Below are 57,135 nucleotides of genomic sequence, written 5' to 3'. Positions count from 1 at the left end.
TGCTGGAGTGGTGAAATCCTGCAGCTGGTACGGGGTGTTCCAGGTTGTCACAGCTGCCCGTCATCTGTTTCACGCCAGCCCGATCCTTTTTCTTCGTCGCGACATCACTTGACGACGGCGTCCACTAGCATCAGACCAAACCACAACCACAACCACACCCAACCCTTGGCGGTTGAGCCGCTTAAGAGGACGGGACGGAACTTGGACGTGATCCGCCAAGTGTTTTTACAGCTTTACTTTGTTTTCTGCCCCGTTTCTGCTCTTTCTCTTGTACATGACGGACGGTTGAGATGCCCATTGAAACAAACCACCAACGGCAGACCTGGCTGACCATATGGAAGCTACTATGTGGATGTTCATAGTTCTGTCCTCGACGGAGCTCGAATCTCGGTAACCCCCCCTCCCCAATCTTCGCGATCAACGGAGAGAAACTTTGAGATCGTTCAGTGCTTGCTTGTGAATACAAAGCCCACGGAACACACGTTCTTCACTGACAACAGCTACATACACTACTTTACAGAATGGAACCTACTAGCACCTGATGCGGCCAGGGCACCCATCCCAACCCCTCCTTCCCACTCGCTTGGCAGGCCCTTGTCCTGTCCCTGCACCCCGCGGTGTCGTTCGTTGATATCAGTGGTCGATGTCGTTGTCCAGCTGTTCCAGGCTGAACCAGGTTGCCAACCTCTCGTCCCCCCCAAAGAACAAGTAAAAAAAAAACCCATCTTGACCCGACGGCCATCTGCATTCTTTCGTCATATCTTCCCTTCTCGGATCATGAGCAGTCAACGTCAAGTGTCCATGTACGCTTGAGTCAACATTCAGGTCTCATCTGGGTCGGTCTAGATTTCATTCGGCTGGCAAACTTCCTCTCCATCCAATCAATTGAACCATCAAATTCACTTCGTCTTGTTCGTTCTGCCAACGTCCTCGTATTTTCCTCGATGCATATTGGGATACTTTGAAGTCGCCAGCCGGTATGGGTGCTCTTCGGTTCCCATTTGCGTGCTCGGCAGGTCTTGAAATGACCTTGCCGTAGGCTATGCAAATTGGGCGAGTTGCTTCGAGACTGGCCCAACACATACACGTTGGAACTTCGAGAGCTGCATCAACAAAAAACCTGGGCCCTTCCCATGGGGTTTCAGGTATGTGCGTTGTGCATCTGCGGTGAGGCTCCGATATCAAGGTTTTTCTTTGTTTCTTTCTTTTTTTCTTTTTTTTTCCTTTTTTTTTTGTTGTTCCCCTAGACTTCGTCTCCCGGACGAATCCTATAAGACGTCCGGCTAATATACAAGGCATGGCTACCAAGTGTTTCTGCCCACCGCGGACTTCCTCGAGTCTACCTCCATATCATTTGGAAGAGCTCAGGTGGGTTTGAGTGTCCTTCGAGTTGCTGGAGCGTTGTCAAGAAACGGTACAAATTCGACTCTCTGTCGAGGGTCTCCGGGTACTGGTACCGTATCCGTACAGCATCATCACAAAGCCTGCAAACGCAGGGCCGCCTCTTCAGACACACCACCGTGTGAAGCATATTGCTGAAGCTATGTCTCCCTCTGCATCAGAGGCCATCTTCGAAGCACCTAATCACCGATCTCGGGAGTGATGACTGTCGACATTCATGCCCCTGAAGGATGGTGATAAGAAGTTGTAGTGCGTCTCGTCCAACAGGATGGGACTGTTTTCGTAGTAGGGGCTGCTCGCGCCGTCTTCTCACCCTCTACTGAGATGATGCTATCGTCGAATTGATGACCCGTACATCCTTTCGAGGGAATACTGATATCTTCCGTATTGGATATCGACCTCTCTCATTATGTTGTTCCTCTTCTTTCCGTATTATGTCGCATACCTTCAACTCTTTGCTGACTTCCAGTCTTTCATTTCAAACTGGTTGTTTAGCGGTCTTGACAGATCTCGTTCGATATCTGTTTCGACCGACCTGTCCATAGTGCTGCTGCTTGTCGGCGGTATCGCCAGGATGCTCTGGTCGCTTCTGTTCCTGTACTTTCTTTCGTCCCAGTCGGATCGGGCTCGACGTGCTGATGCCCCCGCGGATCTATCACTTTCGACGACTACATCGATGCTCGGCTGCGATGGAGGGTCAAAGGTGTGAAGGAACAGAGCCCTCAGGGTGGGTATTGAGGCAGCCATCATGGCGCAAGCCCCCTCGACAAGGGCACAAACAACCAGAAGGAATCCCTCGTCTATTTCAAGGGTTAGCAGGATTTTACACCAGAAAATCGGAGGCTTTTGTGTGTGGGAATAAGGAGAACTTACAGCTGAAGTCATTACTCACTATGCGGCCGATTGTCGACACCTTGATAGCACCCGCGATTCCGGCACTGTGAGGTTCGTCATCCGGTTAGCAAAGCTCCTGTAGGATTCTTCTAGTCCTGAAGGTTGAGGCCCTTTCACATACAAGACCCCCATGCTCATGGCTATAGCCACGCCAACCTTTTCGCCTCGGTACATATGGAATCGCATAAGGATTCGCCACGGTAGAAGCGCAAGCACGAAGTCACACACGGCTGAATAAACTAGAGAGGAGTAATTAGTAAAAATTTTGGGGTGGATTAGCGTGTTTGGGTCAGATGATACTCACTTCCAAGAGCAATCGAGTAGGCGAGGAGGCCGTCGGGTGACCAGCACTTTTTATGTACAATACTAGAGTTCCATGTCGCCTCCGGGGGTTCGCACAGAAGCCAAAACATAAGGGCGGTGCTGACTTGGCATAACGTCAAAGTGACGATGATGAACCAGACGAGTCGCTTCAGCCAGCCATCTGTGATTCGAAGAAGCGTCACGGCAAAGGATACTTTGCTGAGCAGTACGTGGATAACCGATGTGGTGCCATTGATGCCGCCGATAATAGACAGGTACTTCTCGTTTTCCACGGGTACAGCATCAGTGTGTAGCCCGTATCCCATCAAGACGGAGGAAGTGGTGAAAACGGTGTTTATGAAGAGTAGGGCCTTTGTGTAATGAAACTGTGTTAGCTGTATTCATGTGGGGAAACGTCTTTCCAAAATACCAAGAATGGCCGGTTGGATAATCATTACCAAGGGGGGGGGGGGGGGGGGGGGAAACCAAGGCAAAGAGTATGAAGTTGTTGAAAAAGATGTGGATGAGTGGCATACCCAGGCTAGTATTAACAAGTGATCATCCCACCAAAGGCGGCGGCCACGAATGACCTTGCAGTACAAGCGAAGGCCCACGAAGATGGTGCAGGCGGCGTGAATACTCCAAAATATAGCCAGCAACGCCGCTCCCTGAGGGTTGGAAGACGGAGGAACGTAAACTGACATCGCTCAGCGGCTTTGAGGGGAGCCGCTGAAGCACATGAAGGTACAAACGGTGCCGATGGGGACCAGCTGCTGGCGGGAGGGCCGAGGATGGCCCAACACACGGGGTTTTTGCTGTCGACAAGAACGAGAAGATCCGTTGAAGCTTCTATTATCAGAATCGAGGCAGTGGATCCACCATGATAGACATCTCTGAGATGTATAAAAGTCGCCGGTTGAAAGCCACAAAGAAAGATATGTCCGCTCTTGTCGATATATGTATCTCTTTCCTAGTCGTTGGACTGTCGCCAAGCTGAGAATCGAAATTAAAGTGTTCGACAATGGCTGTTGCTCAAGAACCTCGAAGTTCGCAGTGTTTTTGGTTGGGTTGGGTTACTTGTCCGGAGTTTGTGGAAATGGAATGGGTGGTGGTCGTCAAGGGTATTAGGCTCGATGGTCGTGGTTGAGTGAGAAATGTTGCGCCCAAGAGTGGAGAGATCTAAAATGAGACAAAGTCGGAAGAAGAGCGTTATCCCCGTTTGTCCTGAATTGGATGTCTACCAGCCAACTCGAACTGGAAGGGGTAAGACAGGACGTAGAACACGACCAAAACAAGAGGCTAGGGGTGACGAGTGTGTAAGCGTTAACCCGGTGATTTGACCGATCATCAACTGCTGGGTTAAGCCAGGGGCATGGTGTTGTTTTTATCTTGTCCCACAACGGCTTCTCCTGACCTGTCGAGGCCCAGAACTCCAGCCCGCACCTGTCTGGCCCCTGACCTTGCTTAGTTCGACCGAGATCTCCTCAAGGCCAGGTCAGTTTGGGGTTGGGGGTTTGCTTCCGCCCATCAAAGCCCACAGGGCACCATCATGAATTTGCCTGGGTGATTCCGCAGTCTCGCAAGTGTATCTCGATGCGAGGATGTTGCGGAGCGGAGCGGGGTGGGTGCAACAGTCTGAACTAAACGTAAAAAGAAGGTAAGAAGAAAGAGAGATGTCCGCTGAAGGAGGCCCCTGGTGTCCCTGGTGTCCCACTCCCTCGGGGCTGGAGATACGATACACTTCTGCACGGGTAGTAAATGTTAGCTCCGGTTTTTGCGAGTGGCGAATAACCTTGATTTTTGCACAGGAAATGTCTATTTGGTCGTCTCTTTGCTCCCTGTTTCTTGTGAGGCGGCTGTATCCAGCTAACGTTTGATATCCATGCAGAGGTGTACAAGCGATGCTCTGTAATCCATGCCACCGCGGGCATCTCTTACTCGTCTTGTCGTCATTCCTAGCGCTCGCGCTCGTTGCTTGCGTGCAGTTCGCCAAGGACGAAACGCCAGCTTTTTTTTTTGTTCGAGCCATGTTGGTGGTTCCCAAGCTCTGGCAGCCAATGGGATCTTTCCGCACTCCTGACCGGGAATAACCACTTGAGATTTGGGGGACGGGGACGGTGAAGCCACGGTGAAGTGCTAGGAGCTTCCTTGCGCGTTACAGCGGACCCTCTGTGAATATCGGGGAGTGCATATCCCGAATATCTCGCCGTGCCTCATCAGGTGGTGGTGTAGTGTAAAAACTAGTCTCGGACACGTTCACACCAAACACATCCAATGTCCGGACTAGGTATATTCACACCACCTGCTAGTGTCTGTTGGAGACGATCGATCTCGTGTAACATATGCTGCCACCTGTTGTTCTTTGGTACTCATCCCATCCACCACTTGGTCCTAGTGCAGTGGGATCGGGGCGAGACGAGACATGGACGGCAAAACTACCATGATCTCGAATTGAATCTACTTGCCTAAGTCCGCCCTCGCCGTACATGCCCAAGAAAAGTGTCTGGCGTACTAGGCGGAGATCAGGAGGTTAGCTAGTAATAGGACAGCATGAAATAGCATCGATCGTGGGCGATGACAAACGCATCTACCGGTGAGCGACCTTTGTGAAATGAAAGATGGAGTCGCTGAATAGCGGGATGCAAGTTGTCGGGGATTATCGAATATCTGCCGTTCAGGCGCGCAACAATTCACTTGACATTGGATGTTGTTCCATGCCTGCAACGTTGGGATCCACATCTCCAGATCACGTGAAGACTAGCACTTCCCCAGTTTTCAGCAAGGATCTTCCTTCGGGGTTTCCCTCTTCGTTTCTTCTTTCCTTCTCTTAACTACTTGGGGGTTAGCGGTGGAGTCTTTTGCCAACCCCCTCTTATAAAAGAGGGGGAAAATTTTCTGTGGGACAACCGTTTAATATAGGACAAGCGCCGATCTATACTATACAGAATCGGCTATTAACGCCGCGCAAAACCACTTTTTGACATTGTACACATCGGCAACACAACCACATACCAACTCGCTATTTCCGACCTTCCACCCCGTAAAGCTATAAAAGTAAATAATCTATATATATTTATAGATTAATAGAGGTTAACGTATAGTAGTAAATTTTAATAAATATTTTAATAAAGTAGGGGAGGCGCCCGCTAGCTACTGCGGCGCGCGTATGTATTTAACTGCCCGCTAATATATCGAGCGCTTTAGAATATCGCGTAAGCCGCCGATTATTAGAGAGATTACTATTATTACTAGCGAGTCGTATACCTTAATATTTCGCTATATTAAATTGCTAATAGAGTATAGTAAACCAACTATATTATTGCACTCAAAAGGTCGCCCCCGTATATTAATAGCTGCCGAAAAGGATACTATTGTATTGTATATAATATTCTGTTTTTAGGGATGGTTTCCTGCGTTGTATTAAATAGTAATTGGTATGGTAAATTGGTTACGGTTATTGTAGGGTACGCTAGAGAATTGTAATGCGATATAATTAACGAATTTCCTTAAAGATTATTTAGAGTTAAAGATTATAATTTATTGTGCTATTGATATTAAGAGGAGGTTCTAGGAATTGAATAAGGAGTTTGTTAATAAGTGGTTTGATGATTACGAAGTTGTACTTAAGAAGTATAATATTGTTGGTAGCGATATTTGGAACTATAATAAAATAGGAGTAAAATTCGGTTACGTAGCGGGCGGGCGCGTAAGGGTAATTGTATTTAGGGATTTAGTGAGGTAGAAAGTAAATTAGTATATTACTTTACTAATAAATTTGTATAGGGGTAAATATTTATTATTTTTTTATATCCTAATTAAAAATTAATAATATTATTAATTAAGAGTCGGCTACCCTTATAGTTAATATAAGTACAATTAATAAGACTATCCCTATTTATATAATATTTAAAATTAATCTAACCGAGGATTTTATTATTAATAACTTTAATAATGCTGTCTATTTTGCCAAATTACTAATTGGCTTTTCGAATACTAACTTTATATTCGACTAGTTAAAATATTTTAATTAGTACTCCTTCTATTCGTTTCCGACGTTTACGAAGTTGAGGGAGGAGGACGGCTATAAGTTAGGAAATAAGGGGTTCTCTTTTTAAAACTAGTTTAGGTATAATTAGTATAGAGTTAACTATATTAGTAAGAAATTCAATGATTTAAATAACGGAGTGGGGTTAAGAAGGTTGTACCGACTAATCTACCGTCTATTAATTATTAACGGATTTAGTAATTACTATAGTATAGAAGTTAAAGAGTATATTAATACCTTCGATATTATATTAATAGTATTACCTCCTTACTCAACCTATATAATACAATTGCTTAATATTAGGGTATTTTCGTCCCTTAAAGCTTATTATTAAAAGGTATTGCGGTAGTTCGTTTAACGTGGAGAGTTCAATTTTATTTGCACTATATTTATTAGAGAGTTCGAAGTTCGCTTCCCCCCCTATATTATCGTCCTATATCCCTATTAATTATAGTATCCCTAATACTTTAGTATATCCTTAATAGTAGTATAACCGGGTATAATATCCTTAACGGGTTCTCTAATACTAGTATATAGCTAATTAATTGTATGAGAGTCCTAATGTAAATCCGAGTGAAGTAACTTAAGAAAGCCAACCCCGCTTTACCCTTATTACTCCCTAAGGAGGACTGCTTTTAAGAAGCTACTAAAGTTATTACTTATATTAAAGATAAATACTATTATATATTTAGTTCGCTAATACGTATTTGTTATTACGCCGTTGAGGTTGTAATTTATAAAGCGCTATTGACGTACGATATTGTATAAGAGTATAACTATTAAAATTAGGAGAAGGTAATTAACTTCGATTGTAAAATAAAGAGACGGGTATATAAAGTGCCCTATGAGGGTGAGGTGTTGAGTCTTTTAAAGGGGGATTTTAATTAATGTACTATCGAGAGGTAATAGTGAGAGTAGTTAGTTAAGGAGAAGAGGTAGCTAATGGCCGTTAGATTATATAATAAGAAGATTTAAAAGTAGGTTTACGATAATTGGATTAAAGACCCGGTTAATGGTAAGGGGAAGGTTATATAGCGAGTCTATTTTAATAATTAGAGGAAGGAATAATTAAAGGATAGGTATATACCGGTTTATAAGGAGGATATATTTAACGAGAAGGATAAGGAGGAGGGGGATAGGTTATTTATTCGTAATATAGTTAGTATACTAGTACTAGTAGTCTTTAAGAAAATATAGAGTAACCCTTTTTATTTCTTCTTTAATAATTCGGTTAATATTAATTTAAGTAATAATCCCTCTACTATATAATTTACTTCTACTATTCAATTAACCAACCCCCTATCCTCCCCCCCTCGCCTACCTTAATAGCCTATTATTACTATCGAAATTATTACTAATGTCGTTAGTTATTTTAATATATAGATAATTAATACCCTCTTTAAAGACGAGAGTACTTTAATTAATAATAATAAGGAGGAAGTTAATTATAAAGAGTTTTACGAGGGAGAGGATAATAGGGATAAGGAGGAGGAGGAGGAAGTTAAATTACTACTACTCTAATTAATTAACCGCCGTCTCTTTAACCCGCCCGCCACCCTTAGACCTTATATTACACAAGTTGGACTATTAATACCAGCTATCGATCCCTCTATTCTATTACAGTTACAGTCTTTTAAATTAATACTATACTATAGGGTTATGAAGTACGTTGAGAGTATTGTAAGACTTCAAATGTAAGTAAGAAAGTAAGCGGCACGTATAAAGAGTATATTAGTAAGGAGGAAGGTAGTAGTAGAGGAGGTAGTACTAGTACTAGTAGTAGAGGAGGTACTAGTACTAGTACTAGTACTACTAATAGAGGGGGCGCTAATACTAGAAAATAATGAATAATAATTACAATTTACTCTTTTATTTACTTACTACCTAATTAAGTAATATACTAGATTTCTGACGGCTTCTAACAACGTTGTTGTAGTGTATAATGTGGTGGTTTAGTATGGGGATGGGTCACATTACTAGTAGTTTACTATATGGCTTGTCCCATATTAAACGGTTGTCCCACCGAAAATTTTCCCCCTCTTTTATGAGAGGGGGTTGGCAAAAGACTCCACCGCTAACCCCCAAGTAGGCCAAATCAACAACAAATCCAATTCATCCATCCGCCTTTCAAGCCTCGATGCAATGAAGCGCAAGGGCATTGTTTGACCGTGAAGGAGAAGGTAAAAGCCAAGCGAGGTTCAAGGAGGTCCCGTTTGTGTGTTCCGCTGCCGGTCCAAACCGAGCTTTACCAGTTTGACAGTCACTACCAAAAGCAAAGAGAGCGAACCAGGAGGCCTGAAACGAAGGATCAACTGATTAAGAGCAATAAACATTATGGAAGGCGGCGTCCTGCCGCGCGGCACATTCGGATTTGCAGAAAGTGAAACTAATGGATAGATGTGCCAACTCTGTCACGTGGATTACCTACCTCTACCTCTACCTCTACCTCTAGAGATAGCTGTGGCCGGCGGTGATTTCCATGGTTGTCGCTGCCACATTGAGACATATTTCAATAGATGAGGTCGGACTCGTTAATGGTCGGCGGGAAGAGGTAAGTGGGTTAGCACAAGCTATATATGTACATAGATGCTGAAGTTCCACTTCACCGAGGTCCTCCGGCCGGCGACCAGTGCGTCCGTTGCCGTTACCTAATGTTTACGCTTCAATCCTATTGACATCAAGAGGTTCAAGTGCCATACACCTATACCTTGATCACCTCCAATTGTTCAACTACCTCTACCGTCCCACACAAGTACTATCTGAACGAATACGACAAAGAGCCTTAGCTCGGGGCCAGCTGAATGAAAGTTCAATTAGACTCCAATCACACTACCAAACTACATTGGAGCACAGTGATTGAAACTACGCTATGAGTATGGAGCTTGAGCCCTGATCGCTTCCACCTCCGCCGGTATTTACACGCAAAAGGTTAGCGCGATGAATTGCCAAGTGGCGATAACTGTAATCTCCGTACAATAGATGGCGGCATTGCTCGGCTCCAATCTCCCTAAATGATGTAGTACAGTACCGCGCTAACAATGGAATCATATGCCGGCCGAGATGTACTGCGACATGCGTAGGGCTGACGTTAAGGTACTCCCACAAACTGTCGTCTTGGCCCCTGATGAACTGGAACCCGCCCCGATGACACCTTCTCCAGCGGGAGCCAGGGCCCATGGGGAAGTAGAAAGTCCTACAACCTCAACACCTCGACGGGAGCCTGGCGCTCTGGCGAAAGCAAAAAAAGTACGACAAGAATAACAACAGCACTCAAACAAGGGGATGAGGCTATCGTGTCTGATCTCAAAATTGATGAACATCGGGTGGTAGGATCCGCCGTTCTATTCCGCTTGGGGATCAACACACGATCACAAACAACGATTCTGGAGGTCGGACGCTCAACAAAATCGCGTGAGTACAGATACCTGCCCACGCTGATCTCTTGACCGCGATAACAAAAGACGGAACAGTTGTCTCTGTCGGGTCTTCCCGTCCTCTTGGGCGATGCTCATCAAGGTGGGTAATCAGCTTGCACCCGAAGCCCCAAGCCATGTCTTGACTTTGGCAAGATAACCACCTCCAACGCCATCCACAGCACCAAGGTCTGTAGCATGAGCGATATTTGTGTGTATGCCATCGGCATCGCAACCTTCAGTGTTTTCGCGCGTACTCGGATTGACGGCAGGGACGTCGATAGCTGACTGGATCAACGCCTTTCCGGCGCCCGGTCTCTCTTCTCTTGGTGCCTCTGTCGATCCACCTTTGTTATCATTGATGATGGGTGAGTTGTTCACCTTTTGGAAGACAGGGGGGGTGGATGGTAGAGTCAGGGTATCGGATCTCTAGTCCGATGCATCGTCGGCTCCGTCCTCTTCCTCATCTTCCTCATCCTCCTCCTCCTCCTCCTCCTCCTCCTCCTCCTCTTCATCATCATTACTGTCGCCATGACCCCCGCTGCCTCCAGCACTTTCACTTGCCGATTCTAGCTGCTGGTTGTCATTGTCAATCGGCACATATAACAAAGATGAGCCGTGCGTCGGCGCCACCATGAAGCTGCTGTGGGTGTGATTTGTGGGACCTGGCTGGGGCTGTTGAGACGCATATTGTTGAAGAAATGCCGGATGTATTGGTGCTGATGTCGACATAGCCCGGGAACTGGCAAGGTTGGAGCCCGTTTGATGATCTTCCCGATACGGAAGCGATGTTGAGTCTCCTGATCTTGATTCCGGTGCAGATCTATAGGTTGAGAGCTTTCTGACCTTGCCGGCTCCCGAGGGTTCTGTCTGAGCTGTCGGTTCGCTCTCTTCGTTTATTTCCGCGTCATCTACCTCAAAAGGCCGTTTTTTATGCTCAACATGGGGCTGAGGATCGAGTTCCTGGCCCATGGTCTGTTCCTGTTGCTGCTGCCATGCCACAAAGGCAGGATGAATAAGAGGTGCGGGACTTGATTTGAGGTCCTCTACCACCGCTGAGGATATTTTGACGGCTTCCGATGCACGCGTCAAAGCATTCGATGCAAAATTCATCAACTCATTCAGCTGTACGATTGAAGGCGAGCGGCCGCCACTCTGTGCATCCTCCACCCAGCCGCGGATGTAACCAAAGGACCGTTCCGCGGCCTTGAGCTCGGCGGCGAAATACGCTTGCTGGGACCACTGCTCCAGCTCTGGACACCTTGCCACTACACTTGCCGGGAAAGGTGTGGCCTGGCTGGTGTTGCTGGTCGGAGGTTGTGACTGTGTCGGACAGGTTAGTTCCTCGCTGCTATGCCCGGATACAAAATCAGTCAAAATGGTTTAGCACTTACCGGCTGCTCTTTCTTTGCCTTTGGAGGCCTCGGTTTCCTTTCCTTAGCAACAAGGGCGGGCTTACTGTTCCCCGAATCCTCAATCCCGGCCATTTGCTTCGCTTCAGGCGGTACTCCCGGCTCCCTGACGACGATATGGTCATGAGCATCGTCCTCGGCCGCGTTCCAAAAGCCATCCAAGGGCCAAGAATCCGCCAGCTTGCGGTTGGCCAGGTACCATCTTCTTATCCGCTCCTGCATGGTTTTCGGGACCTGGTAAAGGCGAGGGTAGACTGAAACGAAGCCAGCCATCTCTCGCTGGGTTAGATCCACATCCTCTGGGTCGATCCTCTTACTGAACTTTCTCGTGACGGTAAGCGCAGGATACTGCTCTGAAGGCGGCATGAATGGGAAATAAACAAATCCTTGGTGATGGATTCTATCCGCCTCTGCACGACTCTGGCGTGTCATGGTGAATGACTGTTGATGCTCGTGGTAGTGAAGGTACTCTTGCTGAGGGGTCGCGGATTGTTAGATGATGTTGAGGAATGAGGAGGCAACGACTAATCACCGTAAGTACGCGATTTGCTCTCAGCCAGTCACGTCCAATTTGGTTTGGTGAACTTGAAAGCAGTCGAGGCGCGCTGGAGGTGGTTGGTTGACGCGCCGAAAGAAGGACGCGATCCTTGGGTTGTTTTAGTTTTTTTTTTTTTTTTTCTGGTAAGGAAAAAAGTTAAACCGCGACCGAGGCACAAGAGATGTCTGGCAGCGATTTCCAAGTTTGCCTCTCTTGCTGATGGGAGGAGCAAGATGTTGTCTCTCCTAGACTTTGTCGCCTCTGTCAACCTCAATCGGTCGTGTCACGGGCGCCTGTTTGGATGGCCGAGCCTTGGTGCACCACGGTCCAGGTCTGATGGCCAATTCGATTGGGACGAAACAAACCCCAAAGTGAAGACTCTTTTGCCGGCGTAGTCTGTGGGCAGAAAGAATACGAACAGTCTAGAGATGATATTCCTCTTGTTTAATAACGAGCCGGACCGAAGTCGAGACTGCCGGCGGGAAGAGTTGCATGGCGGTCTGGAAGACTTGACGTACTGGGTGGTGAACCGACGATAACTATGGGCAGGCAAGGTGTGACGCCCTAAGTCAATCCATCCTCACTTCGGCTTAAGTAGATCGTGAATGATTGCTAACATGGTACAAGTCGGTTGACATTGGTGTGCGAGAGTCCTTGGATCGTCGACGGTTAAGTGCACTCGGTCATCGCCCTGTTTATTCGTTAACGCGGTGAGCCCTGCTGACTGGGATGAAAGGGGCCCTACCCTTCGTATGCGCACCATTTAGCGAGGTATCAATTCCAAAGCCCGGAAGATATCAACAGGCAAGACGAGCTCTTTGCATGTCGCTGTTTTCACGATGCTGGTTTGAGCGAGTTCGACGCATGTGATGTCGGGGGAAAAACTTCAGGTGGCCCGTGGGCACGGCATCCATACCTCATCAGCCCCGGAGGCTAGAATTCCCGATCCTGAACGCCAATTAGCAGGTATCTCAACCTCAACCATCTGCTTTTCATTCGCAAAAGTCTGTTCTGTACAAGATGATATCACGTATTCCTGGATCTCACATCTTGGCCTTGGTGTGATGTTTTCATTCTGTTTACATCGAGTGTCTACACAGACCACCAGCCTGCAGCACTTTAACCACCGTTACCTGTTCCATGATTGGCCAACTGCCCTCTGAAAAGGTACACTGCACTGGAACCTCATAATTCATCGTCATTCGTCACCCTTTCCCTTGGGCCAGAAGAGTATCTCTGTCCGGACCCCCTCTCACATCCGAGGTCATGGTTACACAACCTCTGGGGTTGCATTGGCTGCCGCCAGGACTTCATCTACGTTGAGCGGCGTGGCTCACACTTCTTCTGGCATGCCTTTCCTAGGTATTAATGTGACCATCGTTTTGGGACGAAAGATCGGCAGAGTTCTATAGATGGGAATTTGTTCACCTCCTCGTTGTCGGCAGCCCAAGTGGCCATCCCCAGCCGTCGCACCGGCGCTCATCAGGGCTCCAAGAACAGGAGGATGGTATCAACACTGTGACTTTCTCTCCAGTATCTCGGGCATCATCAACCTTCACCAGCGCATATCGCAGCCCCGAGATCTGTCCCTATGCGTAACTTTACGCTCGCCAACGCACGGAAATTCAGACACGTGGTGACTTGTCTTGGTACGTTGTATTTGACAAGTCTCGAAACATAAGTGGACACGATTCTCTTCCTGCAGGTCCTTTGCAATTCCCAGTCGATTCTGCAAGCCAAATGCTGACGGAGCCCCGTCCTAGCTCACTTGAACCGTTCAACGAATGGGAGATTACCTGCTGTAACTCCATTACAAGTGCGAAGTTTTCGGCAAATCGGATCCAAAGCGCTGAACGGAGGCCAGAGCGTGGACTGGGAGAGTTGTGAGAATTTGCGTTGACTTGGGCCTATATAACCCTTTCGTCCTCCCCGGGCTCTTGGACTGCGAAGTCCCACACCAACTGGCTTTATTGTCTTCAACAAAACCCTTCATGCCGTCGATGGCTCGATCACTTCTGTTTTTGGTGCTTGCTGCATCATCACTCGTTGGTGCGACTGAAAAAGATGCTGTCCACAAGCTGCAGCAGACAGGTAAAGCTAACCTCGAGCTACGGCTTGCCAAGTCCTCAACATGCACCAAAGAGAACCTTCAGATTCGACGTGAATGGTAAGAGCAGCCTTGAAGGCAGAAAAAAATAATGAAAATGAAGCTGACCCTTGTCACACAAAATAGGGGCGACATCTCAAAGGCCGAGCGTAGAGAGTACATCGCTGCTATGCTGTGCTTGATGTCTAAACCTTCTCAACTGGACCAGACGGAGTATCCTGGAGCCAAAACACGCTATGATGACTTCGTCGCTGTTCATATGAATCAGACAACGACCATTCATGGGACTGTCAGTATTGGAGTCCATGCCTCTAAAAATCCCAGAGAAACTAACTGTTCTCTAGGGAAGCTTCCTTGCATGGCATCGCTATTTCACCTGGTCCTTCGAAAGAGTTCTCCGGGAAGAGTGTGGTTACACTGGATCACAGCCGGTATGATCCGTCCAAAATCTACGACCACTGTCCATAGCCGCATTTTCGATGCTAACGTACTGTGACAGTACTGGAACTGGGGCAAATGGGCATCCGATCCGGTGAAGTCTCCTCTCTTCGACGGCAGCGACACTAGCTTGAGCGGCAACGGTCTCAAAGTTGATCATGAAGATACCGACTACTACCCAGCTGGACCCGGAGGAGGGTGTATTTACTCTGGTCCATTCGTCAAGTAAGCATCTTTGTGCTACTTAACCCGTTGCTCGGTGGCGCCAAACCTCAGTCTATAACTTGACTGGCGAGTGTCCCCCCCGCTCTGCGCCCTCCCTTGCTAACCTAGTGATCAACTCAGTATGACCGTCCGCCTAGGCCCTCTCTCCCCAATACTCAAACCTGCTCCCGCTGCCAACCCCCTCCCCAACGGTATGGGCGACAACCCGCGCTGTGTTCGCCGCGACATCACCAACTATCTTTCCTCGCGCTATACCCGCACCGAAGACATGGTGACCCTGATCGCCGACTCCCCCGACATACTCGCCTTTCAAGACCGCCTGCAGGCTGTGACAGCGCGGCCCTGGGAAGTCGAGGGCACTTACAACCCAGCCGAACACAACGGGATGCCGCTCATGGGCATCCATGCTAGCGGACATCACACCATTGGCGGCGACCCAGGAGGCGATTTTTACACCAGTCCTAATGATCCGGCGTTTTTTAATCACCATGCGGGCATTGATCGAACTTGGGCTATCTGGCAGTGGCTGGACTTGGAGAACCGGACTGAGCAGATTGCTGGTGGCACGGCCATGTTTGATCCAGTGAACAGTCCAAGGCAGACGTTGGATGATATCGTGGATCTGGGAGTGGTTGGAGATCAGGTTTGGAGGATTAGGGACTTGGTCAGTACCGTTGATGGGCAGTTTTGTTATACTTATGAGTAGATGGCGAGGAGTGGGCGGTGATTTTGGTGTTGTGTGGTTTGGTGAAAAGAAGGTGCGATGGAGAAGTCACAAGGGACGGTAGCCTCCGCCTTGTTTCTTTCTATCTTGAACACCGCAATCTGTAATAAAATGATGGAATAGCTGCGAGGTTTTCTTCCCCTTATACGGCTTCATCACTCATCTACACTTGGATATCGAAGAACATCGCGTTATCGCTTGATTGCGCGCACATTACGCGTCCCTTACGAACGACCACAAGAACGCTATGGGCCTCATCACCAATGCTTTGACAACGCGCTCAAAGAATTCAGCCTCGTCTTCTGAAAGGGGAAAGATCTCGCTCCATACTGGATCGCATGTGTAACACTCTACGGACGTGGCGCAGTCGGCCTCATACTTGCCGAGGTCCTCGGATTTCTTTCCTTCTTTCTTTCTTTCTTTTCCCTTTTTTTTTTTTTTTTTTCTTTTTTCAATTTGCCGTCCTTATGACGATCAAACGATGGCACTTAGTCAAAGGTACTCATGAGTTTCCCAAGCTCTGATGGTGTCCTACCTGGTTGTCGATCAAACAGGTACGTCAAAAAAAACAAATAAAACTATGGATTGATGTTAAAGTACCCTAAATAGACGCGTCCATGGTACTAGGAGGATTCTTCCTCTAGCACTTAAAATTGTCCAAGCCGGAGTTGAGGCAAAGAGGATGCTGTCCTGGTACGGGATCCAAATAAACACCCATAACTTCGACGAGGCTGGTGTATGTACGTATCCTCCAGTCCGGACCCCCAAAGGAGGAGCAACCAAATTAGGGTAACATGAACACAAGACACGATGCAGGGAGCTTATTTGTGAAAGTTTAAATGTGGCCTATGTCCGCGCAGCAGGCACCCTGATTCAATGTGTCTCGGTATCTGCCGCTTTCATACATTCTCCTCCTTTCAGGAGTGCAAAAAAATGGTTCTAACGGCCCGAAGAGAACAAAGAAGTGGGCGTAGATTGTGTTACTTACCAGCCCTACGAGCCCGGCACCTCTTGGGACAGGCTGGTAGACCCAGCCCGAGTTTGGCAGGGAATCTGAAGCAGTGAGAAATCCCTATCAGTCGGTGTCTGTCTCGTGTTTAGTCAGGAGGAAGTCTCGCTATCTGAATTGAGATACGGAATTAAGAAACCGTATGGGGTATTGGGGAGGACTTCAACGTTTCCACTTCTGTGCTTACCACAGCAGTTGAGGTCGGTAACATCAATTTGGAATTAATTGTTCCCTGGTGAGGTATCTTGCTTTGCAATGGCATCATGTCTTGTATATCAAGTCGGCCCCTTATTTGTCTTGTGGCGCCTCGATGTGGCCGGCTTGGCTTCAGCTCTCCCCCCACAGGATAGAAGGTTATTTCTACAGGAGTGAAAAGGCAGTGGATTAGTTAAGGTCACCGCCACTCCGGATCAAATTCCTCTCCCGTCCTATACATTCGGGTTCCTGATAGCTTCTTCTCGTTGGACAAAAAGCGGCCCAGTGGAAGCACCGCAGGAAGGTTCGTAGTCGTTACGTCGCCTTCTTTCCGTTGGCTTGTCGCGTTACACAACATCAAATACATCGCTGCCTGCTTACCTGAAGCCAAGCCCCCATCCACGCGCCTCCGCCTCATTTCTTGTACTCTCCCTCGTGACTTTTGCCCGCAAGATGCATCTCCAAACAGCCAGAGGCCGTCCCGAGTCTATACCGCCGTCGAAAACCGGAGCATTAAACACTTGGCCGGGGACCATCGGACTGCTCTCCCTTGGCTTCACTTACCGGGCCATCCTTTTTCAACCTATGAGAGCTTACTAGGTCGCTCTAATTGGAATACCCGGCTGCCTGGGGTATTCTCATGTCGTACCATGTTTTTGAGGTAGTACTTTAACGTGCCAGACCGATTTCGACCTTGGCGCTCAAGCTCTAAATGGCCCACGGAGCTCAGACACTGTACAAGACGACAGCTTGTTGACGTGAGCATTCACCATGTAACTACCCGTGAGACGTTCTGGCACTGCTGATCGCTAGATGTATCAGGCTAATGCTCGACAGCAGATCTACCCAAGAGTACCACCAGACAAGTGGGACGAGATGACTTGCATGCGACTCTAGACGCCAGGAAGATGCCGCTTGGTGACGGGCAACAACACGAGAGCGGGCGTGGGGATGACCCATAGGGCTGCATATCCCGAAACTAGGATCTTGTCGAAGGATGAGATGTGCCTACTCTCTCGCAGACATCAGAGGCTAGGTAGCCTAGTGTTGTTGCGGCGATCTATCATGGACGTTGTATCACGTACACCAGGGGGAGACTAGTTCTCACTACTTGGCCGGAGCCTTTCGCTCTATGGGGGTAGCTAAGCTTGACATAGAGACACATAAGTTCTCTCTCGTCTTCTCATATAAGTATGCTCTCTCGGCGAACTCTTCATCCTTCACTGGCACGCTCACTGTTTACTCACCATCATCACACTTAGCTCAAGATACCATCTCAACGCCACCAAAACAATAACAACACATAAGCATACTGTTCCCATGTCTAATATATGCCAGCTCTTCATGTACTCTCCACGGAGTACCTCTCCATTGCCACAGACCGAGTCTAAGCCTCGGCAGGTTTGGACGCCAGAGGAGGATAGGCTGCTTGCTGAAGCCGTGACAAAGGGCAAGAAGAGCTCCATGGACCCTAGTTGCATCATTCACCCTGTATCGGTTTGCTAATCTTTCCTTGTCCCTAATCAACAGAAACACCAGTCAGCGGTTCCATCAACTGGTGCAAAGTCGCCTCCCATCTCTCCCGACGGAACAACAAAGACTGCCGAAAACGTTGGCACTACAACGTAGCCCATAACATTCGCAAGGGCACCTGGACCAGAGAGGAAGACCAAAGGCTGCGCAAAGCCTTTGACAGTCACGGCCCACGCTGGAGCAAGGTTGCTCAGGTGGTGGGTTCACGCAACGGAGACCAGTGTTGGAAGCGCTGGTATGATTGTCTTGACCCCAAGATTGATAGAAGTCCGTGGACGCCGGAAGAGGTGAGAAAAAAAAACAAAAGAAAAAAAAAAAAAAGGAAAAAAAAAAAAAAAAAAAACTATCATTCTCTGCCTCATACGCTTGACTGACCAACTATCTATCCCCAGGATATCCTCCTTCTTCAAACCGTTTCCCAACGAGGGCGCAACTGGACCGAGATCGTCAACACTCACTTCCCCAACCGCACCTCTCTAGCCGCCAAAAACCGTTATAGTATTCTCCGCCGCAGACAGAAATCTGCTTCTTCTTCTGCTCCATCCCCTTCTTCCTCTCGCTCCAGGTCTTCAACACCCGACATCATCAGACCCAGAACCAAGAAGACCACTATCACCACCACCACCACCACCACCACCACCACCACCACCACAGCAACAACAACAAAAGCGATTCCGAGCCCTATGTCGATGACAAGTAAGCCAGGATACCTATCCCCCACACCACCCACCTCAAGCCAACATACCCCCGAGCTCGGGCAATGCTTCACTCGCTCTCCACTTTCGCTATCAGACACCGAGTCTACTTCCACCCAAGGGTCCGGCCTTGGGTTTCTCCTTCCACCATCAACACTGTCAACGGGGACGTCCTCATTCCCGACGATGACGACGACGACGACGACAGCGGATGCCTCTGGTTTCGAGTTATTTTCTTTCGAAAACAACAACGGCTACAAGTTTTCGGAAGACTATGCTTGGGGTTCTTGCGCTCCTGCTGATCTCATGGCACATGTATCAGCGGGACCTATGAGTATGGGTTATGCCTCGACTTCTACTTCCTCACCTTCCCCTTCGCCATCCTCGTCGTGGTCTTCATTCTCTTCGTCGTCACCATCGCCACAATCGTTGTCGCTGAACGGCATATATATGCCTGTGGTCAATCAGGGCTTAGTCTTCAACTTCCCAAATGTCCCGGCAACGCAACAAGCACAACAGCAACAACAGTTTGAGTTCATCGTTCAGACCCCCACTCCGGGAGGAACAGGACCCCCGGTAGAGTATGCGAGTTGGTGCGATAATTCGAGACTGTGATGATGGAGTATTTTGTACTCTATCTGCGTCGAGTAACGGAGTCTTGGGGGGGTGGCGTTGAACAGGGATTGATGGCGGGTTTTGCGATTTGCTCCGTTTATTGTTTGATGTAGACCAACATCACCCAGCACAATCGGCGCCGGGGATCATATAAACGAGGAACGCGACAATCTCGTGTAATGTCTGCGTATTGGATACATGAAAGTCTATCAAAAGAAGTTGGTTACAATTTTGTTTCGCTGTGAAGCCCAATTTATACGACAACACTGGCTTTCGCCACTATTATACAGAACGATTCCTTGACAATGTTACATGAACGGACATGATGCACTTGCTAGCCTCTTCTCCAGACGCTGTATTATGCCATCATCGCTCTTCATTCCCAAGTCTGCCTCATCCCCCCAGTACGTGCACGAAAAGTTGGTAAGCTTCTCATCCTCAAACGCTTTGACGGCAATCTCTATCGCGGTCTTCGTCCCAGGCGGTTTCAGTTCACGCGACAAGAGACGCATTATGAGACGCACACGCTTGGGAGCTAAGGCATCCTCTCGCCCCCCTCCATTCCCACCATTTTCGTCCTTCTTTGAGTTTTCAACCTCCTTCGTGTCGGGGTCTCCGTATATGCTTAGGTACAATGGGTCCTTCGCAGCGGCCAGTTGTCCCTCGATGGAATGGAACAGAATAATCGACCGCGCAGTAACCCACAAGCGGTTCACAGCGTCAAGGCAATGACTGCCATGTACGCCAATGATGACCTCGGCCTTCAACAGTTCAAGGACATCGCAAAAGTTCACCACGACCTTGCTGCCACTCGGCCCTTCGAGCAGCTTTCCAGGAACTAACTCATTGAGCTTGAAGTCGACGGCCTGTATTCCTTCCCTAATTGTCTCCGCCCGGTCACGGCCACCTTTGATGATAAATCTGGGATTGTTGCTTGAGCCATGCCCCTTGACCTGCATGGCCCGTTTCTCTTTACCGGCGGTAGTGTTCTCCATGAATCTTTGCAAGTTTTCTAGGCGTCCGATCCTCTCAACTCTGTAGTTTTGAACATACAGACGATTAAATACCGAAAGGGGGAACCATGTGCCAAAACAGTTTAGGGCGTTGTTCAAGGCTCGGTCGTAGTAGGCACCATATTCCGGTGTCCTTGCCTCCTCGGTCAACAAATTGTCAAAAAACCCCTTCAAGATGAGAAATGCCTGAGGTGCCTTATCCGTGTATCCTTCAGTAACCAACATATTGTACAAGTGTACCAGGAGTACAGGCTCATTCGTGAAACTGGGGTAGAGTACTCTGGAGATATGATCGAGATTTGTCAGGCTTTGCACAAGGATTTCAGCGCAATGGAAGGGGGAGCAACCCCACAGGAAGTTTGAACCCGCGCCTTGGTCCTGTCTTGTGGAGTTGAACTCCAGGGCAGCGGAGCAAACTCTAGCCGCATGCTTTAGAAAATTGGTCTGCTCGATTTTCTGGTCCTCTCCGGTACGTAGGTCTCCGTCTAGCAAGTGTAAAGAAGTCCAAAATCCGGGCCCAAGATTCTTAGAGTCGTCAAGCTTGACACCCAAGAACAGCGCCAAATCACGTGCGGGAAAGAAGACATCGGAAGAAGGCGGCTGGATAAAAACAGGCTCCCAGAGGGGGTGATTCAGCCAGCCCCTTGACACAGTGAAGGAATCCACCATGTGTTGTAGTATGAAGACTGTGGTAGGCTGAATGTTGTGTCGAGTTGATTCACCGGTGGACGAGGGTTTTTCCATGGCAAGTTTAATGATGCTGGACAAGAAGGCTCTATGCTGATATGAACCTGATCCACTCAAGTCATCTTCGGATGGGCCTTTTGGGCCCCAGATGACATTTTCCCAATCTCCGTCGAGTTCTTTCGATTTCAATATAGGGGCAACATATTCGTCAAAAACCGAGTAAAGAAGCTTGATGGTATATAGATGACGCCACTGTAGGTATTCTTCCTTTGTAAGCACCATTAGGTCGGCGCTGGAATCCCAGTTCTTGAGAAGCTTTGCCATGCGCTCGGTGGGCTTTCCGGTTTGTGTGGTGCGAAAATCGGAAAGGAATTCAAAAAGCGATTCGAACGTGTGTATCATGAACTGTTCCTTCATATCCACACTCTGATTTTCAATCTTTCCTGAACATGAGCCATCGCCACCAACGCGGTAAACGGACGCAAAAAATGGTCGAACATTATCATCAGGATTTCGATAACCCGTTAAGTAGTCGATCATGCTGATGTAACCTAATTCTTCAGGAATATTGTCGTGACGGTATTTGACAATCAAATTCATGGCCGCAATACCAATTGCCCCGGCCACGGTGCTGTTGAGGCCACCGAAGACAACCTCTATCCAGGTAACGTGGAGAAAGTGTCTGAGGCGCATGAACTCCTTGAACAGGTCGTAAGCCGCCATACCCCAGGCGTTCCCGTCGGAGTTGAAACGGCCGTTCATATTGCAAGGGTCATCGATGTCAAAGTGACTTAATGGGAAGTCATCAGGCGGGAGACTGTCCTTGATCTTGTTGAATTTGGCTTCGTTTTCTGGTGTCTTTGACTTGTTGCGACGCCCGGGCTTGCCTTTCTCAGCTTCAGGATGAAAGCGGATGGGAAATCTGTCGGGGACCAAATAATTGATATCTTCTTCGGTCTCTGGTGTGTTGTACTTCAAAATGGACGAGACCTCTTGCTCTCCCGGGGAAGTTGACATCCAATGGAAGCCTCTGAGGCCATTGAAGGCCACCCAAAAGGCGCGAATATCAGTCTCAAGCGTTCGGAAATTCTCCATCTCTTCGGGGCGTGGGCGCCTGGCTGCGAGCGCCTGCCATGTAGTCAAAGCAGCGACTCTTGTGTGGATGATATGCAGGAACAAGGCCAGAATGGAAGGGGGAATAACATCCATATGGAGACTAATGAACCTGCAAAAGTTGTAGAGCCTGAACCGGTTAAATAATCCCGCTCGGGCTGGATCAGCAAGCAACTCTTTCGGTCGTTTCTGCCCTGGTAGACCAGCGCTGGGAATTTCCAACAAGGTCAGGTTAAGATCATGTTGCCGAGTCGTTCCCCAAAACTTGATAATTGAGTGAACAGTGCGCACAATCCAACAAAGAAGGAGTTTCGAATTGCGCTTGTAAGCTAGATACGATCCAGGCGGTGCGTATTGTATGTCCTCGGTGGGCGGCATCGTGGCGATGATGAATTTCTTGGTCTAAACTTGAAGAATGGCTGCGGCGTAATATCAGATGTTGCATACGAGGGATAAGAAGTTTAACGAGTTGCGAGTTTGATCAGGACAGGCGTTCGTTGAATTAAATCCCGGGAGCTTGGGTTCAAGAGGAAGAGACACGGGTTCCGTCATGTATTCCGAGCGTGCCAAAGAGCAACATAAAACCTTTGCCATATGCCAGAAGGTGGCTTGACTGTGCATTGAGGGCCGTGACTGCTCAGAAATTGACCGATATGTAATGGGACTCTCATGAGAAGGGACATTCGCTTAGGTCCGACTTTGATCGTCCTAAAATAGGATGTCATGATCCGGCCGGTATTTTCTTTCGTCGAGTCTCACAAATCGCATGGCCGCACAATGTTCTAGCCACTACTGAACAGCAGGAGCAAACGAGCTGAAGAACTTTTTGTAGAGGTCAAGAGGGGAAAAGGGCCCATTAATCGTCGCATCCCAGAGATCGATACAGTAGGTGCCACCTGTATGATATAATGGCCGGACTCAAAGTGCCACTGCCGGAGGAAGCCAACCCGCGTGGGAATTCGACCGGAACTTAGCATCCGTACGATCGTCCCTGAATACCGGGAGCGGTTCGCTGCAAGGGGAAGGTAACTCGGGAGAAAAGTCACAGGAAGCAGCTCAGCAGCGAACTTCACCATAAATGAACCGGAAAGAAGCACCAACCCAAACTTATACCTGTCAGAAAAGGAGAAAAGGATGTGTACGACAGTCCGAAACTCAAAAGGCCTCAAACTAAGAGTGCTATTGAGAAGATAGCACTGAAAATGAAAGAATGCAGCGGGGATGTGTAAAGCTCGGAGAAAATGCGTGAAAAAAACATTGTCTCCATCATTCTTACGCCTTGCCCTAACCGTTCTTGAAATTTAACATGCCATCCCGATCAATATGAGGCAAAATGCACTCGACAAAAGAAAATGACAAAAAATGGAGAAGAAAAAAAGCAGATGACAAAACCCAAGTAACCAAAAAGTATCCATCACATACCGTTGACAGATATTTTCATTGAACTCATGAACGCTGATTCCTATCCTCTAAACAGGCCGTTTCTCCCAGCAAATGCGTGTCGTTTGCTTCGTGTAAGCGAAGAGCCAGCTCTTCAGGCGGTATGATGCGTCTTTGGCTCACGTTGCGGCGAGTAGAGTCTGAACTGGGCAAAGATGATCAAGTCTTCCAGCATAGTACCGAGCGAGCCCAGGAGCCAAGGGAGGGCTCTGACAATATAGTCTCTTTCCTGAGAGTAGGCGATAACGCTTGCTCCATATGTGAGGTTGCCCGTGAGCGAGAGCAGGAAAAACAACAGGGCAAGACCTTCGCAAGACTTCTCACGGTAATTCTTGATGATCTGAGGGATTCGAGCGCTATGGAATTGGTTAGCTTCTCAAGCCCAGCGGTGACACCGAGTGAATGGGCTGAGACAACAGGACTGGATACGTACCACAAGTAACAGACGGCGCTGAAATAGCCCAGGATCATGCCAATGACGGCCTGTGGCTCTTGGGAAATCGTGTTGTCTCCACCATCGGGTAACCCATCCTCAACGTCCCACGCACCCATCTTGTAGCTGATGAACCAGCCTGCAGCGCCGACGACCCAAACAGCTACCAAGCTCAGGGTGTTGTGCAGCCAAGGATTGCTGTCAGGAGTTTCGTCTTCACCTGTGACGATTCTGGTCAATGGATCGAGAGTGCTCTCCCTGTGGCGCATCGAGTGCCGACGGTGAGAGCCGGGCAATCCCGTAGAATCGCTGCGCGACCGACGCGGGTGCTCATGATCCAACAACGGGTCGTGCTCAGAAGGGTCCTCTACAGCCGTTGTGTCGGTTTCTTGTGTCTCGGCAGAGGAATGTCGTGCACTTCGGGCATGTCTTTCGATGCGGCTGCGGCGGCGGGCGTTAACGGCGTTGTAGTAGCTGCATTGGCCAATGAGGACCAGGTCGGCGAAACAAAAATACAAGGCAAGTGCTACAGCGGTTGGTGCCAAACTTGTCCAGAGTGCGCCTGTATCGAAGAAGATGATAATCAACAGCCGAACAAATGATTGGCAGTACTTGTACCTTGGGTACCTCGAGAGCAGAACATCGGAGGTAGGTACGGTAGGCTGATTGCCACTTACCAAGCAGATTCGCTATGTCGCCCAGAAGCCATATGATCAGGAAGTTCATGGATAGGCCGTCAGCGCTCTTGGCCTTGTAGTTTGTAATCAGTTGTGGCAGCTGGGGTTGAGGACAACGGTTAGCATTATGATTTAGAATGGAAATGGCAAGCCGTTAGAAAGGGAAAGCAGCAAGATGGACATGCTCACCAAAAGACATATCCAGGCCGTCAAGCTGACACTTCCAAACACTCCCGAGAGTGCCTCGCCCACATCGGGCGCTTTGGAGAGGGCTTCCATGTCGCCAACAACAAGAGTGGAAAGTTGAACGGATAACCAGAGGTTGATTGTTCCCCAAGCAGGGTCGATTCCTGCTCGAATACCGAAACGGACTGAGTCTAACCCGCTGATTGCAGTCGATGTTGGGGTCTTGATCACTTCTTGCGCGCACTGGAGAAATAGCCAAAGGTTGGCAACAGGAACTTAAAAGTACAGGTGCAAGAGAAAAAGGAAAGAGTCATTGTCAGTTCGAGTCAGCGGACAGGTCTCAGGGCAGGTCGTTATCAAGAGGCGATTGACTCGAGAGATAAGGCAAAGATGTGGCTCTGGCTGATACCGAAAATGGCATAACGTAGCCATCCAAGTGCCATTCAAAAACTATCACAAGCGTCACCGTTTTGTCCCGTGCTGCGGGATTGTAGTATGCAGTGTACCAAGATACGCCGTCCTGCGCCAGCGTAGCATTTGTTCAGTTCGCAGTTTTTTTTTTTTTTTTCTCTTTCCCTTGTCGCTGTTGTGGTTGGAGGACCTTTGAGCGACCTTCCATTGACGGGAGGCACATGGGCTCATGGGATTGCATCACAAGGAGGGCCCTCTCGCTCAGCTCTGACCCATCCTGCCCGGCCCTGGTGCTGTAAGGGAATGGAGAAATATGGGGAAGGTGGGGTATTTGACAGCTCCGGTCGCCTGATATGGCCAATCATTCAGCCCGCCGTCCAACCAGTGACGAGCAATTGAAACCTCTTCGTGGATGCCCTCTTTTCGGCGGCACGGGTGGAGACTTTGTCATCATGCCAAGACCAGCACCTCAACCTCGACTATTCAAGTTGCAAGTCGAGTCTGCGTCCGAACTGCTGCCTCGTTCATCACATTGCACATCCGCTCTATCAAACTTGCTGCACTGATTGCATGGGGTTTCCCGTCAGTAGAGGTGTATAGGTGCTCGTAGATGGGAAAGACGGACGAGAAGAAGGAAAACACGAGAGACTGGGGAGAAACAAGCACTGCCAGCACTCGACAAGCACAAGCCATTCCAAAGATTAAACGACACCAGATATGATAGGCTCACGTGGGATTTATCGCCCCGCGTTCATTCGCTACAGCATCCCCGTAGCAGCAACCCCCGCGTGTTTGGTGTACACTACCTAGAGGACTCGGAGTTTATTGATCAGCCATGCCTGGTCCAAGCTGATGGCGCCGGTACCAGCGTCCCGCAATGGTAGATGGGTTGGCTCCGATGCTAGGGACAGTCATGACGCCGCTGGAAAGGGGCGGTATCAATGCTTATCGCCATCGGACCCCAGGGTGGTGCAGCTGATCGACTGGGGGACATCAAGTGAGCTGAGCGCGTGTTTGGATCAGACAATCTTTCCATCAAACATTCCCGTCCTCGAGTAAATCATTCTCATTTACTTGCTGTGGGTTTGTCACCAATTGTTTTTGTCGTTGCGAAGCTTGTCCGGTGTATCCGTCACCATCTCTTGACTAGCAGTACAGTAGCGCAAAGACACCACCATGAAGCTATCATCAGTCATACTGAGCTCCTCCGCCTTCTTAGCCGGAGGGGTTTCAGCATGGGGAGGTACGAAAGAACACCAATTCCCCTTCCTTACCATTTCCCCCCAATATTCGCGAATCGCACTCAAGGGATGGAACACCGCTAACACACGTCGCCTACAACAACAACAGGCTTCGGACACATCACCGTCGCCTACGTCGCCAGCAACTTCGTCTCCAACTCCACCGCCTCCTATTTCCAAACCCTCCTGCGCAACGACACCTCTGACTACCTCGCCAACGTAGCCACCTGGGCCGACTCGATCCGGTACACCAAATGGGGTCGTTGGACGGGACCCCTGCACTACATCGACGCGAAGGACTCACCCCCCGATTCATGCGGCATCATCTACGAGCGTGACTGCAAACCCGAAGGTTGCGTGGTCAGCGCCATTCAAAACTACACCTCTCGCCTTTTGGACCAAAGCCTACACGTGGTCGAGCGCGCGCAGGCGGCCAAGTTCGTAATTCACTTTGTCGGGGACATCCACCAGCCGCTGCACACGGAGGACGTGGAGAAGGGGGGCAACGGGATCTCGGTGTTCTTTGATGAGAAGCGGTTCAACCTACACCATGTTTGGGACTCGAGCATTGCCGAGAAAATCGTTACGCACAAGAAGCAGGGTGTTGGGAGGAGGCCGTTTCCCGCGGCCAAGAAGTGGGCAGATGCGTTGGCGGAGGAGATCAGGGAGGGCCAGTACAAGGCGAATAGCAGTGATTGGGTGAAGGGGTTGGAGCTGAAGGAGGCGAGCGAGATTGCGCTGCAGTGGGCGATTGAGGGGAACGAGCATGTTTGCACTGTTGGTAAGTTCTCTCCGTTCGTTCCGTCCCTATACCTCTCTTTCATGGTATCGTCAGGGAACCGTTGCTTAACACTACTTTCTTGACTAGTCCTCCCCGATGGCCCCGAAGCTATCCGCGACCAGGAGCTCGGTGGTGCCTACTTCGAAGCCGCCGCCCCCGTCGTTGAGTTGCAGATCGCAAAGGCCGGCTACCGTCTGGCTGCCTGGCTCGATCTCATCGTCTCCGGTATTGAGAAGAACGAGACAATAAGCCCACCAACCCTACCAAAGCGGCCGGACGTTGTTACTGCGGAACAAAAGCCGATGATGTTGGGCGACCTATGAAACAGGCCTGGTGGAGGGTGTTTGTTGTGGGCCTTGGCATTGGAAGAGTATGAATCATGACCGGGGATGAGCGTTTCGCAAATGCTTCTTGGCAACGGTTCGTTGGTTGAAGATATCAGGCTTGGAAAGAGATGCAGCGTGTTCTTTAATTGGGTACAGAATTAGATGATTGTATGGCTCAGGGTGCTGGATAATGTTTGGGTGTCGACTGAGAAGTACGTGATGCTAATGGATAACGCAATGCATGCCCACGTCTGCAATTGTTGCGTCATGTAGGTCCATGGTATTTTGTGTACAAGTTATGTCTGCCTGCCATGTATGTATGTAAAGTGTACATTAACGTGCCTAAGATACCCTCCGAGCGTTAGGTGTAGGTTTACCAGATCAGATGCCAGATGTTTGGATGAGATTCTCCTTTGCGCACCGAATAGGAATTTGACACGCCTCATTGCCCAGATTAACATCGAACAATATCATTGACTACCATCCCTCATGCACACATTGGTCAACACTCGAGATTTTCCTGCCAGGTTGGCCAAACATTTCGCTGGTCCTCGGTAGCCATGTTTCGTTCTGATAATCTTCCGTTCAGCCAAGCGATTACCCCACTTGAAAAGGGACTGAAGTCCTCCTTAGAGTACAACGACAATGACGTTGTATCAAGTCCGACGCATGGAGCCAAGCACCCGATACATGTCTTGGGGTTCAGGGGTTTCCAAGGTGGGTTTCTTAAAAACAACACAGCATGACAAACCGAATCGGGTATCCCGTTGAGGCTAAAAGACAATGAGGAAGGGTGGCCGTTCCGCTGGTGGCTGATGTTATCATCACGTCTGTGGTTAGTCAGAGAAGCAACATCCAAGTGCCAACATCACGTTTGAAACAGTTGGGGGTTGATTGGGTACGCTGCACAACATCGGCTCGGTATCGGAACCACAATTCCAGGAGGTTTTCGAAGTTGGAGTCCGATGCTCATCTATCATCATCACAAATCCAACGGTCACAAGGATTTAAAATGCCCGCGTCCACGTGAGCGACCAAGAACTGACTGTTAAAGTCCCACTCGGCCTGAGCGTGTAGTATTGAAACGCTATGAATAAGAAGATGGGGTTTTGGGAGTGAACATCATTGCTGCCCTCTGGACCCCGGGGACACAACATGTCTCAAGATGAACAAGGCCCAAGGCCCAAGTTACATCCTTGTTGCGAATCGGTCTTGGCCAGAGTTCATATAGATGCGGGCGGACAGTATTATGTTTCGAAATGCGAGGTTGGTAGTAGCCTAAAGGTAATTGTCAGCAGCACAGACAGTCAGTGTTTAGGTTCTCAACTGAAGACAAGATTAAAATTGACGATCTCATTCCTCGAATTGATATTTTGTGCCGTCCTAACCGTGCTGTCGGGTGGGAAGCACGCGTGGGCGCTACCTCAGACATCAACGGCGCACTGTTTCTAGTGAAAGAAACAGGCCCATGGAACTGATGCGATTTGACTGTTTGTCTTGACCTCAAGTGGCCTCTTCAGAATGGGACGAGATGGGAACTTCATTTTGTTGTAAAGATATTTAATGTGTGGAGAAATTATGCTGAATTTTGCGTTGGGTTCGCCGTCTCCTACTCCTGAGTCCGGAAACATATCATGATAGGAGCAAACGGGCTTGATATGGTGAGGAAAACGAACAATGAGACGGATTTTTGTTGAGGTTGGTGTTGTGATGGCCGGGGGTGGTCAAGCGGAGTCCGGCCGGATGGGAGGGAAACGATGTCCTTCCTTCAGGTCCCTTGTTCTATAATCGGAATTAAGCTCTTGTTCCTGCATACGGAGGCGTCCACAGCTAGGGACGCTAGCCCAGAAAAAGTGGGACATCCCCAGTGTACAAGCGCCAAGGGGGCCTGTTAAGGACGACCTCAAGCGCTGAACAGTAGACATTGGGCGTGGCTACTGTAGAGGTAGTACAGTCAATTTAGGTCAAGGGAATCGATGAGCTGACCTCATTGAGGCCCACCGTGTTTCTTCCCGGACTGGGTGCCTTAGGTGACTAGACGAAGCAGTTAGACGGTACAGCATGACGTCGATGTTGACTTGATTGATCAAATCATAGAACGCCGCTAAGGAGTAAAGTGTTGCTTGACGGTCCGCTCATCGTAGCTGTAGAGTATGGCAGAGTACCTATTAAGAATCACTGTTCTTTACTGACTAACAGGTAGAGAAGTCCAATCTTCTGCGGGACGGGGTGAAAGTGATGAGATGGCGATGAGTAGTCCTACTCGAAGTTTGCGTACCGGCGACCAAAAAATGCCGAATGCCGGGTAAGGCCGGCAACAAGGCGGAGATAGAAACATCGGATATCGGCTACAATCCGGGTCGGCCAAGACCAAACACTGCTGGTTCGTCCGGGCTCGTTGGGCGTGTTTTGTTTCGTACGAGTCCCTACACCAGTTCTTCGCGATGCAGGAGCGTCCACCAGGAGTCTTTGACTGGTTTTGCCTTGGCCCATTACAGAATTGATGCGCAGGGCATTCGGGTATAATTTGTTATAGAAAACTATCCGTACCTTGTGTTGTGTCAATACTGCATGTCCCTGATAGATATGTTGGGAACTCCTTGTCCAAGTAGAAACGGGTTGTGCTAGCACGGATAGGGACGGGAAGAGGGTGAAGAGAGGTCAAAGTTGAAGTTAGATATAGGTAGTGTTGGTTGTTGCAGTCTCTCGGCCCGGCATGGCATTGAACTTCTTTGCCTTGGGAGTGGGGCAGGTGCGCGCTAGCACCTCGCTAGCGCTTCATCCCGAGACGCCAAATGCTGGATCGCCCTTTCCCGGCTCGTGTGATTGGCTAAAGGTAAGACAATTATTAGCACCCTCGTCGCTTCTGGCACGCAAGTCGCTTCATCAACCTCTCTTCCACTGCACACTCTCGAGCCTCTTTGCTTTTCTCCCCAAACACTCGTCAATGTTGCTCCGAGTCCGTCATGTGCAACTGAAAATGATTCGCTCGAAAGCGTCGATAGCATTCACTCTCTGCGTTACGGGCTTCATCTGAGATGCGCATCCACTTTCCTGACTGCTGTGAACGGCCATCGTGGACTTGTATTGGGCTGTAGAGATCTCAATCAAGCGCGATATCTGGCGTCAATCACCATAGATTCCTCGGGCGTCTTGGGGAGAGGCTTTTACGCCAAGTCAGGGCAAGACCCCATGGGGTCTATCCTAGAGCTATCCATGGATGTCTATGCAGTCAGTTTGACCGTTGGCAGCCCCTTTCCATGCTACATTTCACTTTACTGCTACCTCCTTTGACAGTTCGGCGCAGACGCCCTCTTCTTGCGATACCCTTGTATCACGTTTGAGATCATGGAGACGCACAACCCCCAAACCCCTCTCCGTCCGTTCCGACCTCCTGCTGCTCAATCCAGGATGCGATTTAGTACTGGTTCCACGGGCAAAGAACGGCTATAGAGAAAGGTCGGTTGGTAGACTGGGGGAGGGTTACACAAGACAGATTCCTACCCTGGCCGGCACCCTGTCGTAGTCTCGTGGAACAAACTTCTTGGCTAGCCAGGAAATAAGAAACGATGACCATGGGCTGGTGCCTCAGCATGCCCAGCTTTCTATAATACTCCTCCATCTCTCCCTTCTCTTCCTTTGCATGCTCTATTTTTGCTTGTTGTGGTGGTAGCGTGTTTCTTTCATTCGTTCCTTTTCGACGCACGTTGTATATACCCAATTAGCCGACACCGGGTGTCAGTTAATCCTTCTCTTCTTGCAGTCAGCTTTGATATTACGGTCTGGAACCTTTTTTTTCGACGCTTTACGTCTTACGCTTTACTTCGACTCCCGTACGCTCCAGGTGCCTGGTTATATCATCCCGCATATCCTTACCGAATCCGAGATTTCGCGGCGAAGCTTCAATATCAACTATCAACATGCTGATGAAGACTGCTCTTACTGCCCTCTTGGGCTTGGCCATGGTCACCGACGCAGCCATTGTGCCCAACACTGACTTCTCGTCACTCGAGCAAAGGCAGAACCGTGGCGGTAAATTTGGTGGTGGTGGAAACCGCAACCAGGGTGGAAATACGGGAAACAATGCCAACAAGGGAGGCAATAACCAACAACAAGCTAATACCTGTCTGGCCCCGGGTGCCATTCAGACGGGTTCTGCATCGACGGGTCAGAGCGGTGCTGGGGCGGCAGATGGCCAGGTCAACTCCAAGACGTGCGTTAAAGGCAATATCATGAATTCCGCGATGTTCTCACTGACTTTGCAACAGGGACAAAGCCAACTTCATCAACTTCTGTAATGGCCAGACCTTGACGAACGGTCAACAAATCAAGTCTGGCTCCTGCAACGGCATTCGTACGTGGACTATCTAGAGACATATCAATACACCCACTAACAGTTTGCAGCCATGGGCAAAATTCCTTCCACCGACCGGATGATTTCCGCCGTTATCCTCAACCCCAAGAACAACGACAATATCCAGGCCAGCAAGACCTTCACCATCCAGGTCAAGTTGAATAACATTGCGCTGGGTTCTTTTACCAACGCTACCAGCACTTACTACTCAGCTCCTCAGGACGTCGACGGCTCTGGTAGGGTTATTGGTCACACCCACGTCACCGTTCAGAACACGGGCAACACATTGAACCCCACAGAGCCGCTCGATGCTCGACAGTTCGCCTTCTTCAAGGGCATTAATGATGCCGGCAACGGAGCTGGTACTCTGTCGACCGACGTGACGGGAGGTCTCCCCGCGGGCAACTATCGTATCTGTACCATGACCTCGGCGTCCAACCATCAGCCTGTTCTTATGCCTGTTGCGCAGAGAGGTGCCCAGGATGACTGTCGGTACTTTACCGTTTCCAACAACGGCGGCGGCGGTGGCGGCGGCGGCAACAACAACAACAACAACAACAACAACAAAAACAACAACAACGGTGGCAACAACGCCAATCAGAACAACAACAGCAACAACAAGAACACGGGTGGCAACAATACTGGCGGCCGGAACAGGAACTCAGGCAAAAACGTTGCCACTAGCCAAGCCATCGCCGGCATCTCCGCCCCCGCCGTCACCAACTCGGGCAACTCTCAGCGTCCCTTCGCCGTCAACGGAGCGACCTTTGTCAACAAGGCCGCCGCCGTCCAGCGCGCCTGCGCGATCCAGAACAATGCTTGCGCGAATGCCGTTAATAGCGGCAAGGCGTCCGGTGTCACGCTTCAGCAGTGTAACGCTCAAGAAACTGCTTGCAGGGCAGCTGGCGGTGCTTAATTCATTGCTTTCAAGCAAGGGGACCTATGGGCCAAGCTACATCACTGAAGCGAAGCAAAGTTGAAGCTCGGCTTTTTGGGGGTATTACGATCGTGGTAAGGGTCCGTTGATTGCTCTTAAACACCGTGTTGTTGAGTCTTTTTTGTTTGAGAGGGGGGAGGGGGACCGGGAGTTCAAGTTTCGTGTATGATATATAAACGATGGATACTACTTTCACATAACCTTTTTTTTTTTTTTTGGTTTTTTTGCCGACGCATCTGAGGGTAAGAGATGGATGCATCATACTGATTTCCTATGTCTACTGTTTGTGGACTCGTATATCTCTCCCCATCAGTGAAGAAAACCACCAAACGAGTCGCACAAAAAACGACATATTTCATGAAATATCGGCAGCACCTTCCTCTTACCCAATCCTACACACCCCTTCCCCGTCCGATAAGCAAAGACCGCACCCGTTACATAACAAAGATCTGAACCAAACCAAACTGGCTTCTCAGATCCGGGTTCGGATCTAGCCTCTTCCGCCTCCATATCCATGGAAAAGTGTGACACCTGTCGTCTCATGTTCTTCGAACCCCTGGGCCTGTGCTTTCGAACCCGCACGGCACCCGACCCCTCCTCATGATGCAATACGCCAAATGGAAGGCACGCACGGAAATCGGTCCGTTGGTTAAAAAAAGTGGAAGGCACCAGTGATCGTCGGCCTTTGAACTTCTTCGTCTCCAGTCTCTAGGAACCACCTGGGAGCCATCAGTGGCAGGGCATGGATTTTGAATGGAAGGTGCGGTTGTGACTTCTAAGAACTCTGTACATAGAAGGAGCGGAAAGGGGGACGGGAAGCCCCTGAATGCGCGCAAGGGCCTCTTCGGTTGGGGGTTCCCTCGAAAGCTGATGCTCCTCAAGAACAAGACGGAGGAAACCGAATGGCATAGCCTTAGAAAGGGAATAGATTTCAGTTCGTTCTACAAGGTTACGTCTGGTTCGGTTTCGGGTCCTGGGCTGTTTTGTGCTTTGTGATAAACAAGGATTTATATACAACTCGTCGCGAGGTGTCCCCTTGTAGTGACGGATCTGATGAGGTCATGCCTACACCTTGCGTAATCCGTTCACACGACAAGGCTGGTGGCTTCGATTACATCTTCTTCTACGTAGCCATAAATGTTATCCCGGGATAGGTAACTTGGGTTCCCACAGGCCAGGCAAAGGAACGGGGTATTGGCTGAATACAGTACCTAAATAGGTAAGACCACTTCGCCTCAAAACTCATGTTCCCATCCAACAGCAAAATGACCATATGTAAAACACTCGTTACGGGAAGGGGAGAACTAAGTGTAGATGGGTGGAGGTAATGGAAAAACCTAGAAACAACTGATCAAAAGTTTTTTAAACGATAAGTAAAACTCCATTACGTACGGTAAATAACCTCCAACCAGCCAAACATCCATCCTATGCCACCCACCCAACTAAACCGAACCATGACATCCATCCATATCACACCTCAGATCATACCAAACCAAACTAGCCCATACAAACAGACACAGACAAGCTAAAAAAACATCTAAAATATGTTCACGTGTCTTCAACAACTCTTTCCCTTCCCTTGGGAACAGGTCATCCATCCATCCTTCCATCCATCCATACCTATCATGCAACTAACTTGACTGACCGATACCTTCGATTAGCCAACGGAACCCCACTGTCAACATGAACAGCAAGAACACTTCCGTACCATACCAACCAATCTAACACCGCCTAAAAATAACCCTTTTCCTTGTTCCAATTACAACAAATGTATAAGGCCCCTTTTGCCCCACCCATGAAAAGACCAGACTGCCAAAGGTTTCAGTATTTTGTCTCTTATCCTTTTTAGGAGCCGGCCGACAAAAGTTCGACATAGATGTGGAGCTAGGGTTAGGAAGAAGAAAGTTGAATAAGAAAAGTCGAAGTTGACTTTTCTCTAACCGCCTCTCATCTCTGTCCCCCTCCCTCCTCTCTCAAAGACCATACGAGCCGGAAGAAATTCGGATTCGGGCAAAGAGGAAGAAGTACCCTGAAAGAGCTACCCGGAAAAGTCACACACAGAGAGAAAGAGAGAGAGAGAGAGAAACGACAATTAACGGGTCTTCTTTCGCTCCCTTCTGGCCTCCAGGTCACCCTCCGCTAGCCACCTGCTGGCCTTGACAAGCTGGACGACGTTGATGATTTGCTTGAGCATCATGACGGGGAAGGAGACAATTGCGATGATCCAAGGGACGGTGGAGTCCTGAAACGGGAGGTGGGAAGATTAGTCATCTGTCAAGCTACCTGAATTGCTTGGTTGAAGTGTGGGGGAGTGGTGGCTTACCATTTTGTTGGCACGCGCCAGCTCGAGAGCAGCGGCGCTGTAGGGGTTGGCCTGCTTGATCTGGGGAACCTGTTCCAAGAGGCCGGGCGAGAGGAGCGGGCTCGAGAAGGAGAGCAGGTAGAGGGCAATGAAGAAGACCTCGTTGAGGGCGCAACACAGGAAGAGAACCGTCTGTGATGTTAGGTCACCTGATGTCAGCTACCACTTCCATCTTCGAGAGGATATGGACAATGACGCACCCTGTTGGTATAGTAGAGATTGAGAATGAAGCTCCTCGACTTGTCGACGTTCTTGTGACTCTCATCCGAGCCGCCCATGGCCAGAGTTGCGTACATATGCATGTAGTGGCTGGCCATGTCGAGGGCGATCAGGCCCTGGAAGACGATGGACCACCGGGGGAAGGCGGAGGCGAGGAAGACGAGCAGGCAGGCCGTCGTGCAGCGGTCCGTGACCATGTCGAGCACAGCGCCGAAGCGGGTGGACTGGTCAAGGTAGCGAGCGGCATAGCCGTCGAGGGCGTCGAGAAGACACGAGATGCTGTAGAGTAGCGAGCATGTTCGGGGGTGGAGGGGCATGTAGTAGAGTGAGGCTACAGCAAGGATGATACGGGAGTAACCTGTAAGTGGTGGGCCAGACCCTGTTAGCAAGCCATTCAAGATCTAATTATGTCTGGGATTTACACAAGCGCAAGGCGCGTGGAAGCTCGAGAGAAAGAAAAGGCCCGCGGGGCCGCGTAGGAAGTAGAAGCGGTGCGGTGGAAGCATGGATTCGCAAAATCGTACCGATCAAGTTTGGTACAAATAGGTAGACGTTCTCCCGTGGCTCAGCATCCTTTCCACGGCTGACCTTCTCGGTGGCCGGCATGGTTTTCGTTGTATGGGTTCCTGGGCTCAACACCAGGAAACACACTGCGCAATGGTTTGAAGTTGTAGCAAGGCTACTGTAGAGCTGCAGCTTTGCTTGGCCGGTTGGTTTATCGAGCTCGGCGCAATCAATTAAACGGGTGTCCGAAGGTTCCGCTTCTTGCAAGTGTCAAGTAGAGAAACGAAAAGGTCGAAAATCGGGAATTCGGTGAATTAAAGAGTTATCGGGGGCCAGTTGTTCAAGTTGGCAGTAGCTTGCATATGCTTGGTGCGGAAAATCGGCGAACAGGGGGGTTGTTGTGTGGACGAGATGAAGCGACTAGAAACTGGAAAGGAGGAAAGATAGGGGGAAAAGGTAAAGTTCTTCCTTGTGTCAAGTGAGGCAGCTGCTGGTAATCACAAGAATAAAACTATCGTAAGCTCAGGTGAGGCAGTGAACAGCGTGGTCAGGAAAAGAGTCGGGTTCGGGTTCCAGTTGCGGTGCGTTGCAGGCCGAAATTCTGGATTCTGGAAGCGGGCTGGCTGGGGTGGATGATGATGATGATGATGATGATGGATGGATAGGTACCTAGGTGCCCCTGGATGAGGCTGCTGGAGCGGACTGGAGCGGCCGACTGGAGCCCTCGGGCTTTTGATTACCCTCCGGAACCGCCGTCGGCACGGCGCCCATCCTACTACTTGCCTTGCCGCTTCTGCCCGCTGTTTTGCTCGGTCACGGCGCCGAAAATCTGCCCTCAGCTAAGACGTCAGTGCAGTGGTCTGTGCTCGCACACGTAGCGGTTGGGGCCTGCATTGCGTCGGTTTGCTTGGCAAGAGGCGTTCGTGTTCTCTTTTAGTTATTTACCTTGGCACGCTTGAGATTCTGCAGTCTTCCTGATCTGCTGTCACAACGGGTTGTGATGAGGCCATTCCCGTCACCATGGCGCTGGTACTCGGCCGAAATTCATAATGTCAAACATTGTTCTGTTATCAAAGCTTACGCTGAACTAGCTCACACATACATTGCTGTCTCCATTGTCAATACCCTGCGTGAAACACTTGATGATGAGCTTTGAGACCGTTTGCCATGCTTCTGCTTTGATAGCTTCGCTGGACTCTAATGTCTGTTATAGAAAATATGCCTTTCGCTTCTCCAACGAGCTTCAAGACTACTTCTTCTTGCCCTTCCCTCCCTTACCACTTCCGCCTTTGCCACTACCTCCGCCCTTACCACCACCCTTCCCAGACCCTCCTCCACTCGAACTGCCAGCAAGGCCACCAGACTGCATCACAGTGACCTTTCCGACGGGCACACAGTTGAAAGCCTCTTCAACCTTGAGTCCCTTGATAAGCTCCATCTCTCTCGGCCAAATCTTCTCCGGATCCGACGACGACTCATCGATCCAGCCCTTCTTGCCGCTCGCCAACCTCCACCGCTCAACGATCTCTTTCACTGCCTTACCCTTTTTCGTATTTCCGGGCTGTAGCTTCGTCTTGTACTTGAACTTGTTCAGAGCACTCCACGGCGCACAGATCGGAACCACCTCCAGGATCTCATCGCCCGCAAGCGGGTAGCCCACAAGCGTCTCGAGTGGCGCCATCTCCATCGCCATCTCGGACTCGTCCAGAGGCATGTCCTCGCCTTCCTCCATCATGAGACGGCGGACCTCTTCGTGCTCGCGGATCTCTTTCTTGACACGCTCCTGTTGTTGACGGCGGCGCTCGCGAGCGGCAGCAGCCTCGGCTTCTGCCTTGGCTTTAGCCGCGGCTTCGGCTTCGGCCTTCTGACGGGCAGCCTTGACACCCATCAGCTCTTCCATAAGGGCGCGGTCCTCCTCGTCTTGGTCCTTGTACTTGGCCGCAATCTTCTTTTGCTTGCCGCGCTGGCCACGCTTGGCGGGTGCCTTCTTCGCAGACTGTTGCTTTTGAGGGGCGGTTGATGACGAGGGAGTGCCGGTCTTTGCTGCAGATGATGGCTGGTTTGACTCTTCTTCCTCATCGTCGTCGTCGTCGTCCTCCTCCTCTTCATTTTGTGTTGCAGCAGGTTCCAGTTCCGCCGGCGACTTGATGCTCTCATCGGGACTGCTCACGGACTCCTCCTTGTTGATTTCAAGGTCTGCAAGCTCCTCCGTCGGAGGTTCTGTGCCTTGGGCAGCATCGCTTTCCACAGAACCGACTTGTCCAGATCGCTGCGAGTGCAGGGGATTGGCTCTTTCCTTCTGGTCTGCGGCGTCCTCGTCATCGTCATCACTCTCAGACTCTTCACCGGCCACTGGCTTCTGCTCGTGCGGGCTCTCTGCACGTTCTGACAGGGCATCCAGAGAGTCAGCGCGACCTTTTGTCTTGCGTTCTACAAAATCATAGACCCTATGGCGAGTATGCTTGGACTTGCTGTCGTCGGATACCCTGAAGAGTAGACCGAAACCAAGCGTCAATAGCGCCGGAGGCAGGAGGTTGCGCTTCCCTCGGACCATGAACGATCCTACCGGGAGGTATTCACCAGCGGGTGCGCTTTTCGAGACCTGGTCAGCATTGACCCACCAGGCCCCCATGCCAGCCTTGGAGTCCCAAGCACTAGAGCAGCATACCGACAAATTGCCAGCCTGAGCAAGCGTCGACGGCGGAATTGGTGCATCAGGTGTCTTTGGGTTATTCTTGATGATCACGCTTGCAGCTCCGTGAACATCGGCGTGAACGTAAACGTCACCCTTCCTCAGATACCGCTTGTACAGCATCTCGTTCTGTTGAGCATCACGGCCTCCGAGAACGAGATAACCGTCTGAGGAAATAAACCAGGTGAATTTCTCGAACCACATTTGCTTCCTGATGGGTTGGAGGACTGGTTTTTCTTGCTTGAGACCCTTTCTGAGATCTTCGGCGATCTTCTGCTCGGCATTTTTCAAGGCGATAACCGACTGCTGGACCGTCTTTTGCGCCTTGTCAGCAGCTGTTCGCTTCTGGTCGTAATATTCTCTGGCGTTGTTCCAAACGCTCAGTGTCAGGTTGATATCGACCTCAAGGCGTTTGACTGGCGCCTTGTCCTTGGTGGTGTCTGCCCCGTCGGCATCGTCTTCAGAATCGCTGTAATCGAACTCATCATCCTCTTTGTCTTGGTCAGCCTCGTCCTCTTCTTCCACGCCTTCTCCTAGCAGTAATGTGATGGTGTTCTCCTTCAGCTTCATCGGCAACTTGATAATTTCTGCGACGGGGTTACCCTGCTTCTGCTCCTTTTCAATTAGTTTCGTGATGTCAACCCAATCCATGCCTTCCTGTAGCAGGCCGTTCACGGCATCCATGGCTTCCTGGACACGTTCGATATTGGCTTGAATAGTCGCCGCCTTGCGGTAGTTTAGCATCTCCATCTCTTGCAGCCCTTCTATTCGCTTAGCTTGGTCCATACGAGCAGCTTCGAGCTTCCTCTTGGCAGCTGCCTCACGCTCGCTGAGCTTGGACTCTAGCCTTTGTCCCTCGAGGGATGAGAAGAATTCATCAACTGTTTTGTTGTAGCCGACGAACGGCAAGATACGATATGCCTTGTCATCCTCGAACTGCTTGGGTAGGAACGGCTGGAAGTCCTCGTAGAGGAGGGTCTTTGCTTTTTCGGCTGGTGGCGCATCGACGTCCAACTCTGTATCCTCAAACCCGGACCTAGGCTTGGCGATGATGTAACCATTGGAAACGGAGGAATCGGTGACCTCGTCAAGGATTTCTCGTGCTTGCTGGAGGGTGTCGAATAGCTTGTCTAGGAGGGAATCATCATCCAGGATTTCGGCAGGCTTGGTGGCTGGGTCGAAGCCGGTGAGGCGGAAGACGTGCTCGACGAGAATGGGCGGTAGCTCTGTGATGGTGGTCGCAAGGCCCCTTCGTAGCTCGTCGGCGCCCTTTTTCTTGATCTTCTTACCGGCAGCCTGATCAGCGGTTGCCTTTTGGACTGTGCTCTGCAGCGCATCCCTCAGACGCTCCTTGGTCAGGGCAGGAACACCTCCAAAGTTCTGTCTGTTTTCGAGCGTGTAGGTCAGACCAATGCGCTGGGGTTCCTGGCCTTCGCCCTCGGGAACATTTCGGAGCAGAGCCAAGATCTTGAGGTCGGCATCGGTAAGGATAATGTTGCCGCTAGCAAAGAATTCGAGGTAAAGTCGAAAAGCACCATCGCTGAACTGGAACTCAATGATGCGATCGGTGCCAATTTGCGAGACAGAGGTACAACGCCGGGTCTTGAGGTATTTGCGAAGCCTGGCGACGAATTGGCTGGGTGCCGGCGAAGCGGTGCGCACGAAGTCAGTCAAATGGCAGCGGAAACCGGATTCGATCAGGAGCTGCTGCCTGGTGTCGGGTTTGGCGAACTTGAGGAGGAGGATCTTGGAGTTGAGGTCGTAGATGTTGGCCAGGCGCAGCGACACCAGAGCTTCCGAGAGCTCGTGGGCCACCACCCTGACGTCGAGAGAGGAAAATCGCTGCTTCATGGAGGCTTATGGCCTTTGTGATCACCGAAGTTGAGCTCAATTTGGGCCGTAACGATATCAATAACGGGGGACGGTAAGGTCGGGTTTTCTCTAAATCGCTTCGGCCGTCCAAAACAATGCATCAAGATGTCATGGCGGGGTGGTGGGGTATCTGGGTACACTACTTTTGCTGGGCAAACAGTCATTCCCACACTCAATCGCCTGTGCAGTCTTGGCAAGAGGTGTGTGTGCGTGCACACACACACACACCGCATTTGACAAATCTGGCCATTTGACATCGCTTTACACGACTCAACTCAATCGTTTAATATCGAAATCTGGCCAAAACTAGTGCAAAAAGTCGATATTTTAATACTCTACGTCGTACAATTGTCTATTTTAATATTTACATTATCTTTTAAACCGTTATCAATATAGTACGCTACCCTAATACCCGCTAAAAGGTATTAATAATAATAATATTAGTAAATAACGAGTATCCTAATAATATTGCTAAGATTATTAGTGTAAGTATAAGGAGTATATAGAAATATAAGTATATTCTATTGGATATTAGTAAAGTATTTTTACTATTATAAATTTCCTAGAATATTAAAAAGCTTTCTATATAGGTATTTAAAGTATAGCGTATATTATATTATTCTTTATATTTTATTAATTGTAACTAATATTGTAAAGGAAGTTATAAACCTCCTTATATTGAAATTTAATTTATACTTTAATGAGATCTATGCCTTTTTAACTAACGAGTATAATATATATATTTCAATTAAAATTATACGGCGGTACCTTCGATAGGAGAAGTGGAAGAAGAAGCGATTCTATATAAAGGTATTATAATAATCCCCTATATTAGTAGTCGAATAGATATTAAAGGTCTTTTTATTTATTATAGAAATATTTGTATTTTGTAATAAGTTTAGTATAGACCGAAGGGACGGCGTTCGTTATATTGGTTGGGTACTCCGCAGCGCTATTGTAATAATATTAAGTAAGTTTATACGCAGTATATAGTATTACTTCTTTCTAGTTATTGTAGTAGATAGGCTATTCGATGTATTGGTATTTAGAAGTGCAACGGATTTAGCCGGGGTTTAAGATTAGATAGTAAAATACTTATTCCCTAAAATAAATCTATTTCCCGGTTATAATAGTATTTTAATAATAAATAACACTAATTAGTACCCCTATATTAAATTTTAATACGCGTATAATTAGAAGAGGGTTTTATTATAATATTTATTATTATATTCTCCCGAATTTAACTCTATTGAGGTATACTTTAGCGATTTTAAGTAGTAGTTTAAGAGGGTATATTATAACGAGGGCAGTAATAAGATATTAGATAACGATTTTGCTATATTTCTTAAACAATTAGCGTAGGATGGAGGGTATAAAGTATAATAGATCCGTAGCTATTTTAAAAATATAAAATTAGTAATAGATTGATTTAATAATATTAATAAAGAGTATATGTGAGAGGAAGGATGGCAGTCGGATGGCAGTCGTGACGACTGTCAGACCGGCAGGCATGCCCGATAGGGTATCCAACTGCCCGTACATTATCGAGGTATAAAACTCGATGCTGTGACCCTCTAGATAGCAGTTAGATTTTAGAAAATAATATATCCAAAATCATTAAGACAACCATCGTGCTATTTATCTTATAATGGTGCTTAATAAATAGTTGAATTGAACTATTATCCTATTTTATATTATATTGTTGGATTTCTCTTTGGAAATTATCTCTTTATTAATAACCGCTTCGTCCGACTTCTATACTTTATATATAAGCTATATATCGGCCTACGGACCGCCGTTATCTAACTAATTAATTATTGTTATTTATTAATGCTATGCCTAAAATGGATTTAGCCGACCTAGTAACTATTAGAGACCTGCGCTACGTATCGGACTTTATTTATTTGAACTTATATTTCCAATGGATTAGACGGTTAAATTAATTAAAATACGAAATATTTAGCCGATTTATTGCGACTCTACTTAATCCTCCCAACGAAAATATATTGGTAATATTAATATCTACAACGCGGGCTACGTATCGATTACAACGAATTCCCCTAGCTCCCTACCTAGAAAATTAGATTCTTGACTATTATATCCTTAAATAATTCTTTGATATAGTAATTAAACTTGTACTACTACTCTAATTAACTTTACTATTTGTTGAGTAAGATAATAAATATTAAATTAATAAGCCGGCTGATTATTAATAATAATAAATTTAATTAATATTCGATTAGTAACTATACTTTATACTTCTCCCTATTATATTAGAATAAAATAAGATTCAATTGCGTAATAAGTAGTCTACTATTCGAAAAACTAACGAGGAGACTAATAACTAACTACTAGTTGGCTATTAATAAATTCCCTATAACGAAATTCAATTTCCGAAATCAATTACGCTAATGGAATTACCTCCCTTATATTTATAGTCTAACGACTAACCGTTTAATTAACTTCCTATTATTAATATTGATAACTTTTAATTAAGAGGCGACGCTTAAATATTTATACTACTTATATTATTTAAATTCGAGGGCCGAAGCTTTTTTAATTTAATAGATAAACTTTTTTCTTCGCTAGATATTAAATAGTTCTATAGTAGTAACTATAATTAATATACTAAACAATATAATAGTAACGATGTTTTAGACGCGCTCTAAGACCTATCGTTGTGCGACGGAAAAATTAAAGATGTATTACTAGGTAATAGAAAGATTGAAAATATTAATACCGAAATAGTAGATATAAGGTATAAACCCGAAAGCGACGTGAAAATGACCGAACTATTAATACCATTCAACTTTTATAGAATAAATTAGGTATAGTACCTTTATTAATATAAACCTTCTATATCGGCCGAATTGGACGTATTGATGTCCGATGTACCCTATTAGGCTATAATGAACCTTATTAATCGTATAACCTAATACTTAGTAAATATTAAATTCCAATGGACTTTTCCGTTAATATAAGATCTATCCTAGCAAATATAGATAAGGGTTACAATTATTATTTCCTCCGATTCTAGTTTAAATATTAATTATACTACGCCAATACTATTTAAAAATAATAATATAATAATAATAGATATTAGAAGGAACGACCCAATTGAATTATTAATTATTATTATACCTAACCCAAATATACCGACGGTAGTTTATTAACTAATTCTAGCTAATAATAAATAAGTATTAGTAAGCCGAATAATATTTCTAGAGCCCCCTAAGAAAGTATTTAAACGATAAAATGTATAAGCTCCTTCCCTACTATTGTAAAATAAATAAAATACCTAATTAATAACGCTTTTAAGGCTATTAAAATAGTAGAAGGGGAAAGTGCTAATTAAAGTTAGACTATTGTTCGACGTCCTTAAATTTATTGAAACCTTACTCCTAAATATTAATTTTCCTTATTCTTATACCTTCTAATATAAGTTACGAGGCCTACCTGGTATTATATTCGCTCTATTTCCGAAAAACCTTAAAGCCTAACTATATTTATCGGCGCTAACCTCCTTTTCCTCCGATATTATTGGATTACCCTCTAAAGATTAATATATAGTTAAATTACCCTCTAATTCCCAATTTTTTAAATAGTAGTAGAAGGTATTTTAAAGCGTACTTTGTATACCCTATAGATTTTAAGTAGCTATTTAATATTAGTATTAATTAATTAAAGTTAGTAATATAAATTCTATGTAGGTAAACGCCGGTAATAATACTATTGCCGGAGGTAATAACTATAGTTAAAGTATAATTAATAATAATAATACCGGTCCAACCGGTATATCGGATATAACTACTAATAAAGAGTTTTATTATATTACGTATATAGTTAAAGCTATAGGTAAAATTAATAATAATAAATTCGAGGTTATAGCCGACCGTTTTACCGCTTCCCTTTAATTAATTACTCTCGGTAAGTAGAAAATTTCGATAATTAACTACTTCTAGCTTAATGTAAAAGAAAAGGATAGTAATACGGGAGGCGACTATTTTTAGTTGAAAGATAAAATATATATTACTTTACTGTACCTTTTTATTGAAAGTGTTTAAAATAATGCTATTAATGATAATTTTAAGGTAGACGCTCTACAGAAGAATTTTTACTAATTATTTATAGGCGGAGCGAAAGTATAGTATATAAACTAATTCAATGCGAAAACCCGTATATTAATAAAATAAAATCTAAATAGCTAGTACATTGCGATTCTTATATATTAGAAAATGCTATAGGCCTAGGTATTAATTAAGTTTAATATATTAGAATATTTATATAACGATTATTATACCGGTAAATTACTTTATAATATCGTAATAGAAATTATCCGATATTCTAAGGAATTAGGTAAAAAAGATAGAGGTATATATATAGTACGTATTTATAATTGTTTATACCCTAGCTTGAAAGATTTAATCGTTGAACCAGCCGATAATATAACCCTTAATAAATAGTTAATGTACGTTAATTATTATACGGAAATTTATTATTTTAAGATTATTGACGATTTAGGAGGTTATAATAGTAATTTTAATAAGCGTATACTAAGGGCTAAACTTAATAGTAAATTTCCTAATATTAAAGCGATTAAAGCCGCTAATTTTATAAAATAGGAAGAGGATAATTGGGAGGATGCCGGTTTAATACTTTAGGGAAGGAATAATTATTAAAACGGCTATCCTAATTATAATAATTATTAAAAATTATCCTTAGCCCCTTCAAATTGTATTGGATATTGTAAAGGATATTACGGATTATCTTCCAGAGGAAATTGTAGTAGTTTATAGTTATATTAGGGAAGTTTATTTTTATACGGATATTGTAGTTTATTAGGAATTTAAAGTTTATTTCGTAAATATAACGGTTTATTATCCGGCTAGTGTAGTAGTTTATCCGGCTAGCGTAGTGGTTTATCTAATTAGTGTAGTAGTTTATTTGGGCGAAGTTAGTATTAATAAAATCGTCCGTATTAACGTATTTATTATTAATATATTAAATTCGGTCTACCCTATAACGGCGTTTATACTATTAAGGATAAATGTAAGATGTATATAGGAATAGATAAACCCGATTCTAAAGGGGAGCGTTTTAAAGACTAAAGCTTTAAAGAGGTTAATTAAAACTATAATTTAGGAGAGGAGGAAGTATTTCTGGCTATTAAACCGTCATTGGAAAATGTATTAATAAGCATCCTTACTACTATTAGTTCTAGATCTAATATTAATCCCGGTTCTATTTATTTATTATTGTATAATAATATAATTCGTTAAATGTATAGAAAGTATAACGAGGTTTTTCCTATATGTAGTGAAATGTTCATTTATATTTATATTAATTTATATACCGAACTTAAACTATTAGGTTTGGGACTAGTAATTAATTAATTAAATTAATTTCAAACGTAAGGCTTCAATAAGGCGGGCTTTGCGATAAATAGTATTGAATATAATAAAATAACCGAAGCCTTTAGAGCCGTAGAGTAAATCGATTAAGGACTATTAAGTCCTTCAAATAATCCTATATAGTACGGCTATCTCTAAATAAACGTTCGCTTGGAACCGGAAGGCTATAAATATTCTATTTATATTAATACCGGTTATTTAAATATTCTAATTAATAAGTAATAGATCTCTAAAAGCCTAAATATATAATTTAATAATTCTAAGATAAAATTATTCGATATTATTAATAGTTATATTATTTTAATTAGACGAGTAACTTTTAACCTTTTTATTGAAAATACTATCGATAATCGTCTAGTATAGTAAGCCTTTATATTAATTATATAAGTAATGAAAGGATTAGCTATAAAATTATTATTAGGAATATAATAAATTTAATTAAATTAAATTATTATTAATTTGTTAAAGAACTTTATATGAATTCCAATATATGGAAATATAGTAGTTACAACCAATTGTACAGCGAAGCCTATCCGCCGAAGGGTAGTAGCGACTTGCAATATAGTTGTTCTGCTATATTCCGAACGTTTTATCCCCGTTGATTTTACGTATATTACCGATAAATCCTTAGCCGGCGTACTTAAAAAGTATATTTTTGAAGCTAAATATCCCTATATTCGGAATTATCTATTTAATACTAAGACCCCTAAACTTATAAATATTATTAATACTACCAATAAGTTAATATATATTTATTACTCCTAGCGAATAGGTATAATTAAAGATTTCGATAGTGATGGCTACCGAACTATTTCCTTTATATAAGTTTAAGCTCTATTAACTATAGTAAAAGTTTAATTAGGCGAAGAATTCGTATTTATAATAAAATTCAAAATTATTATACTTACCCTAGATATAATTATTATATACGACGCTAGCGATATAATTTAGGATGTCCTTAATTGCGAATTAACTGAAGAAGATATATTGAAGCTTCTCTACGAATTATTGAAGCGAAATCTATCCTTCGGTATAGGTAAAGATAAGGATATCTTAAAAATTAAGTCTATTTATAGTATTAAAATTTGCAATTATAATCCTACATACGCACAACGTATTAAAACGCTATTAGATAAATATAATATATATAATAATTATAGTATTATTAAGATGGACGAAGAAGATATGCTCCGTATTAATTTCGTTAAAAACTAATATAAATAGAGGGTTTTATTTAAATTATACTAGTTGGGTATTTAAGACCGTCAACTTCTTAATAATATACTAAATAAGATGTATAAAGACGGTAAATTCGAGTAGATGTATAGAGTAACGTTATTTAGCTATCTATACTTCGTTATTTAGCGTACTATTAATAGCGTTCGTAAAGGCTATATAGTTATTAATTTACAATTATTAAATTGCATAACTATTGGCGATTTATATTTACTACTAACCTAAAACTCGATTATCGCTAGGATGAGAGGCAAAAATTTTATTAGTTACTTCGACGGTTCGGCGTTCTTCTATTAAATTAGCATTTATCTACTCTATTGAAATAGAATAATTTTAATTAATTTAAGAAGATTAGAGTAATCGAATATTGTATTAATAGGCTATAAGAACTCTCCGGCCTATACGCAACACTTTATTAACCGTAAGCTTTACTTATACCGTACGTTTATAGTTAGGTATATCGATAATATTATTGTATTTAGCGATATAACCGAGGATTACCTAAAGTACTTAAAAATCATCCTTAAGCTCTTTAAAAATATTAATCTTAATATTGCACTAAAAAAATTATTCGTCGTTTATCTATCCGTTCGATTGTTGGGTCATTGTATCGATAGCTTAAGTATAGTAATTATAACCGACTGTATTATAGTAATACGGAATATTTAATAACTAACCGATTTGGTATTGTTAGAGTACTATATTAGCCTAGCTAATTTCTTTAAACGATTTATCCCTTAGTTCGCCTAAAAGATCGGTCCCTTAGAAGAGAGAAAAGCTAAGCTTATTGAATTTAGTAAAAAGGATGGCAAAATACTAGAAAAGAAATCCCCGGTAATAAGAAAGATATTTACTAATTCATTAAACTTTACGCCTATAGACCTCGAAAAAAAAGTATTTGCTATTCTATAAAATTAATTAATAAAAGAAACCGTCGTCTTCTATTATTACCCTAATCGAACTACCTTTTTTAAAATCGATACTTCGAAAAGGTGGGGTTTTAGGATTATGGTCTTCTATATCGAAGGCGACTGGTGGGACGGGAAATCCATTCCCATCTATAAAATCTAGCCTATTCTATTCTATAATAAACGGTTATTTACCGCCGAAAAGAATTACTGGCTAATAGAACTAGAAACGGCGTATTTAGTTTAGGCTTGCCGTTCCCTCCGTTAATTAATTTAATTGTGCACTAAACCTATTATTGTACTAACGGACTATTGGGTATTAATTGGTATTGTAAAGTAAACTAATTTAAATACTACTAATTTTATAAAATTAAATTCGAAATTTATTGTTGTATTTATATACCTATTCTAATTTAACTTCGATATTTATTATATACTAAAGAAAGTTAATATTATTCTAAATACCCTATCTAAATTACTAAGCGCCGAAGTTGAGCTACGATTAAATATTAGCGAGTTTGATAATATTTAGAAAGAAGCCGCTTATATAATTTATATTTATATAAATAAAGATACGAAAATAAAATTTATTGAAGGTTATTAAAAAGATAAATATTACGTAACTGTTATACGGAAGTTTAAAGAATACGACGAGCGTAGTACGAGACTGGGCTTTAACGCCGATAAATAATTTCCCTTCCGATTTAATAGCGGCTTGCTATATTACTTTCCCTATATAGGTAAAGAAAAGTTGTACGTTCCGGGTAATGTTTTATAGGACGTACTTACGCTCGTATACAATAAATGCTACTATTTTGGCCCAGTGAGGATAATATAGGAATTGGAAGGATTATATTTTCCCTATATAATAAAAGCCTTAAGGCGATACGTAGAGTATTATCCTTAATGCTTCAAATCTAGAATTAATTATAAAGTTACCCCCGGACTAATAAAACCTATCCGACCCTACCCCGTACTATTCTATACTATTTATATAAATTTTATCGTTGGACTTCCGAAGTAACTAAATTGATTAACGATTTAGGGGGGAGATTAATATAATACAATAATAATTATTATTTATAATTTCAATAAGAAAACCCTACTAATCCCCGGGCGTATAGACTATACGGTAGAGTAATAGGCCGAGAGATTAATTACTATATTGTTGCTTTGCGACTAGGGTTTATTCCGGGTTTCTATTTCCGATTGAGATACAAAATTTCTATTTATAGTATAGAAAGTAATTTTCTAGAAATTAAATGCGATATTAGTATATACTACTACGTAGAATTCTAAATTGAATAAGTAAATCGAACGACGAAATTAGGAAATTGAATTAGTAATTTAATATTATATAGTAGAAAACCCTGAAATTCTATAATTAAATATTCTTCCTACCTTATAATATAATTTTAATAATAGTTTATTAACCCCTTTAGGCCGTACCTCTAATAAGCTAGTTATAGGATTTAAACCTAATACGGCGTTGGACTTACTTAAGCCTAACAATAAAACTAATAATTTAAACGTTATCCGGAAATTGTATTATTACGAAGTAGTTAAAGCTATCGATTGGGTTGTAACGAAGTATAAATTCTTCTTCGATAAAAATTATCGACTACTTTAATTCGCCGAGGGTAATAAAGTTATATTGTAATTGTATAAGGGTTATATTTAACCTAGTATTAAATTACGTAAGTATATTAACTAACGAGCTAGCCCGTTTAAAATTAAACGGAAAATTAATAATTTTGTATACGAGTTCGAATTCCCTTGTACATAGAAAATTCATCCGGTTATTTCAGTAAACTATTTAAGAGAATACCCTTACGGTAAAGACCCGTTTTATTGCGAAGAGTATCTAGGCGATTGTATTGTAGTTGAAGGCGATATTGATAATTGGTAGTTATATAAAGTTGAAAAAATAATGGATTGAAAGGTATTATAATATAGAAATAAATTATTAATTAAGTATTAAGTTAAATATAAGGGCTATAATACCGAATATAATAAATGGTACCCTTAAGGAGGATTATATATTAATAGCTTGATGGAAAACGTTTAAGACCTCGTACGTAACTACGAAACGTATTATCCTATCGATCCTAAATTGTTTATTTATGTAAATAAATTAATATTAAATAGAATTATTGAAGTCGATTATATTTTTAAATTAAATATTATCGTCGCTATCCTAATAAGATGTAAATAGAATGAAACGCTAGCGACTTCGAACGTAGTACTATTTATTATACCGACCTAAACCCTATTGATAACGAAATTTATTAAAAAGTATATTTTAAATATAAAAGCCTTCCTATCCCTAATTTAATTATTGTAATAACTATTATTATTACTACTAACTCCTATACTATTGCCCTACAAATAAAAAATACTATTACTAGATAAACCTCGGATTATTTTACGAGGAATTCAATACCCCCTTATATTGCTATTACTATTAACTCCTATACTATTGCTTTACAAATAAGAAATACTATTGCTAAATAAACTTTGGATTAATTTATAATAACCTCGATATTGCCTTATATTGCTACTATTACTAACTTTTATACTATTGCCAAACGGGCGCTAAATTAATTTATAGGAAAACTAATATTCCCTTATTTCGCTACTAGTATAAATATACGCTATCTATTGAATACTAGCGCCTAAAATAGATACTAATAATAAATAATATAAAATAATAATTATATATTTAATTAATGTATAGAGGTAGGCGGGACTATTATAGATGTAGCTACCGCCGAGGAAATGTATTAGTAAGCCCTAAGCTAAATGGGCCGATAATAACCTATTGCCTACTGTTTAGTAAATTATTTATAATTACCTACCTAAGGATAAGACGGCTATAGTAATAGATGTACTTATAGATTACGGTATTTATAAACGGATGTCCGATAATAATTATTATAATTGTAGTTGTAATGTATTTAAAACTATTGTAATTATTAAAGGTAGTAATTTGTAAAAGGGAATTAATAATATTATTGTTGAAAGCGGCGTTAAGCCGTTAAATTATATTATTGTTAAGGTAGCCTACTTTATAATACTCGCTTTAAATTATAATATAATAGTGTAGTTTAGTAATTTAGAAGCCGTTAACTTTATATTAATAATTAAAATTAACGAGTATTATATTTACGTTAGTAATAAGTTTATAATCTTAGTATATTAGAATAACAATATAGTACTACTAGTACAATGTAAAATAAAAGAGATGTTCGATTTTATTATCGATAAGGCTGTTTATACCTTTAATATAAATAAACCCGTAGATATACGAATAATTGCCTATAAATAACTAAAATTAAAGGCCTATAGTATTATAGCTATCTATTTGAGGGATGTAAGATTAATTGATGTATAGTACGTAGTTATTGTTAAAATGCGCTAAGATTAGCTTTTAACTTATTTTAACGATAGCTTAATTAAATCGGTCGCCCTAGCGATAAGCGCCCTACAAACTATTACTCCGGTATTGAACGTTTTAAGGCTTATAGTCCTTGCGTTAGAGGTTAGAGGACTGAGAGGCGTTAGAAATTACGATTTGATTAATTAAATAACAATTAATACTATTTAATTAATAGTTATAGAAGATACCGCCGATCCGACTGTAATTAAGTGTATACCCGATATTATTAATAATAATATTGTTAAAAGATGTAAGTCTAAGGATGTATTTTAGGCCGAATTAGACGAATTTAGAAATAATTACTGTTAATTACGTAAAAATTAGGAAGATTAATGTAAAGAATTGGATAAATATTGTACCGATTATTGGAAATTTAATAACGAATATATTGACCTACGTAATGAGTATAATAGTTTATATTATAAATGGGAATTTTCGGAAAGGGAGTACGAATAGATTGTAAATAAAATAAAGTAGGCGATTTACTACTCCAAATAAACGTTTAAGATTATTAGAAATCTACCCGAGGACGTTAGTATAGATATAGTTAATTATTAAAATAATATTAATAAAGCTATTAATTGGGGTTATAAACCCGGTCTTATAATTAATCTACTCTTTGAAACTAAAATTATTATTTATATTATATAGAATGCTCTAGTTTTCGATAATATAATTAAGACTATTGGTTTACCTAACGGCGATAAATACCCGTATTACGTAGAGATATAAGTAGGATAATGCTACGCCTTTGTAAGGGCTGGACCTTGGATTGGCTTTAAGAAGTTAATTATTGTACTAGCTGTTACCCTAGCGCTTATTACTAAGCCGGTTGCTGTTGCAGCGTCTATTACTAAATTGGCCGCTGCTGTAGCGCTTATCGACGAACTAATTATTATTAATGTACCTATTGAAATTTAATTTAATAGAGATTAGAGTAATTAAAGGTATTTCGATGTCTATATTTAAGTTTATAAATAAATTATTGATATACTTATTTTAAGTATTGTTTTTATATTATAGCCGCTATTTTATTCCTTTTATTATAATGATATTGAGATTGAACTATTGTAAAACTAATTGCCGTATATATTCGTCTTACTATCTTTGTAATATTTATAGGGTTTGCTATATTTTATTGCGAATATGGATAAATGTTAGTATTTTTATTTTTCTTTTCTTTATTTCCTTTCCTTTTCTTTGAAAATAGGATATTATTAATAGGATTACTTTAGTAATGATTATCCTTATACCCCTCTTAATCGTATAGCGACCGATTGCGTTGATAATATTTTTTTATAAAGGATAACTATTATTTAGGATAATAATGCTTGAGTATTATAATGAATGTAACTTTTATTTTTCTTTTCTTTTTTCTACGAGCTATTATGCTTAATATTATTATTGGGTAAGTTGAAAAGGTGTGATTAGCCGATGAAATTTCTTTCTCAGTCACTCTATAATTGTAAGTCTGCGCTATTAGTTATAATTACTATTTTGACGGTTATACTAAAGACTATCTACCTTTATGTATTTATAGATAATTGAAATGATTATTATTATGGAGGGGGTATTGTGAGAGGAAGGATGGTAGTCGGATGGTAGTTGTGACGATTGTTAGACCGGTAGGTATGCCCGATAGGGCATCCAACTGCCCGTATATTATCGAGGTATAAAATCCGATGCTGTGACCCTCTAGATAGTAGTTAGATTTTAGAAAACAATATATCTAAGATCATTAAGATAACCATTGTGCTATTTATCTTATAGTATAGCGAATTATATATTAATAAGTTAGTTAAGTATAGAGAGACGGGTATTGTATTTGGGTGGTAGTAGAGAGTATAGAAGGGAGAGATGGATTTATGTATATTAAATTGAATTATATATTCAAAATACTAAAAATACTAGAAATGTTAGAAATGTTAGAAGTATTAGAAGTATTAGAAATTGTATTTATTTATATAATAATATTAAAATATTAGAAACCCCCCTCTTTTACTATAAATTAATTTGTAATATCGTTATTACTCGTTAGGACCATTAGTAGTAGTACTACCTACTATAAAAACGAGAGTTTTAGTAATACTATATTCGAATATAGTATTAAATTATAGGTTTAGAATATATATTAGTTAATTAAATTATAGTAATAGGGGTTAGAGGGTATATTTACTATAGTTTAATTACGTTGTTAGTATTGTGTATTTAGTTTTAAAGAAGTCTTTAATATTATTTTTAAATACTATATAGAGGTTGTAATTAAACCCTAGTTTCGTAAATTATTTTACTAGCTACTTTCTAAGTGTAAATATATTGGGTAGCGCTTCTTTATTCCGGAGTTTATTCTTTAAAGCGATTAGAATTTTATATATTAGTATTGCTTTAGTTAATAATTTAATATAGTAACGTTTGTAGAATGCTTTAAAGAATTCGGTAATAATTTCTTTAGCCGGCCGATTAAGTGGAGTGGAGGGTAGTAGTAACGAATGAAAATTAAGAGTCGAGGGTACGGGCGGATGTAGTATAGAGAATTCTCTAGCCTCTATTAGGGAGTTTCTAATCTTTTTACCCTCGTCCTCCTTGCCTACTATTAATAGTAGTACAATTAATAGCGGTACTAGTAGTTAAGTAGAAACTATAATTACTATAGAGATAGGAGGAGGGTTGGCGTTGGCGTTGGTACGCTTAGTAGCGAAAGTCTTGCAGTCGGTTAGGTACTTATAGAATATAGTAGTAAAATACTTTAATAGTATATATAAGTTGATAGTTATTACTTTGCCTAGTGGGGGGAGAGCGCCCGCTATATTATAGTTATAGCCGTTAGCAATTGCCGAATTGACGATAGAATTGCTAGCGGTATAAGGTAGTTAGATTTAAGGATATTAAAAGTAGGGAGGGAAGTATTAGTATAGTAGTAGGTATAGCGGGTATAGGGGAGGAGGGTATAGTTAGTATAGACTTTTAAAATTATTCCTCCTTAGCGTAGCTTATAATAGACTATTTATAGTCTTTATATTAGTACTACTATTACTATTATTAATATTATTAATAATATTAATATTAACTAATAGATTATTATTTCCTCCTTTATATCTATTATTATTATTACTATTACTAGAGGTAGCTATTGCTTTATTATTTAATATATTTTATACTAGTTTAAATAGTGTCACAGGCATTACTACCATGTTCCTGTATATAGATGGGTGCTGCACTGCAGTGGTGCAGCTAGCTTGCAGCTGTCTGAGTGTAGTACAGCAGTCACGTGCACACGTGCTATAGTCCGTATATTGGACCCACGCGTGCCCTATATAGTTCTCGTACGCGTATAGGATTCTCTTCCTATTCCTCGTATAATAATTAAAGTCTTAGCTTAGTATTTGCTCGCGCCTTATAATATTTTATTGTACCTAATTATCGTATTAACGCGCAATAAATAATTTCGGATAGACTAAGAATAATATAAAACTATTGTAGTAATTTAATTTTCGTAAAATTATATTTAGCCGACTAGTATAATCGCTAGTAATTAATTAAAATGTATTCGATATTAATCGATACGAAGCGAGAATTTCGTTTAAGTACTATAATAATTTTAAAATCGCAAACGCGATTAACCGGTATCTTTTTATTTATTATTGTTAGGAATTACAATAAAATATTTAGTCCTAATAATTAACTATAATCTTAATAGGGTTAAATTAACCTACGTAAGGTATTCCTAGTACTATTGAAGGGCTTTGATTAATTTTAATATATTTATAAAAAGGAGGTAATTAACTTTTTAATCCTTAAAGACTTTGCCGAAAAGGCTAGGGATTCCGAAGAGGTTATAAAATTACTTTATTACTTTAATATTAAATTTAAAAATTTTAATAATAAAGTTAACGCTATTATAGAGGCGAAGGATAAGTTGGCCGCCGTATTTAAGAAGGAAGTAGAGGGATTTAAAACTTGTATTACTATATTCGAGAACTTTAAAGCCTAATAGGCTATTTAAGTTAATTAGTAGTAATAAAAATATAATAGCGTTATTAGGGAGAATATAATCCTATAGAAGAACGTTACTTCCCTATAGTCGGATAATAATTCTCTATATACTATCATTACTTAGAAGGAACGTAATATTATAGTAGTGGAGTAATAATATATTGATTTATTAATTGCGTCCTAATTTTAGAATAATATATTCGAAGAAATAAATACTAATTATAAGGAAGCCCTCGCTGAGGCTAACCGGGCTAAGATCCTTTGCGAAGAGTTTAATTATATTAAGTAAAAGTTTAGAAACGCTTAAATTGAAGCTTAATTTGGCGCAATTAAAATAGTGGAAGTAACTACTAAGAGTTCTAGGTTCTTTATATATATAAATAATAATAACGAATTAAATATATATAATATTAAAGAGGAAGTTCCTAGAGGAGGAGGTTCTAGCTATACTAATAATAGTAGTAGGAACGGAGCTACTACTAGTAATATTAATACTAGTAGGTTTAATATTAATAGTATAGGAGGAGCCGGCGAATTTACTAGTTAGAAGCTTGGAATAGATGGAAGTATTAATAGACTTAGAAAGTTTAATCCCGGTAGTCCTAGTAGTTTAAGCGGAGGTAGTAGCCTTGTTAATTACTTTATAGGCTTAGGAGGATACTACTTTATCCCCGCCCCGGTAGTAAATATTTATATCCGACGTTGTAATCTAACTAAAAACCCTAAATAATTTATAAGCGAGGAGAAAAATATATTTAAATATTATAATTAATTTATTACTTAATTTATAGTTATTCGTACCCGCTAGGAGGTCGATAGTTACAATTTTATAAATAAAAAGATTAAGTTCCTATATGCTATAAGTTATTTAAGTAGCGAAGTTAAAATTATTATTACTATAAGTATAAAAAAGATCCTAAATAACCCTTATTACTCGGCCGCCTAGGATTAACCTACGGGATAGGGATTCCTAAATTATTTAGCCTCTTGTTTCTAATAAAGTAATATTATTACTATTTTTAAGAAGGCTATAGCCTAATTAAAGTAGGGTATAGGCTTTAATAATAAATTCGCTAACTTTACCGACTTCGAAGTATAATTTACTATATTAGCGGACAAGTATAACTATAATGCGGTTATAAAGGTCCGTATATTTAAAGATAAAGTTAATAAGGATTTCTATATAATAATATCTTACTAATATAATACCCCTAATTGTAATAATTAAGAGGGATAGGTAAAATTATATTGCAGCTTATTTAAATCCTTTAATAACGCCGCTTTCTATAATAATAGTGGTTAGATTAATAATAATAATAATAATAGTAGTAATAATAATAATAATAATAGTAA

The 57,135-nt window shown here is 43.7% G+C and overlaps 11 protein-coding genes and 1 non-coding gene across 13 annotated transcripts; 4 read left to right on the top strand and 8 right to left on the bottom strand.

Moving 5' to 3' along the window:
* Nucleotides 1-427: 427 nt before the first annotated feature.
* Nucleotides 428-4,340, bottom strand: NCU09201 (hypothetical protein). The gene is made up of 5 exons (XM_954052.2): nucleotides 3,135-4,340; nucleotides 2,600-2,969; nucleotides 2,417-2,534; nucleotides 2,275-2,339; nucleotides 428-2,201 (listed from the first exon to the last, which is right to left on the bottom strand). Exons 1-5 carry the CDS (start codon nucleotides 3,300-3,302, stop codon nucleotides 1,849-1,851), a joined length of 1,074 nt encoding a protein of 357 aa, XP_959145.2. The 5' UTR covers nucleotides 3,303-4,340; the 3' UTR covers nucleotides 428-1,848.
* Nucleotides 4,341-9,430: 5,090 nt separating this feature from the next.
* NCU09200 (hypothetical protein) lies at nucleotides 9,431-13,079 on the bottom strand. Its single transcript, XM_954051.2, has 3 exons — nucleotides 12,752-13,079; nucleotides 11,451-12,697; nucleotides 9,431-11,379 (listed from the first exon to the last, which is right to left on the bottom strand). The coding sequence occupies exons 2-3, from the start codon at nucleotides 11,898-11,900 to the stop codon at nucleotides 10,486-10,488; spliced, it is 1,344 nt and encodes a 447-aa protein (XP_959144.1). The 5' UTR covers nucleotides 11,901-12,697; nucleotides 12,752-13,079; the 3' UTR covers nucleotides 9,431-10,485.
* Nucleotides 12,149-12,842, bottom strand: NCU14025. The gene is made up of 3 exons (XR_897774.1): nucleotides 12,752-12,842; nucleotides 12,525-12,697; nucleotides 12,149-12,428 (listed from the first exon to the last, which is right to left on the bottom strand). It is a non-coding gene; the product is annotated as a ncrg98 (non-coding RNA).
* Nucleotides 13,080-13,255: 176 nt separating the features above from the next.
* On the top strand, nucleotides 13,256-15,708 carry NCU09199. 2 transcript variants are annotated; one of them, XM_011394950.1, is made up of 6 exons: nucleotides 13,256-13,655; nucleotides 13,770-14,173; nucleotides 14,240-14,402; nucleotides 14,458-14,544; nucleotides 14,613-14,776; nucleotides 14,897-15,708. In XM_011394950.1, the coding sequence occupies exons 2-6, from the start codon at nucleotides 13,998-14,000 to the stop codon at nucleotides 15,480-15,482; spliced, it is 1,176 nt and encodes a 391-aa protein (XP_011393252.1). In that variant the 5' UTR covers nucleotides 13,256-13,655; nucleotides 13,770-13,997; the 3' UTR covers nucleotides 15,483-15,708. The 2 variants fall into 2 exon arrangements, with proteins under 2 accessions (XP_011393252.1, XP_011393251.1); XM_011394949.1 differs by having other exon boundaries at nucleotides 13,344-13,711.
* A 294-nt stretch (nucleotides 15,709-16,002) lies between these two features.
* Nucleotides 16,003-17,122, bottom strand: NCU09198 (questionable protein; the record flags this gene model as incomplete). The annotated part of the gene is made up of 4 exons (XM_954049.1): nucleotides 16,003-16,035; nucleotides 16,489-16,572; nucleotides 16,697-16,869; nucleotides 17,086-17,122. The coding sequence occupies 4 exons, from the start codon at nucleotides 17,120-17,122 to the stop codon at nucleotides 16,003-16,005; spliced, it is 327 nt and encodes a 108-aa protein (XP_959142.1).
* Nucleotides 17,050-19,626, top strand: NCU09197 (hypothetical protein). The gene is made up of 6 exons (XM_954048.2): nucleotides 17,050-17,487; nucleotides 17,545-17,895; nucleotides 17,967-18,154; nucleotides 18,235-18,524; nucleotides 18,630-18,933; nucleotides 19,030-19,626. Exons 2-6 carry the CDS (start codon nucleotides 17,837-17,839, stop codon nucleotides 19,545-19,547), a joined length of 1,359 nt encoding a protein of 452 aa, XP_959141.2. The 5' UTR covers nucleotides 17,050-17,487; nucleotides 17,545-17,836; the 3' UTR covers nucleotides 19,548-19,626.
* A 145-nt stretch (nucleotides 19,627-19,771) lies between these two features.
* NCU09196 (hypothetical protein) lies at nucleotides 19,772-22,456 on the bottom strand (the record flags this gene model as incomplete). Its single annotated transcript, XM_954047.3, has 1 exon — nucleotides 19,772-22,456. The coding sequence occupies one exon, from the start codon at nucleotides 22,454-22,456 to the stop codon at nucleotides 19,856-19,858; it is 2,601 nt and encodes an 866-aa protein (XP_959140.3). The 3' UTR covers nucleotides 19,772-19,855.
* A 244-nt stretch (nucleotides 22,457-22,700) lies between these two features.
* Nucleotides 22,701-25,462, bottom strand: gpr-6 (G-protein-coupled receptor-6). Its single transcript, XM_954046.2, has 4 exons — nucleotides 25,100-25,462; nucleotides 24,911-25,010; nucleotides 24,234-24,795; nucleotides 22,701-24,156 (listed from the first exon to the last, which is right to left on the bottom strand). The coding sequence occupies exons 1-4, from the start codon at nucleotides 25,187-25,189 to the stop codon at nucleotides 23,895-23,897; spliced, it is 1,014 nt and encodes a 337-aa protein (XP_959139.1). The 5' UTR covers nucleotides 25,190-25,462; the 3' UTR covers nucleotides 22,701-23,894.
* An 889-nt stretch (nucleotides 25,463-26,351) lies between these two features.
* NCU09194 (nuclease S1) lies at nucleotides 26,352-28,248 on the top strand. The gene is made up of 3 exons (XM_954045.3): nucleotides 26,352-26,750; nucleotides 26,858-27,529; nucleotides 27,617-28,248. The coding sequence occupies exons 1-3, from the start codon at nucleotides 26,684-26,686 to the stop codon at nucleotides 27,850-27,852; spliced, it is 975 nt and encodes a 324-aa protein (XP_959138.3). The 5' UTR covers nucleotides 26,352-26,683; the 3' UTR covers nucleotides 27,853-28,248.
* A 3,098-nt stretch (nucleotides 28,249-31,346) lies between these two features.
* On the top strand, nucleotides 31,347-33,469 carry NCU09193 (hypothetical protein). Its single transcript, XM_954044.3, has 3 exons — nucleotides 31,347-32,068; nucleotides 32,124-32,209; nucleotides 32,260-33,469. The coding sequence occupies exons 1-3, from the start codon at nucleotides 31,776-31,778 to the stop codon at nucleotides 33,123-33,125; spliced, it is 1,245 nt and encodes a 414-aa protein (XP_959137.1). The 5' UTR covers nucleotides 31,347-31,775; the 3' UTR covers nucleotides 33,126-33,469.
* Nucleotides 33,470-34,443: 974 nt separating this feature from the next.
* On the bottom strand, nucleotides 34,444-37,022 carry NCU09192 (CDP-diacylglycerol-inositol 3-phosphatidyltransferase PIS). Its single transcript, XM_954043.2, has 4 exons — nucleotides 36,252-37,022; nucleotides 35,709-36,085; nucleotides 35,470-35,640; nucleotides 34,444-35,388 (listed from the first exon to the last, which is right to left on the bottom strand). Exons 1-4 carry the CDS (start codon nucleotides 36,331-36,333, stop codon nucleotides 35,239-35,241), a joined length of 780 nt encoding a protein of 259 aa, XP_959136.1. The 5' UTR covers nucleotides 36,334-37,022; the 3' UTR covers nucleotides 34,444-35,238.
* Nucleotides 37,023-37,233: 211 nt separating this feature from the next.
* Nucleotides 37,234-40,879, bottom strand: NCU09191 (hypothetical protein). Its single transcript, XM_954042.2, has one exon. It carries the CDS (start codon nucleotides 40,772-40,774, stop codon nucleotides 37,481-37,483), a length of 3,294 nt encoding a protein of 1,097 aa, XP_959135.1. The 5' UTR covers nucleotides 40,775-40,879; the 3' UTR covers nucleotides 37,234-37,480.
* Between the last annotated feature and the right edge of the window lie 16,256 nt (nucleotides 40,880-57,135).

Source organism: Neurospora crassa, linkage group I (genome assembly GCF_000182925.2).
Source record: "Neurospora crassa OR74A linkage group I, whole genome shotgun sequence".
In the NCBI taxonomy this organism is placed as follows: domain Eukaryota; kingdom Fungi; phylum Ascomycota; class Sordariomycetes; order Sordariales; family Sordariaceae; genus Neurospora; species Neurospora crassa.
Note: the sequence above shows the minus strand (reverse complement) of the source record. Positions and strands in the feature narration are given on the sequence as shown.

What these genes read in the sequence shown, in the direction of transcription:
- NCU09201 (XM_954052.2), bottom strand. Translation starts at nt 3,302, where the DNA reads ATGTCAGTTTACGTTCCTCCGTCTTCCAACCCTCAGGGAGCGGCGTTG. An exon ending in ACTTGTTAATACTAGCCTGG is followed by an intron (nt 2,970 to 3,134) that starts GTATGCCACTCA and finishes CATTACACAAAG; the next exon opens with GCCCTACTCTTCATAAACAC. An exon ending in CTACTCGATTGCTCTTGGAA is followed by an intron (nt 2,535 to 2,599) that starts GTGAGTATCATC and finishes ACTCCTCTCTAG; the next exon opens with TTTATTCAGCCGTGTGTGAC.
- NCU09200 (XM_954051.2), bottom strand. Translation starts at nt 11,900, where the DNA reads ATGACACGCCAGAGTCGTGCAGAGGCGGATAGAATCCATCACCAAGGA. An exon ending in AGGCAAAGAAAGAGCAGCCG is followed by an intron (nt 11,380 to 11,450) that starts GTAAGTGCTAAA and finishes TGTCCGACACAG; the next exon opens with TCACAACCTCCGACCAGCAA.
- NCU09199 (XM_011394950.1), top strand. Translation starts at nt 13,998, where the DNA reads ATGCCGTCGATGGCTCGATCACTTCTGTTTTTGGTGCTTGCTGCATCA. An exon ending in CTTCAGATTCGACGTGAATG is followed by an intron (nt 14,174 to 14,239) that starts GTAAGAGCAGCC and finishes CACACAAAATAG; the next exon opens with GGGCGACATCTCAAAGGCCG. An exon ending in TACTCTGGTCCATTCGTCAA is followed by an intron (nt 14,777 to 14,896) that starts GTAAGCATCTTT and finishes TGATCAACTCAG; the next exon opens with TATGACCGTCCGCCTAGGCC.
- NCU09197 (XM_954048.2), top strand. Translation starts at nt 17,837, where the DNA reads ATGGGGGTAGCTAAGCTTGACATAGAGACACATAAGTTCTCTCTCGTC. An exon ending in TCTCTCGTCTTCTCATATAA is followed by an intron (nt 17,896 to 17,966) that starts GTATGCTCTCTC and finishes CATCACACTTAG; the next exon opens with CTCAAGATACCATCTCAACG. An exon ending in GTCCGTGGACGCCGGAAGAG is followed by an intron (nt 18,525 to 18,629) that starts GTGAGAAAAAAA and finishes ATCTATCCCCAG; the next exon opens with GATATCCTCCTTCTTCAAAC.
- gpr-6 (XM_954046.2), bottom strand. Translation starts at nt 25,189, where the DNA reads ATGGAAGCCCTCTCCAAAGCGCCCGATGTGGGCGAGGCACTCTCGGGA. An exon ending in CGGCCTGGATATGTCTTTTG is followed by an intron (nt 25,011 to 25,099) that starts GTGAGCATGTCC and finishes CCTCAACCCCAG; the next exon opens with CTGCCACAACTGATTACAAA. An exon ending in CGACATAGCGAATCTGCTTG is followed by an intron (nt 24,796 to 24,910) that starts GTAAGTGGCAAT and finishes TCTTCGATACAG; the next exon opens with GCGCACTCTGGACAAGTTTG.
- NCU09194 (XM_954045.3), top strand. Translation starts at nt 26,684, where the DNA reads ATGAAGCTATCATCAGTCATACTGAGCTCCTCCGCCTTCTTAGCCGGA. An exon ending in AGGGGTTTCAGCATGGGGAG is followed by an intron (nt 26,751 to 26,857) that starts GTACGAAAGAAC and finishes CAACAACAACAG; the next exon opens with GCTTCGGACACATCACCGTC. An exon ending in CGAGCATGTTTGCACTGTTG is followed by an intron (nt 27,530 to 27,616) that starts GTAAGTTCTCTC and finishes TTTCTTGACTAG; the next exon opens with TCCTCCCCGATGGCCCCGAA.
- NCU09193 (XM_954044.3), top strand. Translation starts at nt 31,776, where the DNA reads ATGCTGATGAAGACTGCTCTTACTGCCCTCTTGGGCTTGGCCATGGTC. An exon ending in GGCCAGGTCAACTCCAAGAC is followed by an intron (nt 32,069 to 32,123) that starts GTGCGTTAAAGG and finishes ACTTTGCAACAG; the next exon opens with GGACAAAGCCAACTTCATCA. An exon ending in TGGCTCCTGCAACGGCATTC is followed by an intron (nt 32,210 to 32,259) that starts GTACGTGGACTA and finishes AACAGTTTGCAG; the next exon opens with CCATGGGCAAAATTCCTTCC.
- NCU09192 (XM_954043.2), bottom strand. Translation starts at nt 36,333, where the DNA reads ATGCCGGCCACCGAGAAGGTCAGCCGTGGAAAGGATGCTGAGCCACGG. An exon ending in ATTTGTACCAAACTTGATCG is followed by an intron (nt 36,086 to 36,251) that starts GTACGATTTTGC and finishes CACCACTTACAG; the next exon opens with GTTACTCCCGTATCATCCTT. An exon ending in TGGCGCGTGCCAACAAAATG is followed by an intron (nt 35,389 to 35,469) that starts GTAAGCCACCAC and finishes CTCCCGTTTCAG; the next exon opens with GACTCCACCGTCCCTTGGAT.
- NCU09191 (XM_954042.2), bottom strand. Translation starts at nt 40,774, where the DNA reads ATGAAGCAGCGATTTTCCTCTCTCGACGTCAGGGTGGTGGCCCACGAG.